General features: G+C 42.4%; 2 protein-coding genes across 2 annotated transcripts in view; one reads left to right on the forward strand and one right to left on the reverse strand.

Annotated features, from left to right (window-relative positions):
- The window catches only part of LOC124019880 (cathepsin D-like), a 16324-nt gene extending 14043 nt beyond the window's left edge, over window positions 1-2281 (forward strand). Inside the window, exon 9 of the mRNA XM_046335321.1 lies at window positions 1535-2281. Within this exon, the coding sequence (XP_046191277.1) occupies window positions 1535-1696 (162 nt within the window). The 3' untranslated portion in view covers window positions 1697-2281. The remainder of the gene's footprint in view (window positions 1-1534) is intronic.
- A 7330-nt stretch (window positions 2282-9611) lies between these two features.
- On the reverse strand, window positions 9612-57791 carry LOC124019889 (cadherin-related family member 5-like). The gene is made up of 14 exons (XM_046335333.1): window positions 57623-57791; window positions 33479-33651; window positions 33003-33068; window positions 30739-30828; window positions 28031-28117; window positions 27737-27841; window positions 27105-27290; window positions 26075-26165; window positions 22602-22699; window positions 15100-15306; window positions 14600-14713; window positions 13936-14002; window positions 12615-12775; window positions 9612-10267 (listed from the first exon to the last, which is right to left on the reverse strand). The coding sequence occupies exons 1-14, from the start codon at window positions 57720-57722 to the stop codon at window positions 9677-9679; spliced, it is 2136 nt and encodes a 711-aa protein (XP_046191289.1). The 5' UTR covers window positions 57723-57791; the 3' UTR covers window positions 9612-9676.
- Window positions 57792-72089: the final 14298 nt, after the last annotated feature.

Raw genomic sequence — 72089 nt, forward strand, 5'->3', positions numbered from 1 at the left:
GGGGGTGCAGATATCCAGCAGCAGGGGGTGCAGATATCCAGCGGGGGGGGTGCAGATATCCAGCAGCAGGGGGTGCAGATATCCAGCAGCAGGGGGGGTGCAGATATCCAGCAGCAGGGGGGGGTGCAGATATCCAGCAGCAGGGGGTGCAGATATCCAGCAGCAGGGGGGTGCAGATATCCAGCAGCAGGGGGGTGCAGATATCCAGCAGCGGGGGGGTGCAGATATCCAGCAGCGGGGGATGCAGATATCCAGCAGCAGGGGGGGGGTGCAGATATCCAGCAGCAGGGGGGTGCAGATATCCAGATATCCAGCAGAGGGCGGTAGAGTCTAATTCAACAATCATAGCAACAGTGTTCGCTCAGTCAGTCATTATACCACACGAACAGGCCATTGTTTAGTTCACTAAGCCATTCTCAGAACCATGGGAGACCACGTACATTGATTTGAATGCTTGTCTCAGAATGTAATTGTTATTTCAACAATTATTACTGCGTAATAATGGCCCATTGAACTTTCCTTACAAACCGTCCCTCTGTTGGCTACGATGTTAGTATTTCTGTCGTTTGGTAATTTACATATCGGGCTCTTGTTCATTCGTGCACACCGTAGCAAAACATTATGCAACAGAAAATAAAAATGAGCATTTCAGCAATGAACAAGTTAGTACCTCTCTGTTTCAAACTGTTTGGTGCTTACTGGACACGATCTGGGACTCTGTGCGTCTCTGTATTCCTTCCCCCTTCTGCTCTGCGTCTGACTGTGTGCGTCTCTGTATTCCTTCCCCCTTCTGCTCTGCGTCTGACTGTGTGCGTCTCTGTATTCCTTCCCCCTTCTGCTCTGCGTCTGACTGTGTGCGTCTCTGTATTCCTTCCACCTTCTGCTCTGCGTCTGACTGTGTGCGTCTCTGTATTCCTTCCCCCTTCTGCTCTGCGTCTGACTGCGTGCGTCTCTGTATTCCTTCCCCCTTCTGCTCTTCGTCTGACTGCGTGCGTCTCTGTATTCCTTCCCCCTTCTGCTCTGCGTCTGACTGTGCGTCTCTGTATTCCTTCCCCCTTCTGCTCTGCGTCTGACTCTGTGCGTCTCTGTATTCCTTCCCCCTTCTGCTCTGCGTCTGACTCTGTGCGTCTCTGTATTCCTTCCCCCTTCTGCTCTGCGTCTGACTGCGTGCGTCTCTGTATTCCTTCCCCCTTCTGCTCTGCGTCTGACTGCGTCTATTCCTTCCCCCTTCTGCTCTGCGTCTGACTGCGTGCGTCTCTGTATTCCTTCCCCCTTCTGCTCTGCGTCTGACTGCGTGCGTCTCTGTATTCCTTCCCCCTTCTGCTCTGCGTCTGACTGCGTCTATTCCTTCCCCCTTCTGCTCTGGGTCTGACTGCGTGCGTCTCTGTATTCCTTCCCCCTTCTGCTCTTCGTCTGACTGCGTGCGTCTCTGTATTCCTTCCCCCTTCTTCTCTGCGTCTGACTGTGTGCGTCTCTGTATTCCTTCCCCCTTCTGCTCTGCGTCTGACTGCGTCTATTCCTTCCCCCACTCCAGGAGAGCCAGGCTGGTAAGACCATCTGCCTGAGTGGCTTCATGGGCCTGGACATCCCCGCCCCAGCCGGGCCGCTGTGGATCCTGGGAGATGTATTCATTGGCCAATACTACACTGTGTTCGACCGTGACAACAACAGGGTGGGCTTCGCTAAGTCCAAGTAGAACTACAACCATTGGCTACGTCCTCTTTCTCCACTATCCATCATCTACCCTTTTCCTGAAGTGTACACTTGTTCTGCACACTACTTGTCATGGATTTGGAGAATTGGGAAGCAGTCAATGTTTTAGGGTGTTTTGCGGTACATTTTAAAAGTGGATCGAGATGTTATGATTTTAGACAGGCTAAATCCACGTGTGGGGAAAGCCACTACTTGTAAAAGTTGCACAAGTTTCCATTTGCTTTTCTGACATCTTTTAAACTAGAAATGTAGATTTGTGTAGAGTTCAAATGCACTGATCTAAACAAGCATTTAATGTCTTGAGTTATTTGCTGTGGAAGTGAAACAGAAAACGTGGTGTTGGAGGAACAGGATCGGGAGTCAAAGATGACGATCAGAACGGACCTTTTGACTTTTACCATCTGAGTGATCTGCTGTACGTGTTAAATCAGGGACTTGTTTGTTTTTTAAAGCAACCGAACAATATAACATTTTTAATTTGCGTTTTGATGCAATGGACCTCTTGTCAGTGACTTTTAAGATGCATCTTCAAATGATTGGATTCAATAAAATAATTATAAAAAGTGAAGTGCCCCATTTCTTTAAATGTCACTATCAGTCCCCCTTCTAATAGATGCTGTAGAGTAGGGGTCCTCTAGTCCTGTTTCAGAAGATCAGCTCACACTAATGTAACTGTCAGTCCCCCTTCTAATAGATGCTGTAGAGTAGGGGTCCTCTAGTCCTGTTTCAGAAGATCAGCTCACACTAATATCACTGTCAGTCCCCCTTCTAATAGATGCTGTAGAGTAGGGGTCCTCCAGTCCTGTTTCAGAAGATCAGCTCACACTAATATCACTGTGAGTCCCCCTTCTAATAGATGCTGTAGAGTAGGGGTCCTCTACTCCTGTTTCAGAAGATCAGCTCACACTAATATCACTGTCAGTCCCCCTTCTAATAGATGCTGTAGAGTAGGGGTCCTCCAGTCCTGTTTCAGAAGATCAGCTCACACTAATATCACTGTGAGTCCCCCTTCTAATAGATGCTGTAGAGTAGTGGTACTCTACTCCTGTTTCAGAAGATCAGCTCACACTAATATCACTATCAGTCCCCCTTCTAATAGATGCTGTAGAGTAGTGGTACTCTACTCCTGTTTCAGAAGATCAGCTCACACTAATATCACTGTCAGTCCCCCCTTCTAATAGATGCTGTAGAGTAGTGGTACTCTAGTCCTGTTTCAGAAGATCAGCTCACACTAATATCACTATCAGTCCCCCTTCTAATAGATGCTGTAGAGTAGGGGTCCTCTAGTCCTGTTTCAGAAGATCAGCTCACACTAATATCACTGTCAGTCCCCCTTCTAATAGATGCTGTAGAGTAGTGGTCCTCTAGTCCTGTTTCAGAAGATCGGCTCACACTAATGTAACTATCAGTCCCCCTTCTAATAGATGCTGTAGAGTAGGGGTCCTCTAGTCCTGTTTCAGAAGATCAGCTCACACTAATGTAACTGTCAGTCCCCCTTCTAATAGATGCTGTAGAGTAGGGGTCCTCTAGTCCTGTTTCAGAAGATCGGCTCACACTAATGTAACTATCAGTCCCCCTTCTAATAGATGCTGTAGAGTAGTGGTACTCTACTCCTGTTTCAGAAGATCAGCTCACACTAATGTAACTATCAGTCCCCCTTCTAATAGATGCTGTAGAGTAGTGGTACTCCAGTCCTGTTTCAGAAGATCGGCTCACACTAATATCACTGTCAGTCCCCCTTCTAATAGATGCTGTAGAGTAGTGGTACTCTACTCCTGTTTCAGAAGATCAGCTCACACTAATATCACTATCAGTCCCCCTTCTAATAGATGCTGTAGAGTAGTGGTACTCTACTCCTGTTTCAGAAGATCAGCTCACACTAATGTAACTGTCAGTCCCCCTTCTAATAGATGCTGTAGAGTAGTGGTCCTCTAGTCCTGTTTCAGAAGATCAGCTCACACTAATATCACTGTCAGTCCCCCTTCTAATAGATGCTGTAGAGTAGGGGTCCTCTAGTCCTGTTTCAGAAGATCAGCTCACACTAATATCACTGTCAGTCCCCCTTCTAATAGATGCTGTAGAGTAGGGGTCCTCTAGTCCTGTTTCAGAAGATCAGCTCACACTAATATCACTATCAGTCCCCCTTCTAATAGATGCTGTAGAGTAGGGGTCCTCTAGTCCTGTTTCAGAAGATCAGCTCACACTAATATCACTGTCAGTCCCCCTTCTAATAGATGCTGTAGAGTAGTGGTCCTCTAGTCCTGTTTCAGAAGATCAGCTCACACTAATATCACTGTCAGTCCCCCTTCTAATAGATGCTGTAGAGTAGGGGTCCTCTAGTCCTGTTTCAGAAGATCGGCTCACACTAATATCACTGTCAGTCCCCCTTCTAATATATGCTGTAGAGTAGTGGTCCTCTAGTCCTGTTTCAGAAGATCAGCTCACACTAATATCACTGTCAGTCCCCCTTCTAATAGATGCTGTAGAGTAGGGGTCCTCTAGTCCTGTTTCAGAAGATCAGCTCACACTAATATCACTGTCAGTCCCCCTTCTAATATATGCTGTAGAGTAGGGGTCCTCTAGTCCTGTTTCAGAAGATCAGCTCACACTAATATCACTATCAGTCCCCCTTCTAATAGATGCTGTAGAGTAGGGGTCCTCTAGTCCTGTTTCAGAAGATCAGCTCACACTAATGTCACTATCAGTCCCCCTTCTAATAGATGCTGTAGAGTAGGGGTCCTCTAGTCCTGTTTCAGAAGATCAGCTCACACTGTCACTGTCAGTCCCCCTTCTAATAGATGCTGTAGAGTAGTGGTACTCTAGTCCTGTTTCAGAAGATCGGCTCACACTAATATCACTATCAGTCCCCCTTCTAATAGATGCTGTAGAGTAGGGGTCCTCTAGTCCTGTTTCAGAAGATCGGCTCACACTAATATCACTGTCAGTCCCCCTTCTAATAGATGCTGTAGAGTAGTGGTACTCTACTCCTGTTTCAGAAGATCAGCTCACACTAATGTGTGTGTGTGTGTGTGTGTATATATATATATCATTTAGCAGACGCTTTTATCCAAAGCGACTTACAGTCATGTGTGCATACATTCTACGTATGGGTGGTCCCGGGGATTGAACCCACTACCCTGGCGTTACAAGCGCCATGCTCTACCAACTGAGCTACAGAAGGACCACCCAATGTCACTGTCATCTCCCCTTCTAATAGATGCTGTAGAGTAGTGGTACTCTACTCCTGTTTCAGAAGATCAGCTCACACTGTCACTGTCAGTCCCCCTTCTAATAGATGCTGTAGAGTAGTGGTACTCTACTCCTGTTTCAGAAGATCAGCTCACACTAATGTCAAAGGTCAGGATAGATATTGTAATTTATCAGCGTAGTAACAAAACCCTCACCGAGCGACCCCATTTGACCCCCATACTGGTCACACCCCTCTTGTTAGTGGAGAGACTTTTGTTCTGTTTTAAAAGCTCATTTCCTGCCATTCTACACATTGTGACATGCCTTGTGTTCATATGATACCTGACTCAACAAAATGAATGGGGGGGGGGGTGCACTGGGGTTGAGGCCTCTGGTCATGTGATCTGGATGATGACTAGATTTCAGATGGTTAAGTTAGCTGGTTTGCCTATCTAGCTAACATGACAAGTAGTTGATCAACTGGACATTTCAGACAGGTTATTAACAGCTCCATAAGATCTGTCTGAATGACAATAACGAGGGAAAAACTGCTCGAGCACAACCACATTTCAACCACATTTCAACCACATTTCAAAATTAAACCTTGTACATTTTCCCACAACAGGCACTTCAATCAAACTTTTATTATTTTATCAAATATCTCTTAATAACCAGGATTTGGGGTCCATTCAATTCATAAGAGTAAACGAAATGAGGAATGTTCCCCTTGTTACAATGCATTGAAGAGAATTGGAATGTCTGTACTTCCTGAATTGACCACAAGCCTGCTTAGTAACTCATAAATCGTATAAAATGTCAGAATTTGTATCCACATACTTTACATACTGTAATAAGGTTATTTCATATTTCATATTTATTTTCTAACAACATAAATAAAAATACACACGTCCTCCATTTGTTTAGTATTCAGGAGATGTGTTCTCCGTCCAAACTTTTTTTCTGTGGTAAAAAAAAAAAAAAAAAAATGTCCACATTTTAAATAGTATTTTGTTTTTTTCCCTCATTAGTAATACTCGATCGTTCCCAAGGCCTTGATGGATTCGCTCTCAGAACGATCATTAAAAGATACCAAGTTATAAAGTATTGTATCCAACTTGATCCCCTTCTTGTGGTACTTCATGGAAATGGTCTTTTATATACTGAATGTCTCCCCATATATTGAAAGGAATGTCTCTCCATATATTGACAGGAATATCTCCCCATATATTGAAAGGAATGTCTCCCCATATATTGAAAGGAATGTCTCCCCATATATTGAAAGGAATGTCTCCCCATATATTGAAAGGAATATCTCCCCATATATTGAAAGGAATGTCTCCCCATATATTGAAAGGAATATCTCCCCATATATTGAAAGGAATGTCTCCCCATATATTGAAAGGAATATCTCCCCATATATTGAAAGGAGTATCTCCCCATATATTGAAAGGAATGTCTCCCCATATATTGAAAGGAATGTCTCTCCATATCTCCCCATATATTGAAAGGAATATCTCCCCATATATTGAAAGGAATGTCTCCCCATATATTGAAAGGAATGTCTCCCCATATATTGAAAGGAATGTCTCCCCATATATTGAAAGGAATGTCTTCCCATATATTGAAAGGAATGTCTTCCCATATATTGAAAGGAATATCTCCCCATATATTGAAAGGAATATCTCCCCATATATTGAAAGGAATGTCTCCCCATATATTGAAAGGAATGTCTTCCCATATATTGAAAGGAATGTCTTCCCATATATTGAAAGGAATATCTCCCCATATATTGAAAGGAATGTCTCCCCATATATTGAAAGGAATGCCTCCCCATATATTGAAAGGAATGCCTCCCCATATATTGAAAGGAATGTCTCCCCATATATTGAAAGGAATATCTCCCCATATATTGAAAGGAATGTCTCCCCATATATTGAAAGGAATGTCTCCCCATATATTGAAAGGAATGTCTCCCCATATATTGAAAGGAATGTCTCCCCATATATTGAAAGGAATGTCTCCCCATATATTGAAAGGAATATCTCCCCATATATTGAAAGGAATGTCTCCCCATATATTGAAAGGAATGTCTCCCCATATATTGAAAGGAATGTCTCCCCATATATTGAAAGGAATATCTCCCCATATATTGAAAGGAATATCTCCCCATATATTGAAAGGAATATCTCCCCATATATTGAAAGGAATATCTCCCAATAGTGCGATGGAAGCCACATGATGTAGACACACTTATCCAAAAAGGGTAATTCCTCCAATCTGTGTGAACTAATGTCCAAGTTCCAGAATCCCACTCTGGGATCTCCATAGTATCATAGTCAGGTTTTCCCATGATGATGGAAACTCCATTTCTCTTCCCGGCTGGGGTATGTTCTTCAAAGTGGGCAGTTCGTACTGGACATCTTCAGACACCTTCCTGTTTTACTCTGTTTTCTTCTGTTTCGTGCCTTTAACACAGATATCCTCTCCCCATAGAATATAACCCAGATATCCTCTCCCCATAGAATATAACACAGATATCCTCTCCCCATAGAATATAACCCAGATATCCTCTCCCCATAGAATATAACCCAGATATCCTCTCCCCATATAATATAACCCAGATATCCTCTCCCCATAGAATATAACCCAGATATCCTCTCCCTATAGAATATAACCCAGATATCCTCTCCCTATAGACTATAACCCAGATATCCTCTCCTTGTAGAATGTAACCCTTATAGCCTCTCCCTATAGAATATAACCCAGATATCCTCTCCCTATAGAATATAACCCAGATATCCTCTCCCTATAGACTATAACCCAGATATCCTCTCCCTATAGACTATAACCTAGATATCCCCTCCCTATAGAATATAACCCAGATATCCTCTCCCTATAGGATATAACCCAGATATCCTCTCCCTATAGAATATAACCCAGATATCCTCTCCCTATAGACTATAACCCAGATATCCTCTCCCTATAGAATATAACCCAGATATCCTCTCCCTATAGAATATAACCCAGATATCCTCTCCCTATAGAATATAACCCAGATATCCTCTCCCCATAGAATATAACCCAGATATCCCCTCCCTATAGAATATAACCCAGATATCCTCTCCCTATAGAATATAACCCAAATATCCTCTCCTTGTAGAATGTAACCCTTATATCCTCTCCCTATAGACTATAACCCAGATATCCTCTCCCTATAGAATATTACCCAGATATCCTCTCCCTATAGAATGTAACCCTTATATCCTCTCCCTATAGACTATAACCCAGATATCCTCTACCTATAGACTATAACCCAGATATCCTCTCCCTATAGAATATAACCCAAATATCCTCTCCTTGTAGAATGTAACCCTTATATCCTCTCCCTATAGACTATAACCCAGATATCCTCTCCCTATAGAATATTACCCAGATATCCTCTCCCTATAGAATGTAACCCTTATATCCTCTCCCTATAGACTATAACCCAGATATCCTCTACCTATAGACTATAACCCAGATATCCTCTCCCTATAGAATATAACCCAGATATCCTCTCCCTATAGAATATAACCCAGATAACCTCTCCCTATAGACTATAACCCAGATATCCTCTCCCTATAGAATATAACACAGATATCCTCTCCCCATAGAATATAACACAGATATCCTCTCCCTAAGAATATAACCCAGATATCCTCTCCCTATAGACTATAACCCAGATATCCTCTCCTTGTAGAATGTAACCCTTATATCCTCTCCCTATAGAATATAACCCAGATATCCTCTCCCTATAGAATATAACCCAGATATCCTCTCCCCATAGAATATAACCTAGATATCCCCTCCCTATAGACTATAACCCAGATATCCTCTCCCCATAGAATATAACCCAGATATCCTCTCCCTATAGAATATAACCCAGATATCCTCTCCCTATAGAATATAACCCAGATATCCTCTCCCTATAGACTATAACCCAGATAACCTCTCCCTATAGACTATAACCCAGATATCCTCTCCCTATTGAATATAACCCAGATATCCCCTCCCTATAGACTATAACCTAGATATCCTCTCCCTATAGACTATAACCCAGATATCCTCTCCCTATAGACTATAACCCAGATATCCTCTCCCTATAGACTATAACCCAGATATCCTCTCCCTATAGACTATAACCCAGATATCCTCTCCCTATAGACTATAACCCAGATATCCTCTCCCTATAGACTATAACCCAGATATCCTCTCCCTATAGACTATAACCCAGATATCCTCTCCCTATAGACTATAACCCAGATATCCTCTCCCTATAGACTATAACCCAGATATCCTCTCCCTATAGACTATAACCCAGATATCCTCTCCCTATAGACTATAACCCAGATATCCTCTCCCTATAGAATATAACCCAGATATCCTCTCCATATTGAATATAACCCAGATATCCCCTCCCTATAGACTATAACCCAGATATCCTCTCCCTATAGACTATAACCCAGATATCCTCTCCCTATAGACTATAACCCAGATATCCTCTCCCTATAGACTATAACCCAGATATCCTCTCCCTATAGAATATAACCCAGATATCCTCTCCATATTGAATATAACCCAGATATCCCCTCCCTATTGAATATAACCCAGATATCCTCTCCCCATAGAATATAACCCAGATATCCCCTCCCCATAGAATATAACCCAGATATCCTCTCCCTATAGAATATAACCCAGATATCCCCTCCCTGTAGAATATAACCCAGATATCCTCTCAACCCTCCTTCTCTTTTTCCTCTTTAGCAGCTGAATCAGACTCTCCACGGCTCTCCTGGTCCCCATGCCCACCATCGATCTCTGTCTGACTAGACATGCTCCTGTCTCCCCCCTCCACCTCCTCCATGTCCAACACCTCCTCCTCAGTCTCCTCCTCCTGACCCAAAGTATCCGGGATGATCTCCACCTCGATCCCAGACGCATCCTCGTTCTCCTTAAACCACACTGACTTCCCTCCTTCCTTCTTTCCCCCCTTGGTGAGGATGGATCTCACCCCGTCCTTGTCTCCTCCTTCTCCTCTCCCACCCCCCATAGCAGGGCTGCAGGCCGGGCCGGGCTTGGCGTTGTGGTTGGCGTACAGGCCGCAGAAGCCACAGTGGCGGTCGCTCCGGCGTCGCTCCAGGGGGATGGCTCTGCCTCTGTCCCCAGGGACAGTAGCACCTCGGCCCCTCTTGTCTACCGGCTCTGGGCGTCTGGATCTGCAGCGCAGGGCATCACCCTCGGTACCCTGGTAGCCATCGTTGGTGTACTGCAGGGTGTCTTTGGGTCTTCCTTGGGGCCTTGTCATCTTCAGACATGGAGCCAGACACTACAGACAGGACAGCAACCATGTTAAATCTGTCAAGTACAAGGATCACAGGATACGAGATGTATGTGTTGTGTGTATATCATTTGGTTGAATAAATAGTAACTAAATAAATAATACAAATAGATAAATAGTCATAGATAATAGCAATACAGTTGTCCTACGAGTTAAAAACTGAAGCACGAGGGAGAGGAGTAGAGAGAGAGAGGAGTAGAGAGAGAGAGAGTAGAGAGAGAGAGAGAGAGAGAGAGAGAGAGAGAGAGAGAGAGAGAGAGAGAGAGAGAGAGAGAGAGAGAGAGAGAGAGAGAGAGAGAGAGAGAGAGAGAGAGAGAGAGAGAGAGAGAGAGAGAGAGAGAGAGAGAGAGAGAGAGAGAGAGAGAGAGAGAGAGAGAGAGAGAGAGAGAGAGAGAGAGAGAGAGAGAGAGAGAGAGAGAGAGAGAGAGAGAGAGAGAGAGAGAGAGAGAGAGAGAGAGAGAGAGAGAGAGAGAGAGAGAGAGAGAGAGAGAGAGAGCTGTCATTTACACACAAGTTAATGAACCACTGATCTCTAGGCTCATAGTTCAATGTCACAGATGCTTCTGCCTTCCCATAGCATTAGGTTCATTTATTCTGCTTTAACACACAGAGCCCTTCTGTGAAGCACGACTCATAAATATTCAGTGAAGCTGTTCAATTCAATCAGGATAAATGCCTTGTTCACAGGCCTTCTAATCAGCGTCTAATCCTATCCAGGGTTATTCAACCAGCCATCACCACTCCATCCAACAGCCCCGGCTAGCCTGCTAACCTGATCCCAGATCTGTTTGTTAAGTCCTGCCACGGTGTTGACAAGACAACACAAACAGTTCTGACACTAGGTTACCTTCCTGTTAGGGCAAAGGCCGTCTCAAAAACACACGCAGGACAGGACTTTCACCAAGTGTCATGCTGCGGGACTTCCTCAATACCAGCATTCCCCTGGGAGAAACCCACATGAAGGGCCTTCCTCAATACCAGCATTCCCCTGGGAGAAACCCACATGAAGGGCCTTCCTCAATACCAGCATTCCCCTGGGAGAAACCCACATGAAGGGCCTTCCTCAATACCAGCATTCCCCTGGGAGAAACCCACATGAAGGGCCTTCCTCAATACCAGAATTCCCCTGGGAGAAACCCATATGAAGGGCCTTCCTCAATACCAGCATTCCCCTGGGAGAAACCCACATGAAGGGCCTTCCTCAATACCAGCATTCCCCTGGGAGAAACCCACATAAAGGGCCTTCCTCAATACCAGCATTCCCCTGGGAGAAACTCACATGAAGGGCCTTCCTCAATACCAGCATTCCCCTGGGAGAAACCCACATGAAAGGCCTTCCTCAATACCATCATTCCTCTAGGAGAAACCCAAATGAAGGGCCTTCCTCAATACCAGCATTCCCCTGGGAGAAACCCACATGAAGGGCCTTCCTCAATACCAGCATTCCCCTGGGAGAAACCCACATGAAGGGCCTTCCTTGATACCAGCATTCCCCTGGGAGAAACCCACATGAAGGGCCTGCCTCAATACCAGCATTCCCCTGGGAGAAACCCACATGAAGGGCCTGCCTCAATACCAGCATTCCCCTGGGAGAAACCCACATGAAGGGCCTTCCTCAATACCAGCATTCCCCTGGGAGAAACCCACATGAAGGGCCTTCCTCAATACCAGCATTCCCCTGGGAGAAACCCACATGAAGGGCCTTCCTCAATACCAGCATTCCCCTGGGAGAAACCCACATGAAGGGCCTTCCTCAATACCAGCATTCCCCTGGGAGAAACCCACATGAAGGGCCTTCCTCAATACCAGCATTCCCCTGGGAGAAACCCACATGAAGGGCATTCCTACTGGTGTTTACTAGTGGGGGAAACTCATCTATCGTCTCTGACTTCTCCCACATACTGACCTCTGATGTCACATTCCACTGGGAGAAACCCACATGAAGGGCCTTCCTACTGGTGTTTACTAGTGGGGGAAACTCATCTATCGTCTCCGACTCCTCCCACATACTGACCTCTGATGTCACATACTAAGGAAATGACCTCATAACAATTTTGGCAGTTAAATACAACAATAAAACATTATTCATGAAAATAAATAATCTATTAATATGTTTTTTTGCACATTATAATGAGTTTACGTGTCTGAAAGCTGTGCTGTTAGTGTATGGTTGACGCTGCTTGTTTGCCATTAGCCAATCGGCATGCTCAACGTGTTTACAGCACATCGACACATACAACTCGCTGATCCCAGTCTACAAGTAGTATTATCGGAGTTTCCCACTTGTCATGAACGCAGCATCAGTTCTGAGCTGAACTCACAGAATGGTGCTGACCTCAGTTATCTTATCCAGGTTGGCGCCTCCTTTCTTCAGGCGGGAGATCAGGAAACCAATCACGATGAAGCAGAGGACCAAGATGGCTGCCATGACCAATCCCAGAAGAGCCATGTCCCCCGCCCGGTACCCTGCCCCCGAGGGCAAAGGAACCGCCACAGCTGTAGAGGGTCAGAGGTCAGGGAAAATAATAGTCAAGGCAACCAATCAAGTTATCAACCAACCAACCAATATATTAATCAATCAATCAAGTTATCAACCAACCAACCAATATATTAATCAATCAATCAAGTTATCAACCAACCAACCAATATATTAATCAATCAAGTTATCAACCAACCAATCAATATATTAATCAATCAATCAAGTTATCAACCAACCAATCAATATATTAATCAATCAAGTTATCAACCAACCAATCAATATATTAATCAATCAATCAAGTTATCAACCAACCAATCAATATATTAATCAATCAAGTAATCAACCAACCAATCAATATATTAATCAATCTAGTTATCAACCCACCAATCAATATATTAATCAATCAAGTTATCAACCAACCAATCAATATATTAATCAATCAAGTTATCAACCAACCAATCAATATATTAATCAATCAATCCAGCCATTACAGCAGACAATGGCCTTTGAGATGTACCTAAACTCTATTCCACTTCACTTCTACCTTGAACCCCACCAATAATACCGGCTTTAATATGGAGAGTACAGATCCTACTGTTGGTAGTAGTAGATCATCACCATAGTATATTAATACAGGCTTTAATATGGAGAGTACATATCCTACTGTTGGTAGGAGTAGATCATCACCATAGTATATTAATACAGGCTTTAATATGGAGAGTACAGATCCTACTGTCGGTAGGAGTACATCATCACCATAGTAAATTAATACAGGCTTTAATATGGAGAGTACAGATCCTACTGTTGGTAGGAGTAGATCATCACCATAGTATAATCATACAGGCTTTAATATGGAGAGTACAGATCCTACTGTCGGTAGGAGTAGATCATCACCATAGTATAATCATACAGGCTTTAATATGGAGAGTACAGATCCTACTGTCGGTAGGAGTAGATCATCACCATAGTATAATCATACAGGCTTTAATATGGAGAGTACAGATCCTACTGTTGGTAGGAGTAGATCATCACCATAGTATAATCATACAGGCTTTAATATGGAGAGTACAGATCCTACTGTTGGTAGGAGTAGATCATCTGAACAATCAGTCACCAAGGGCTCATTTCCCTTTGCTGTGAGTTAACCTTCCCTTGTGGTGCTGTGTGAAAGTCTTACCTGGTATAACCAGGACAGAGAGGGCCGCTGTACCAAACTCCCCTGTAGACAGGTCCATAGCACGAATCTACACACACATCACAAGGGAAAAATACAATATTATAATTTCTCGGAATGTCTCTGCAACCCCCCAGCATTAACCAAAACATTCGTCAAAACAATTATAGTAGTCTAGTAAAAGGCAGGTAACCACTCACCTGCAGAGCGAAGGATTCTGTCTTCACAACCCTCTTCAGAAGAACAATGAGACTGTAACCACTCACCTGCAGAGAGAAGGACTCTGCCTTCACAACCCTCTTCAGAAGAACAATGAGACTGGTAACCACTCACCTGCAGAGCGAAGGACTCTGTCTTCACAACCCTCTTCAGAAGAACAATGAGACTGTAACCACTCACCTGCAGAGCGAAGGACTCTGCCTTCACAACCCTCTTCAGAAGAACAGTGAGGCAGGTAACCACTCACCTGCAGAGCGAAGGACTCTGCCTTCACAACCCTCTTCAGAAGAACAATGAGACTGGTAACCACTCACCTGCAGAGCGAAGGACTCTGTCTTCACAACCCTCTTCAGAAGAACAATGAGACAGGTAACCACTCACCTGCAGAGCGAAGGACTCTGCCTTCACAACCCTCTTCAGAAGAACAATGAGACTGGTAACCACTCACCTGCAGAGCGAAGGACTCTGTCTTCACAATCCTCTTGAGAAGAACAAACCCTTCGTTTGTCACGTTGACATAACTGCTGTACTGCACCTCATATCTCATGTCTGGGTTTACACCCTAAAACACACACACACACACACACACACACACACACACACACACACACACACACACACACACACACACACACACACACACACACACACACACACACACACACACACACACACACACACACACACACACACACACACACACACAAGCTGATTAAAGTTGTGTGTCAGTGTTTCAAATCCCACACAGAACAGAAGCGTAGCTACCCAGAATTGCAGGTAATTGTGTCACTTCTAGGACTTTCACGGTGCCAGACGAGTGTGTCTCTACTGTATATGAGACGTGACATTACATTTAGAGGTCCCATGAACAAACACAGACTGAGATTGTAAGACAAGTGTCTGCTAAAAGGATTCAAATGTTAAATGTTGATCTCTTTTGACTCTTACGGTGGCAAAGTCCTCGTCTCTGGCCCTGACCCTGAAGGGCCTGTTGGAGGTTCTGTCTCGTAGGATCATGGTCTCTGGGACTGAGTTACTGTAGATGTAACCTTCATAACGCTCCTTCTCAAACCGCGGAGGGTTCCTGCTCTTCCTCAGCACCTCGATGGTGACCTGAGTCACCGCAAACTGGTCCCTGTTGGTGACCTGGGAGGCCTGGGAGAGATTGGAGAGAGGGAGAGAGGGAGAGATGGGAGAGAGTATTGTCCATCTCCAGTCCCTGAGGGCCTAGTCTCTGCAGGTTATCACTCCGCCCCCTTGTGATTAAGGTCATTGATTGGTTAGGAACTCCTGTTGTGGAAATTCTAACCAAGTGAGAAAGACTGTTAATTCTTCAAACAATTTACCTTTTATTTAATAAGAATTGCAGTAATGTAGCTGGTCGATCCCAACACTCTGAAGTGTGATGCCGAGAGCTCAATCATACAGAGAATACAGAGGCCTTTTACAGCAAAGATACAACCCCTTGGTCTATATGACAAACAACAGATGTGTGGAATGGGTCAGAAGGTGAGGCTTGGTATATGAGAAAGGAACCAGATAGCATTTGCTGTGAAGACTGCTCTAATTGTATAGAAACCAGGGTTTGGCCACATCACGATCTCACTATTTATTTAGGCAACATTTAATGGACTCTATCTGCCATTAACACAAACCTTTTTCTATTGAAGTAGGCAAGTCAGTTATGAACACATTCTTATTTACAATGACGGCCTAGGAACAGTGGGTTAACTGCCTTTTTCAGGGGCTAAACAACAGATTTTTACCTTGTCAGCTCAGGGATTCAATCTAGCAACCTTTTGGTTACTGGTCCAACGATCTAACCACTAGTCTACCTGCTGCCCACAAAACTTGCTCTAGTTCCTGAGTATCATCATTATCATCAAAATGTCATTTGGTAATGCATATACGTAGGCCAAATAGTTGAGGATCCGATTCCCTCTCAGGATCAGAGGGTTCCTCAAATTCCTCATTGGGAATTTAGTCAGGACACCGGGGTTAACACGCCTACTCTTATGATAAGTGCCATGGGATCTTTAGTGACCACAGAGCGTCAGGACACCTGTTTAACGTCCCATCTGAAAGACGGCACGCTACACAGGGCAATGTCCCCAATCACTGCCCTGGGGTATAGGAATATATTTTCTTAGACCAGAGGAAAGAGTGCCACCTTCTGGTCCTCCAGCACCACTTCCAGCAGCATCTGGACTCCCATCCAGGGACCAACCCTGCTTAACTTCAGAAGCAAGCCAGCAGCATCTGGTCTCCCATCCAGGGACCGACCAGGACCAACCCTGCTTAGCTTCAGAAGCAAGCCAGCCTTTTGGTTACTGCAGGGTGGTATGCAGGGTGGTATGCAGGGTGGTATGCTGGGTGGTATGCAGGGTGGTATGCTGGGTGGTATGCAGTGTGGTATGCTGGGTGGTATGCAGGGTGGTATGCAGGGTGGTATGCTGTGTGGTATGCTGGGTGGTATGCTGGGTGGTATGCTGGGTGGTATGCTGGGTGGTATGCAGGGTGGTATGCTGGGTGGTATGCAGAGTGGCATGCTGGGTGGTATGCATGGTGGTATGCAGGGTGGTATGCAGGGTGGTATGCTGGGTGGTATGCTGGCTGGGATGCATGGTGGTATGCTGGGTGGTATGCAGTGTGGTATGCTGGGTGGTATGCTGGGTGGTATGCAGGGTGGTATGCTGGGTGGCATGCTGGGTGGTATGCATGGTGGTATGCAGGGTGGTATGCTGGGTGGTATGCTGGCTGGGATGCATGGTGGTATGCTGGGTGGTATGCTGGGTGGTATGCTGGGTGGTATGCTGGGTAGATAAAATATGTGATAAACTAGATAAACTATGTCATAAACTAGATAAACTATGTCATAAACAAGATAAACTATGTCATAAACAAGATAAACTATGTCATAAACAAGATAAACTATGTCATAAACAAGATAAACTATGTCATAAACTAGATAAACTATGTCATAAACTAGATAAACTATGTCATAAACTATGTCATAAACTACATGATAAACTAGATAAACTATGTCATAAACTAGATAAACTATGTTATAAACTAGATAAACTATGTTATAAACTAGATAAACTATGTTATAAACTAGATAAACTATGTCATAAACTAGATAAACTATGTCATAAACTAGATAAACTATGTGATAAACTAGATAAACTATGTCATAAACTAGATGAACTATGTCATAAACTAGATAAACTATGTTATAAACTAGATAAACTATGTCATAAACTAGATAAACTATGTGATAAACTAGATAAACTATGTCATAAACTATGTCATAAACTAGATAAACTATGTGATAAACTAGATGAACTATGTCATGAACTAGATGAACTATGTCATAAACTACGTCATAAACTAGATGAACTATGTCATAAACTAGATAAGCTATATCATAAACTAGATAAACTATGTTATAAACTAGATAAACTATGTCATAAACTAGATAAACTACATCATAAACTAGATAAACTATGTGATAAACTAGATAAACTATGTGATAAACTAGATATACTATGTCATAAACTAGATATACTATGTCATAAACTACATGATAAACTAGATAAACTATGTCATAAACTAGATAAACTATGTTATAAACTAGATAAACTATGTTATAAACTAGATAAACTATGTCATAAACTAGATAAACTATGTCATGAACTAGATAAACTATGTCATAAACTAGATAAACTATGTCATAAACTAGATAAACTATGTCATAAACTAGATAAACTATGTCATAAACTAGATAAACTATGTCATAAACTAGATAAACTATGTCATAAACTATGTGATAAACTAGATAAACTATGTGATAAACTAGATAAACTATGTCATAAACTAGATAAACTATGTCATAAACTACATGATAAACTAGATAAACTATGTCATAAACTAGATAAACTATGTTATAAACTAGATAAACTATGTTATAAACTAGATAAACTATGTGATAAACTAGATAAACTATGTGATAAACTAGATAAACTATGTGATAAACTAGATAAACTATGTCATAAACTAGATAAACTATGTCATAAACTAGATAAACTATGTGATAAACTAGATAAACTATGTCATAAACTAGATAAACTATGTCATAAACTAGATAAACTACGTCATAAACTAGATGAACTATGTCATAAACTAGATGAACTATGTCATAAACTAGATAAACTATGTCATAAACTAGATAAACTATATATAAACTAGATGAACTATGTCATAAACTAGATGAACTATGTCATAAACAAGATAAACTATGTCATAAACTAGATAAACTATATCATGAACTAAATAAACTATGTTATAAACTAGATAAACTATGTTATAAACTAGATAAACTATGTCATAAACTAGATAAACTATGTGATAAACTAGATAAACTATGTCATAAACTAGATAAACTACGTCATAAACTAGATGAACTATGTCATAAACTAGATAAACTATGTTATAAACTAGATAAACTATGTCATATACTATGTCATAAACTATGTGATAAACTAGATAAACTATATCATAAACTATGTGATAACCTAGATAAACTATGTCATAAACTATGTCATAAACTATGTCATAAACTAGATATACTATGTCATAAACTATGTCATAAACTAGATAAACTATGTCATAAACTAGATAAACTATGTGATAAACTAGATAAACTATGTCATAAACTATGTGATAAACTAGATAAACTATGTCATAAACTAGATAAACTATGTCATAAACTAGATAAACTATGTCGTAAACTATGTCATAAACTATGTCATAAACTACATGATAAACTAGATAAACTATGTCATAAACTAGATAAACTATGTCACAAACTAGATAAACTATGTCATAAACTAGATAAACTATGTTATAAACTAGATAAACTAAGTCATATACTATGTCATAAACTATGTGATAAACTAGATTAACTATATCATAAACTATGTGATAACCTAGATAAACTATGTCATAAACTATGTCATAAACTAGATATACTATGTCATAAACTAGATAAACTATGTCATAAACTAGATAAACTATGTGATAAACTAGATAAACTATGTCATAAACTATGTGATAAACTAGATAAACTATGTCATAAACTAGATAAACTATGTCATAAACTAGATAAACTATGTCGTAAACTATGTCATAAACTATGTCATAAACTATGTCATAAACTATGTCATAAACTATGTCATAAACTAGATAAACTATGTCATAAACTAGATAAACTATGTCATAAACAAGATAAACTATGTCATAAACTACATGATAAACTAGATAAACTATGTCATAAACTAGATAAACTATGTTATAAACTAGATAAACTATGTTATAAACTAGATAAACTATGTCATAAACTAGATAAACTATGTCATAAACTAGATGAACTATGTCATAAACTATGTGATAAACTAGATAAACTATGTCATAAACTAGATGAACTATGTCATAAACTAGATAAACTATGTCATAAACTAGATAAACTATGTCATATACTATGTCATAAACTATGTCATAAACAAGATAAACTATGTCATAAACAAGATAAACTATGTCATAAACTACATGATAAACTAGATAAACTATGTCATAAACTAGATAAACTATGTTATAAACTAGATAAACTATGTTATAAACTAGATAAACTATGTCATAAACTAGATAAACTATGTTATAAACTAGATGAACTATGTCATAAACTAGATAAACTATGTTATAAACTAGATAAACTATGTCATAAACTATGTCATAAACTACATGATAAACTAGATAAACTATGTCATAAACTATGTCATGAACTAGATTAACTATGTCATAAACTAGATAAACTATGTCATGAACTAGATAAACTATGTCATAAACTAGATAAACTATGTTATAAACTAGATAAACTATGTCATGAACTAGATAAACTATGTCATAAACTAGATGAACTATGTTATAAACTAGATAAACTATGTTATAAACTAGATAAACTATGTCATGAACTAGATAAACTATGTCATAAACTAGATGAACTATGTCATAAACTAGATAAACTATGTCATAAACTAGATAAACTATGTCATATACTATGTCATAAACTATGTCATAAACTAGATAAACTAGATGAACTATGTCATAAACTAGATAAACTATGTCATATACTATGTCATAAACTACGTCATAAACTAGATAAACTATATCATAAACTAGATAAACTATGTTATAAACTAGATAAACTATGTCCTAAACTAGATAAACTATGTCATAAACTATGTCATGAACTAGATGAACTATGTCATAAACTAGATGAACTATGTCATAAACTAGATAAACTATGTCATAAACTAGATAAACTATGTCATATACTATGTCATAAACTACGTCATAAACTAGATAAACTATATCATAAACTAGATAAACTATGTCATGAACTAGATGAACTATGTCATAAACTAGATAAACTATGTCATAAACTATGTCATGAACTAGATGAACTATGTCATAAACTAGATAAACTATGTCATAAACTAGATGAACTATGTCATAAACTAGATAAACTATGTCATAAACTAGATAAACTATGTCATATACTATGTCATAAACTAGATAAACTATGTCATAAACTAGATGAACTATGTCATAAACTAGATAAACTATGTCATAAACTAGATGAACTATGTCATAAACTAGATAAACTATGTCATAAACTAGATGAACTATGTTATAAACTAGATAAACTATGTTATAAACTAGATAAACTATGTCATGAACTAGATAAACTATGTCATAAACTAGATGAACTATGTCATAAACTAGATAAACTATGTCATAAACTAGATAAAATATGTCATATACTATGTCATAAACTATGTCATAAACTAGATAAACTAGATGAACTATGTCATAAACTAGATAAACTATGTCATATACTATGTCATAAACTACGTCATAAACTAGATAAACTATATCATAAACTAGATAAACTATGTTATAAACTAGATAAACTATGTCCTAAACTAGATAAACTATGTCATAAACTATGTCATGAACTAGATGAACTATGTCATAAACTAGATGAACTATGTCATAAACTAGATAAACTATGTCATAAACTAGATAAACTATGTCATATACTATGTCATAAACTACGTCATAAACTAGATAAACTATATCATAAACTAGATAAACTATGTCATGAACTAGATGAACTATGTCATAAACTAGATAAACTATGTCATAAACTATGTCATGAACTAGATGAACTATGTCATAAACTAGATAAACTATGTCATAAACTAGATGAACTATGTCATAAACTAGATAAACTATGTCATAAACTAGATAAACTATGTCATATACTATGTCATAAACTAGATAAACTATGTCATAAACTAGATGAACTATGTCATAAACTAGATAAACTATGTCATAAACTAGATGAACTATGTCATAAACTAGATAAACTATGTTATAAACTAGATAAACTATGTCATATACTATGTCATAAACTACGTCATAAACTAGATAAACTATGTGATAAACTAGATAAACTATGTCATAAACTATGTCATAAACTAGATAAACTATATCATAAACTAGATAAACTATGTTATAACCTAGATAAACTAGATAAACTATGTCATAAACTATGTCATAAACTAGATAAACTATGTCATAAACTATGTCATAAACTAGATAAACTATGTGATAAACTAGATAAACTATGTGATAAACTAGATAAACTATGTCATAAACTATGTCATAAACTAGATAAACTATATCATAAACTAGATAAACTATGTGATAAACTAGATAAACGATGTCATAAACTATGTCATAAATTAGATAAACTATATCATAAACTAGATAAACTATGTTATAAACTAGATAAACTATGTCATAAACTATGTCATAAAGTAGATAAACTATATCATAAACTAGATAAACTATGTTATAAACTAGATAAACTATGTCATAAACTATGTCATAAAGTAGATAAACTATGTCATAAACTATGTCATGAACTAGATAAACTATGTCATAAACTATGTCATAAACTAGATAAACTATGTGATAAACTAGATAAACTATGTCATAAACTAGATAAACCATGTGATGAACTAGAATTCTTCGCAAACCCAAATAAGATCAGATCAAGTCACGACAATGTATTTTATATGAGTGACTTTTAGAAATATATTTTAGAAAGTTTCTAGCTACTTTATGAACTATGTTTATAAAATGTTTTCTGAAACCCGAAATGATTTTCTAGTAGGATCATCTCATTCATCTTCATTTGAAAAGATCCATGATCTGAAGATCAATTTCAATGTTGAACACAATCATAGCTTTCAATCGATTATATGCCAAAAGAAGTAATTGAGTGCACAGATGGAAATACAGATTGAAAAGACATCTCTTACCAGGACCGTGAGGGTTATTGGGCCTGCTATGTCTGCCGCTTTGGCCATGGAGATGTTCCCCGTCTCCTCATCGATCTGGAAGATGCTGCCTTCATTCCCTGAGAGGGAAAGATACACAAACCGTGAGGTCAATATCAGTCTGCTATGAGATACAGAGGAGAAACCGTGAGGTCAAGATCAGTCTGCTATGAGATACAGAGGAGAAACCGTGAGGTCAAGATCAGTCTGCTATGGGATACAGAGGAGAAACCGTGAGGTCAAGATCAGTCTGCTATGAGATACAGAGGAGAAACCGTGAGGTCAAGATCAGTCTGCTATGAGATAACAGAGGAGAAACCGTGAGGTCAAGATCAGTCTGCTATGAGATAACAGAGGAGAAACCGTGAGGTCAAGATCAGTCTGCTATGAGATACAGAGGAGAAACCGTGAGGTCAATATCAGTCTGCTATGAGATAACAGAGGAGAAACCATGAGGGCAAGATCAGTCTGCTATGAGATAACAGAGGAGAAACCGTGAGGTCAATATCAGTCTGCTATGAGATACAGAGGAGAAACCAGTATGATGATATCTGATCAATTATGATATATTTTTATAATATAGAAAACTTTGTGGTCATACGCACATCCTTATGAAAAACGTTGATGCTCAGCTGATAATGTAAAGAGAACAGGAAGTCCCTAACATTGTATATGCTCCCAATTACCCCCTTTACTGGCAGCGTCTCCATCTTCATAAGGTAAAATACATCTTACTGTGAGGAGAACGTCAACACTAGATTACTGTGAGGAGAACGTCAACACTAGATTACTGTGAGGAGAACGTCAACACTAGATTACTGTGAGGAGAACGTCAACACTAGATTACTGGCAGGGTCTCCATCTTCATAAGGTAAAATACATCTTACTGTGAGGAGAACGTCAACACTAGATTACTGTGAGGAGAACGTCAACACTAGATTACTGTGAGGAGAACATCAACACTAGATTACTGTGAGGAGAACATTAACACTAGATTACTGTGAGGAGAACATTAACACTAGATTACTGTGAGGAGAACATCAACACTAGATTACTGTGAGGAGAACATTAACACTAGATTACTGTGAGGAGAACGTCAACACTAGATTACTGTGAGGAGAACGTCAACACTAGATTACTGTGAGAGGACGTCAACACTAGATTACTGTGAGGAGAACGTCAACACTAGATTACTGGCAGCGTCTCCATCTTCATAAGGTAAAATACATTTTACTGTGAGGAGAACGTCAACACTAGATTACTGTGAGGAGAACATTAACACTAGATTACTGGCAGCGTCTCCATCTTCATAAGGTAAAATACATCTTACTGTGAGGAGAACGTCAACACTAGATTACTGTGAGGAGAACGTCAACACTAGATTACTGGCAGCGTCTCCATCTTCATAAGGTAAAAAACATTTTACTGTGAGGAGAACGTCAACACTAGATTACTGTGAGGAGAACGTCAACACTAGATTACTGGCAGGGTCTCCATCTTCATAAGGTAAAATACATCTTACTGTGAGGAGAACGTCAACACTAGATTACTGTGAGGAGAACGTCAACACTAGATTACTGGCAGCGTCTCCATCTTCATAAGGTAAAATACATCTTACTGTGAGGAGAACGTCAACACTAGATTACTGTGAGGAGAACATCAACACTAGATTACTGGCAGGGTCTCCATCTTCATAAGGTAAAATACATCTTACTGTGAGGAGAACGTCAACACTAGATTACTGTGAGGAGAACGTCAACACTAGATTACTGTGAGGAGAACATCAACACTAGATTACTGGCAGGGTCTCCATCTTCATAAGGTAAAATACATCTTACTGTGAGGAGAACGTCAACACTAGATTACTGTGAGGAGAACGTCAACACTAGATTACTGGCAGGGTCTCCATCTTCATAAGGTAAAATACATCTTACTGTGAGGAGAACGTCAACACTAGATTACTGTGAGGAGAACATCAACACTAGATTACTGGCAGGGTCTCCATCTTCATAAGGTAAAATACATCTTACTGTGAGGAGAACGTCAACACTAGATTACTGGCAGGGTCTCCATCTTCATAAGGTAAAATACATCTTACTGTGAGGAGAACGTCAACACTAGATTACTGTGAGGAGAACATCAACACTAGATTACTGGCAGGGTCTCCATCTTCATAAGGTAAAATACATCTTACTGTGAGGAGAACGTCAACACTAGATTACTGTGAGGAGAACATCAACACTAGATTACTGTGAGGAGAACATCAACACTAGATTACTGTGAGGAGAACATCAACACTAGATTACTGTGAGGAGAACATCAACACTAGATTACTGTGAGGAGAACATTAACACTAGATTACTGTGAGGAGAACATCAACACTAGATTACTGTGAGGAGAACATCAACACTAGATTACTGTGAGGAGAACATCAACACTAGATTACTGTGAGGAGAACATCAACACTAGATTACTGTGAGGAGAACATCAACACTAGATTACTGTGAGGAGAACATCAACACTAGATTACTGTGAGGAGAACATCAACACTAGATTACTGTGAGGAGAACATCAACACTAGATTACTGTGAGGAGAACATCAACACTAGATTACTGTGAGGAGAACGTCAACACTAGATTACTGTGAGGAGAACATCAACACTAGATTACTGTGAGGAGAACATCAACACTAGATTACTGTGAGGAGAACATCAACACTAGATTACTGTGAGGAGAACATCAACACTAGATTACTGTGAGGAGAACATCAACACTAGATTACTGTGAGGAGAACATCAACACTAGATTACTGTGAGGAGAACATCAACACTAGATTACTGTGAGGAGAACATCAACACTAGATTACTGTGAGGAGAACGTCAACACTAGATTACTGTGAGGAGAACATCAACACTAGATTACTGTGAGGAGAACGTCAACACTAGATTACTGTGAGGAGAACGTCAACACTAGATTACTGTGAGGAGAACATCAACACTAGATTACTGTGAGGAGAACGTCAACACTAGATTACTGTGAGGAGAACATCAACACTAGATTACTGTGAGGAGAACATCAACACTAGATTACTGTGAGGAGAACATCAACACTAGATTACTGTGAGGAGAACATCAACACTAGATTACTGTGAGGAGAACATCAACACTAGATTACTGTGAGGAGAACATCAACACTAGATTACTGTGAGGAGAACATCAACACTAGATTACTGTGAGGAGAACGTCAACACTAGATTACTGTGAGGAGAACATCAACACTAGATTACTGTGAGGAGAACATCAACACTAGATTACTGTGAGGAGAACATCAACACTAGATTACTGTGAGGAGAACATCAACACTAGATTACTGTGAGGAGAACGTCAACACTAGATTACTGTGAGGAGAACATCAACACTAGATTACTGTGAGGAGAACATAAAGACCTGTTGTACCTCTAATTATCCTGTAGCTGATCAGCTCACTCCTGTTTCTGTCTCCATCCTTGGCGTATAACGGACCAGGCTCCAGAGATAGAGCACCGTCCTGTGGACAACAACAGACCAGGGTTCAGAGATAAAGCCCCGTCCTGTGTACAACAACAGACCAGGGTTCAGAGATAAAGCCCCGTCCTGTGGACAACAACAGACCAGGGTTCAGAGATAAAGCCCCGTCCTGTGTACAACAACAGACCAGGGTTCAGAGATAAAGCCCCGTCCTGTGGACAACAACAGACCAGGGTTCAGAGATAAAGCCCCGTCCTGTGGACAACAACAGACCAGGGTTCAGAGATAAAGCCCCGTCCTGTGGACAACAACAGACCAGGGTTCAGAGATAAAGCCCCGTCCTGTGGACAACAACAGACCAGGGTTCAGAGATAAAGCCCCGTCCTGTGGACAACAACAGACCAGGGTTCAGAGATAAAGCCCCGTCCTGTGGACAACAACAGACCAGGGTTCAGAGATAAAGCCCCGTCCTGTGGACAACAACAGACCAGGGTTCAAATGATAGGTACACAGATATACTGTAACACACACCTCTCTGTTCAGGTACACAGATACACTGTATCACACCTCTCTCTGTTCAGGTACACAGATACACTGTATCACACCTCTCTCTGTTCAGGTACACAGATAGTATCACACCTCTCTCTGTTCAGGTACACAGATAGTATCACACCTCTCTCTGTTCAGGTACACAGATAGTATCACACCTCTCTCTGTTCAGGTACACAGATACACTGTATCACACACCTCTCTCTGTTCAGGTACACAGATACACTGTATCACACCTCTCTCTGTTCAGGTACACAGATACACTGTAACACACACCTCTCTCTGTTCAGGTACACAGATACACTGTAACACACACCTCTCTCTGTTCAGGTACACAGATACACTGTAACACACACCTCTCTCTGTACAGGTACACAGATATTATCACACCTCTCTCTGTTCAGGTACACAGATACACTGTATCACACACCTCTTTCTCTGTGAGGTTGACCTTTGCCCTGTAGCCAGAGCTGACACACAGTTTGGCTATCCCCAGGTTGGTTCTGACACAGGGCTGGAACCACGGTGGACGGTTGTCAACGTCCTTCACGTTAACCGTGATGGTCACCACGGCAGTGAACGAAGGCTCGCCGGACTCAGAAACGTTATACGTGTCCTGGGAAATGGTGTTAATAAATTGTCAAGGAAGGTCAAAGGGCATTGAGATGAGGACAGCAGATCCTGGTTCTCTACTATAGGATTATGTTATTTTACAGATTCTAGTATATTTCTGGAATACTTTACAGATTCAAGTATATTTCTTGAATACTTTACAGATTCTAGTATATTTCTGGAATACTTTACAGATTCTAGTACATTTATTGAATACTTTACAGATTATAGTATATTTATTGAATACTTTACAGATTGTAGTATATTTCTTGAATACTTCACAGATTCTAGTATATTTCTTTAATTTTTTACAGATTAGACTATATTTCTGGAATACTTTACAAATTCTAGTATATTTATTGAATACTTTACAGATTCTAGTATATTTCTAGAATACTTTGTAATCCCATTTGACATAAACAGCAGGGCAGAATGTCAACAACAGTATACCTGTACATGTAAGACCAGGGAGATCTTTTGGACAGAGTCGTAGTCAATTATGTTTTGCACCAGTATGTTGGGGGTGTTGGCATTCTCCAGTCGTAGATACCTGTTCTGGTGACACCAACAATGACAAACGTCTTTAATCTGCTGAGCAATGAATTAACTGAACCTTTATTTATACCAGGTTTGTCTTGTTGAGATAAAAAATAAAATAAAAAACATTTTCAGGAGACCTGGACCAAGACAACAGCATCAACAGATCAGTGATAGTGTTCATCGGTGATGGAGGGAAGGTCTTACCGTGGCTGACTCTAAACGATAGTACAGGGGCTCAGAGTCAATGTCTGTGGCCTCTATCCGACCAACACTGGTGTTCACAGGAGTCAGCTGTGGGAGAGAGAGGGGGCTCAGAGTCAATGTCTGTGGCCTCTATCCGACCAATACTGCTGTTCACAGGAGTCAGCTGTGGGAGAGAGAGGGCTCAGAGTCAACATATTATATTACAGAAATGTTACTTCATGGAAATGTACCGATATGGAAGGTTTATTCATACAAACTGATGTGGTATTGTATAAAATTTTTTTTTATTTTTTTATTTATTTATTTAGCCCTTCGTACATCAGCTGATGTCTCAAAGTGCTGTACAGAAACCCAGCCTAAAACCCCAAACAGCCAGCAATGCAGGTGTAGAAGCACGGAGTCAATGTATGAAGGGTGCAAGTAGTTAATTACTATTGTCATCGTAACATTTTACATTTACATTTAAGTCATTTAGCAGACGCCATGGTATTGTTGGGCCCACGGAGAAGTGTCTAATGCTGTTAGGTACATAGTAAATAGAAGAGGGTCTCACCTTGTTCACCTGGAGAACGTAATGACTCTGAGCGAAGTAAGGTACATAGAAGAGGGTCTCACCTCGTTCACCTGGAGAACGTAATGACTCTGAGTGAAGTAAGGTACATAGTAAATAGAAGAGGGTCTCACCTCGTTCACCTGGAGAACGTAATGACTCTGAGCGAAGTAAGGTACATAGAAGAGGGTCTCACCTCGTTCACCCGGAGAACGTAATGACTCTGAGAGAAGTAAGGTACATAGAAGAGGGTCTCACCTCGTTCACCCGGAGAACGTAATGACTCTGAGAGAAGTAAGGTAAATAGAAGAGGGTCTCACCTCGTTCACCTGGAGAACGTAATGACTCTGAGAGAAGTAAGGTACATAGAAGAGGGTCTCACCTCGTTCACCTGGAGAACGTAATGACTCTGAGTGAAGTAAGGTACATAGAAGAGGGTCTCACCTCGTTCACCTGGAGAACATAATGACTCTGAGAGAAGTAAGGTACATAGAAGAGGGTCTCACCTCGTTCACCTGGAGAACGTAATGACTCTTAGTGAAGTAAGGTACATAGTAAATAGAAGAGGGTCTCACCTCGTTCACCTGGAGAACGTAATGACTCTGAGAGAAGTAAGGTACATAGAAGAGGGTCTCACCTGGAGAACGTAATGACTCTGAGAGAAGTAAGGTACATAGAAGAGGGTCTCACCTCGTTCACCTGGAGAACGTAATGACTCTGAGAGAAGTAAGGTACATAGAAGAGGGTCTCACCTCGTTCACCTGGAGAACGTAATGACTCTGAGAGAAGTAAGGTACATAGTAAATAGAAGAGGGTCTCACCTCGTTCACCTGGAGAACGTAATGACTCTGAGAGAAGTAAGGTAAATAGAAGAGGGTCTCACCTCGTTCACCTGGAGAACGTAATGACTCTGAGCGAAGTAAGGTAAATAGAAGAGGGTCTCACCTCGTTCACCTGGAGAACGTAATGACTCTGAGTGAAGTAAGGTACATAGTAAATAGAAAAGGGTCTCACCTCGTTCACCTGGAGAACGTAATGACTCTGAGCGAAGTAAGGTACATAGAAGAGGGTCTCACCTCGTTCACCTGGAGAACGTAATGACTCTGAGAGAAGTAAGGTACATAGAAGAGGGTCTCACCTCGTTCACCTGGAGAACGTAATGACTCTGAGAGAAGTAAGGTAAATAGAAGAGGGTCTCAACTCGTTCACCTGGAGAACGTAATGACTCTGAGAGAAGTAAGGTACATAGAAGAGGGTCTCACCTCGTTCACCTGGAGAACGTAATGACTCTGAGAGAAGTAAGGTACATAGAAGAGGGTCTCACCTCGTTCACCTGGAGAACGTAATGACTCTGAGTGAAGTAAGGTACATAGAAGAGGGTCTCACCTCGTTCACCTGGAGAATGTAATGACTCTGAGAGAAGTAAGGTACATAGTAAATAGAAGAGGGTCTCACCTCGTTCACCTGGAGAACGTAATGACTCTGAGCGAAGTAAGGTAAATAGAAGAGGGTCTCACCTCGTTCACCTGGAGAACGTAATGACTCTGAGAGAAGTAAGGTACATAGAAGAGGGTCTCACCTCGTTCACCTGGAGAACGTAATGACTCTGAGCGAAGTAAGGTACATAGTAAATAGAAGAGGGTCTCACCTCGTTCACCTGGAGAACGTAATGACTCTGAGCGAAGTAAGGTACATAGAAGAGGGTCTCACCTCGTTCACCTGGAGAACGTAATGACTCTGAGTGAAGTAAGGTACATAGAAGAGGGTCTCACCTCGTTCACCTGGAGAACGTAATGACTCTGAGAGAAGTAAGGTACATAGAAGAGGGTCTCACCTCGTTCACCTGGAGAACGTAATGACTCTGAGTGAAGTAAGGTAAATAGAAGAGGGTCTCACCTCGTTCACCTGGAGAACGTAATGACTCTGAGAGAAGTAAGGTACATAGAAGAGGGTCTCACCTCGTTCACCTGGAGAACGTAATGACTCTGAGTGAAGTAAGGTACATAGTAAATAGAAGAGGGTCTCACCTCGTTCACCTGGAGAACGTAATGACTCTGAGTGAAGTAAGGTACATAGTAAATAGAAGAGGGTCTCACCTCGTTCACCTGGAGAACGTAATGACTCTGAGAGAAGTAAGGTACATAGAAGAGGGTCTCACCTCATTCACCTGGAGAACGTAATGACTCTGAGCGAAGTTTGGAGGATTATCGTTCACGTTTTCAATGAAAACTTCAACAGACACGTTCACCTTAGAAAAGAGGGAATCGTTATTAGTTGGCATTTGAAAGCAGCAAAGCATTTTAGAGAACTTGATGTGAAAACAACCAGATATTTTATACATTGAAGTTCTTCACCCATAGAGAGCAGAAATATGCTTTGACCTTTGACCTTTGACCTTTGACCTTTGGTTTGACAGGCACAGCCCAGAAATAGAGAGACCAACTGATGCTTAGGATTCCAGAGCCCTATTCCCTATATAGTGGTACTACTACAGACCAGAGCCCTATTCCCTATATAGTGGTACTACTATAGACCAGAGCCCTATTCCCTATATAGTGGTACTACTATAGACCAGAGCCCTATTCCCTATATAGTGGTACTACTATAGACCAGAGCCCTATTCCCTATATAGTGGTACTACTATAGACCAGAGCCCTATTCCCTATATAGTGGTACTACTATAGACCAGAGCCCTATTCCCTATATAGTGGTACTACTATAGACCAGAGCCCTATTCCCTATATATAGTGGTACTACTATAGACCAGAGCCCTATTCCCTATATAGTGGTACTACTATAGACCAGAGCCCTATTCCCTATATAGTGGTACTACTATAGACCAGAGCCCTATTCCCTATATAGTGGTACTACTATAGACCAGAGCCCTATTCCCTATATAGTGGTACTACTATAGACCAGAGCCCTATTCCCTATATATAGTGGTACTACTATAGACCAGAGCCCTATTCCCTATATAGTGGTACTACTATAGACCAGAGCCCTATTCCCTATATGGTGGTACTACTATAGACCAGAGCCCTATTCCCTATATAGTAGTACTACTATAGACCAGAACCCTATTCCCTATATAGTGTACTACTATAGACCAGAGCCCTATTCCCTATATAGTGGTACTACTATAGACCAGAGCCCTATTCCCTATATAGTGGTACTACTATAGACCAGAGCCCTATTCCCTATATAGTGGTACTACTATAGACCAGAGCCCTATTCCCTATATAGTGGTACTACTATAGACCAGAGCCCTATTCCCTATATAGTGGTACTACTATAGACCAGAGCCCTATTCCCTATATAGTGGTACTACTATAGACCAGAGCCCTATTCCCTATATAGAGGTACTACTATAGACCAGAGTCCTATTCCCTATATAGTGGTACTACTATAGACCAGAGCCCTATTCCCTATATAGTGGTACTACTATAGACCAGAGCCCTATTCCCTATATAGTGGTACTACTATAGACCAGAGCCCTATTCCCTATATAGTGGTACTACTATAGACCAGAGCCATATTCCCTATATAGTGGTACTACTATAGACCAGAGCCCTATTCCCTATATAGTGGTACTACTATAGACCAGAGCCCTATTCCCTATATAGTGGTACTACTATAGACCAGAGCCCTATTCCCTATATAGTGGTACTACTATAGACCAGAGCCCTATTCCCTATATAGAGGTACTACTATAGACCAGAGTCCTATTCCCTATATAGTGGTACTACTATAGACCAGAGCCCTATTCCCTATATAGTGGTACTACTATAGACCAGAGCCCTATTCCCTATATAGTGGTACTACTATAGACCAGAGCCCTATTCCCTATATAGTGGTAATACTATAGACCAGAGCCCTATTCCCTATATAGTGGTACTACTATAGACCAGAGCCCTATAAGGTACAATTTGGGACATCACTGATCTGGAGCCAGTTCTGTTGCAGCGCACCCGGACCCACAGAGCATCATGACCATGAGACATGTCATCACTACTACTCACTGATCTGGAGCCAGTTCTGTTGCAGCGCACCCTGACCCACAGAGCATCATGACCATGAGACATGTCATCACTACTACTCACTGATCTGGAGCCAGTTCTGTTGCAGCGCACCCGGACCCACAGAGCATCATGACCATGAGACATGTCATCACTACTACTCACTGATCTGGAGCCAGTTCTGTTGCAGCGCACCCTGACCCACAGAGCATCATGACCATGAGACATGTCATCACTACTACTCACTGATCTGGAGCCAGTTCTGTTGCAGCGCACCCGGACCCACAGCCCCATGACCATGAGACATGTCATCACTACTACTCACTGATCTGGAGCCAGTTCTGTTGCAGCGCACCCTGACCCACAGAGCATCATGACCATGAGACATGTCATCACTACTACTCACTGATCTGGAGCCAGTTCTGTTGCAGCGCACCCGGACCCACAGAGCATCATCCACACGGGGCAGAGACTAGGAAACGAACACAAATGCAGCAGCTGTTATTTCACACCACAGACAGAATGCCTCATTGACCCTCGACCTTTCTTTTTTGTCAAAGGAAAACTGACCTTTGACCCCCCCCGTAACTGAGTCGGTTCATGGCAACGTACCAGGCCAACTACTTTGCAGTCGAGCATGCAAGCCATACCTCACAACACTAGCTGAACTTGTCCAAGAAGAAAACACAGTTTTAAAATAAATGCACTTTGTGACATGTTAAAAATGGCTATGGATGTTAAGTTCTGACGCTGTACGTATAAAGTATCTCAGAGTACGAGTTCTGATCCAGGATCAGCCCCCCCCGCAGATTGTATTCCTTCTATTCTACAAAGCAAAACTGATCCTAGATCAGCTTGATACATTGCCCCTAGAGCTCTCACCTCAAAGTCCAGTCCTCTCTTGGCGATGAGGTCCGTCCCCCGCAGGTAGAACGCCTCCGCAGGGTTCTCCGTGACGGTCAGCTGAACATCGTCACTACAGGTGATTCTGGCTACTAGAACGTCCACAGTGCTGTTCTCTTTTATAGACACGGGGTCAGGAGAAACTGTACAGACTGAGAGAGATGTCAAACAGACACAGATACAGGGGTCAGGGGAAACTGTACAGACTGAGAGAGATGTCAAACAGACACAGATACAGGGGTCAGGGGAAACTGTACAGACTGAGAGAGATGTCAAACAGACACAGATACAGGGGTCAGGGGAAACTGTACAGACTGAGAGAGATGTCAAACAGACACAGATACAGGGTTCAGGAGAAACTGTACAGACAGAGAGAGATGTCAAACAGACACAGATACAGGGGTCAGGAGAAACTGTACAGACTGAGAGAGATGCCAAACAGACACAGGTACAGGGTTCAGGAGAAACTGTACAGACTGAGAGAGATGCCAAACAGACACAGGTACAGGGGTCAGGGGTCAGGGGAAACTGTACAGACTGAGAGAGATGTCAAACAGACACAGATACAGGGGTCAGGAGAAACTGTACAGACTGAGAGAGATGCCAAACAGACACAGGTACAGGGGTCAGGAGAAACTGTACAGACTGAGAGAGATGTCAAACAGACACAGATACAGGGGTCAGGAGAAACTGTACAGACTGAGAGAGATGCCAAACAGACACAGGTACAGGGGTCAGGAGAAACTGTACAGACTGAGAGAGATGTCAAACAGACACAGATACAGGGGTCCGGAGAAACTGTACAGACTGAGAGAGATGTCAAACAGACACAGATACAGGGGTCAGTTGAAACTGTACAGACTGAGAGAGATGTGAAACAGACAGAGATACAGGGGTCAGGGGAAACTGTACAGACTGAGAGAGATGTCAAACAGACACAGATACAGGGTTCAGGAGAAACTGTACAGACTGAGAGAGATGTCAAACAGACACAGATACAGGGTTCAGGAGAAACTGTACAGACTGAGAGAGATGTCAAACAGACACAGATACAGGGGTCAGGAGAAACTGTACAGACTGAGAGAGATGTGAAACAGACAGAGATACAGGGGTCAGGGGAAACTGTACAGACTGAGAGAGATGCCAAACAGACACAGATACAGGGGTCAGGAGAAACTGTACAGACTGAGAGAGATGTCAAACAGACACAGATACAGGGGTCAGGAGAAACTGTACAGACTGAGAGAGATGCCAAACAGACACAGGTACAGGGGTCAGGGGTCAGGGGAAACTGTACACACTGAGAGAGATGCCAAACAGACACAGGTACAGGGGTCAGGGGTCAGGGGAAACTGTACACACTGAGAGAGATGCCAAACAGACACAGGTACAGGGGTCAGGGGAAACTGTACAGACTGAGAGAGATGTCAAACAGACACAGGTACAGGGGTCAGGAGAAACTGTACAGAATGAGAGAGATGTCAAACAGACACAGGTACAGGGGTCAGGGGAAACTGTACAGACTGAGAGAGATGTCAAACAGTTTCTCCTGAGAGATGAGAAAGGAGGTGAAACAGACACAGGTACAGGGGTCAGGAGAAACTGTACAGACTGAGAGAGATGGGATGATGAGAAAGGAGGTGAAACAGGTACAGATGAATGGTTGGGGTTCCATTTACATTCAGTTCATTCAGAAAGTACAAGACATTGGAATTGGCTGAATTTGAAAATGGATTGACCTCAGACATGCACACAAACAACAACAAACTATAGTGGAGGAGGCGTGTCTACAGATACACTGTATTAATGGAGGTGTGGTGGAGGAGGCGTGTCTACAGATACACTGTATTAATGGAGGTGTGTCTACAGATACACTGTATTAATGGAGGTGTGGTGGAGGAGGCGTGTCTACAGATACACTGTATTAATGGAGGTGTGGTGGAGGAGGCGTGTCTACAGATACACTGTATTAATGGAGGTGTGTCTACAGATACACTGTATTAATGGAGGTGTGTCTACAGATACACTGTATTAATGGAGGTGTGTCTACAGATACACTGTATTAATGGAGGTGTGTCTACAGATACACTGTATTAATGGAGGTGTGTCTACAGATACACTGTATTAATGGAGGTGTGGTGGAGGAGACGTGTCTACAGATACACTGTATTAATGGAGGTGTGGTGGAGGAGGCGTGTCTACAGATACACTGTATTAATGGAGGTGTGTCTACAGATACACTGTATTAATGGAGGTGTGGTGGAGGAGGCGTGTCTACAGATACACTGTATTAATGGAGGTGTGGTGGAGGAGGCGTGTCTACAGATACACTGTATTAATGGAGGTGTGTCTACAGATACACTGTATTAATGGAGGTGTGTCTACAGATACACTGTATTAATGGAGGTGTGTCTACAGATACACTGTATTAATGGAGGTGTGTCTACAGATACACTGTATTAATGGAGGTGTGTCTACAGATACACTGTATTAATGGAGGCGTGTCTACAGATACACTGTATTAATGGAGATGTGTCTACAAATACACTGTATTAATGGAGGTGTGGTGGAGGAGGTGTGTCTACAGATACACTGTATTAATGGAGGTGTGGTGGAGGAGGCGTGTCTACAGATACACTGTATTAATGGAGGTGTGGTGGAGGAGGTGTGTCTACAGATACACTGTATTAATGGAGGTGTGGTGGAGGAGGTGTGTCTACAGATACACTGTATTAATGGAGGTGTGGTGGAGGAGGTGTGTCTACAGATACACTGTATTAATGGAGGTATGGTGGAGGAGGCGTGTCTACAGATACACTGTAGTAATGTAGGTGTGGTGGAGGAGGTGTGTCTACAGATACACTGTATTAATGGAGGTGTGGTGGAGGGGAGGAGGCGTGTCTACAGATACACTGTATTAATGGAGGCGTGTCTACAGATACACTGTATTAATGGAGGTGTGGTGGAGGAGGCGTGTCTACAGATACACAGTATTAATGGGGGTGTGGTGGAGGAGGCGTGTCTACAGATACACTGTATTAATGGAGGTGTGGTGGAGGAGGTGTGTCTACAGATACACTGTATTAATGGAGGTGTGTCTATAGATACACTGTATTAATGGAGGTGTGTCTACAGATACACTGTATTAATGGAGTTGTGGTGGAGGAGGTGTGTCTATAGATACACGGTATTAATGGAGGCGTGTCTACAGATACACTGTATTAATGGAGGTGTGGTGGAGGAGGCGTGTCTACAGATACACTGTATTAATGGAGGTGTGTCTACAGATACACAGTATTAATGGAGGTGTGTCTATAGATACACGGTATTAATGGAGGCGTCTCTACAGATACACTGTATTAATGGAGGTGTGTCTACAGATACACTGTATTAATGGAGGTGTGTCTATAGATACACGGTATTAATGGAAGTGTGTCTACAGATACACTGTATTAATGGAGGTGTAGCGGCGGAGGCGTGTCTACAGATACACTGTATTAATGGAGGTGTGGCTACAGATACACTGTATTAATGGAGGTGTGTCTACAGATACACTGTATTAATGGAGGTGTAGTGGAGGAGGTGTGTCTACAGATACACTGTATTAATGAAGGTGTGTCTACAGATACACTGTATTAATGGAGGTGTGGTGGAGGAGGCGTGTCTACAGATACACTGTATTAATGGAGGTGTGTCTACAGATACACTGTATTAATGGAGGTGTGGTGGAGGAGGCGTGTCTACAGATACACTGTATTAATGGAGGTGTGGTGGAGGAGGCGTGTCTACAGATACACTGTATTAATGGAGGTGTGTCTACAGATACACTGTATTAATGGAGGTGTGTCTACAGATACACTGTATTAATGGAGGTGTGTCTACAGATACACTGTATTAATGGAGGTGTGTCTACAGATACACTGTATTAATGGAGGTGTGTCTACAGATACACTGTATTAATGGAGGCGTGTCTACAGATACACTGTATTAATGGAGATGTGTCTACAAATACACTGTATTAATGGAGGTGTGGTGGAGGAGGTGTGTCTACAGATACACTGTATTAATGGAGGTGTGGTGGAGGAGGCGTGTCTACAGATACACTGTATTAATGGAGGTGTGGTGGAGGAGGTGTGTCTACAGATACACTGTATTAATGGAGGTGTGGTGGAGGAGGTGTGTCTACAGATACACTGTATTAATGGAGGTGTGGTGGAGGAGGTGTGTCTACAGATACACTGTATTAATGGAGGTATGGTGGAGGAGGCGTGTCTACAGATACACTGTAGTAATGTAGGTGTGGTGGAGGAGGTGTGTCTACAGATACACTGTATTAATGGAGGTGTGGTGGAGGGGAGGAGGCGTGTCTACAGATACACTGTATTAATGGAGGCGTGTCTACAGATACACTGTATTAATGGAGGTGTGGTGGAGGAGGCGTGTCTACAGATACACAGTATTAATGGGGGTGTGGTGGAGGAGGCGTGTCTACAGATACACTGTATTAATGGAGGTGTGGTGGAGGAGGTGTGTCTACAGATACACTGTATTAATGGAGGTGTGTCTATAGATACACTGTATTAATGGAGGTGTGTCTACAGATACACTGTATTAATGGAGGTGTGGTGGAGGAGGTGTGTCTATAGATACACGGTATTAATGGAGGCGTGTCTACAGATACACTGTATTAATGGAGGTGTGGTGGAGGAGGCGTGTCTACAGATACACTGTATTAATGGAGGTGTGTCTACAGATACACAGTATTAATGGAGGTGTGTCTATAGATACACGGTATTAATGGAGGCGTCTCTACAGATACACTGTATTAATGGAGGTGTGTCTACAGATACACTGTATTAATGGAGGTGTGTCTATAGATACACGGTATTAATGGAGGTGTGTCTACAGATACACTGTATTAATGGAGGTGTAGCGGCGGAGGCGTGTCTACAGATACACTGTATTAATGGAGGTGTGGCTACAGATACACTGTATTAATGGAGGTGTGTCTACAGATACACTGTATTAATGGAGGTGTAGTGGAGGAGGTGTGTCTACAGATACACTGTATTAATGAAGGTGTAGTGGAGGAGGCGTGTCTATAGATACACGGTATTAATGGAGGCGTGTCTACAGATACACAGTATTAATGGAGGTGTGGTGGAGGAGGCGTGTCTACAGATACACTGTATTAATGGAGGTGTGGTGGAGGAGGCGTGTCTACAGATACACAGTATTAATGGAGGTGTGGTGGAGGAGGCGTGTCTACAGATACACTGTATTAATGGAGGTGTGGTGGACGAGGCGTGTCTACAGATACACTGTATTAATGGAGGTGTGGCTACAGATACACTGTATTAATGGAGGTGTGTCTATAGATACACGGTATTAATGGAGGTGTGTCTACAGATACACTGTATTAATGGAGGTGTGTCTATAGATACACTGTATTAATGGAGGTGTAGTGGAGGAGGCGTGTCTACAGATACACTGTATTAATGGAGGTGTGTCTACAGATACACTGTATTAATGGAGGTGTGGTGGAGGAGGTGTGTCTACAGATACACTGTATTAATGAAGGTGTAGTGGAGGAGGCGTGTCTACAGATACATTGTATTAATGGAGGTGTGGTGGAGGAGGTGTGTCTACAGATACACTGTATTAATGAAGGTGTAGTGGAGGAGGCGTGTCTACAGATACACTGTATTAATGGAGGTGTGGTGGAGGAGATGTGTCTACAGATACACTGTATTAATGAAGGTGTAGTGGAGGAGGCGTGTCTACAGATACATTGTATTAATGAAGGTGTGTCTACAGATACACTGTATTAATGAAGGTGTGTCTACAGATACACTGTATTAATGGAGTTGTAGTGGAGGAGGCGTGTCTACAGATACATTGTATTAATGGAGGTGTGGTGGAGGAGGTGTGTCTACAGATACACTGTATTAATGAAGGTGTAGTGGAGGAGGCGTGTCTACAGATACATTGTATTAATGGAGGTGTGGTGGAGGAGGTGTGTCTACAGATACACTGTATTAATGGAGGTGTGGTGGAGGAGGTGTGTCTACAGATACACTGTATTAATGAAGGTGTGTCTACAGATACACTGTATTAATGAAGGTGTGTCTACAGATACACTGTATTAATGGAGTTGTGGTGGAGGAGGCGTGTCTACAGATACACTGTATTAATGAAGGTGTGTCTACAGATACACTGTATTAATGGAGGTGTGGTGGAGGAGGCGTGTCTACAGATACACTGTATTAATGGAGGTGTGGTGGAGGAGGCGTGTCTACAGATACACTGTATTAATGGAGGTGTGTCTACAGATACACTGTATTAATGGAGGTGTGGTGGAGGAGGTGTGTCTACAGATACACTGTATTAATGAAGGTGTAGTGGAGGAGGCGTGTCTACAGATACACTGTATTAATGAAGGTGTAGTGGAGGAGGTGTGTCTACAGATACACTGTATTAATGGAGGTGTGGTGGAGGAGGTGTGTCTACAGATACACTGTATTAATGAAGGTGTGTCTACAGATACACTGTATTAATGAAGGTGTGGTGGAGGAGGCGTGTCTACAGATACACTGTATTAATGGAGGTGTGTCTACAGATACACTGTATTAATGGAGGTGTGGTGGAGGAGGCGTGTCTACAGATACATTGTATTAATGAAGGTGTAGTGGAGGAGGCGTGTCTACAGATACACTGTATTAATGGAGGTGTGGTGGAGGAGGCGTGTCTACAGATACACTGTATTAATGGAGGCGTGTCTACAGATACACTGTATTAATGGAGGTGTGTCTACAGATACACTGTATTAATGAAGGTGTAGTGGAGGCGTGTCTACAGATACACTGTATTAATGGAGGCGTGTTGGAGGAGGTGTGTCTACAGATACACTGTATTAATGGAGGTGTGGTGGAGGAGGTGTGTCTACAGATACACTGTATTAATGAAGGTGTGTCTATAGATACTGTATTAATGGAGGTGTGGTGGAGGAGGTGTATCTACAGATACACTGTATTAATGAAGGTGTGTCTATAGATACTGTATTAATGGAGGTGTAGTGGAGGAGGTGTGTCTATAGATACACTGTATTAATGGAGGCGTGTCTACAGATACACTGTATTAATGGAGGTATGTCTACAGATACACGGTATTAATGGAGGTGTGTCTACAGATACACTGTATTAATGGAGGCGTGTCTACAGATACACTGTATTAATGGAGATGTGGTGGAGGAGGTGTGTCTACAGATACACTGTATTAATGGAGGTGTGGTGGAGGAGGTGTGTCTACAGATACACTGTATTAATGGAGGTGTGTCTATAGATACACTGTATTAATGGAGGTGTGTCTATAGATACACTGTATTAATGGAGGTGTGTCTATAGATACACTGTATTAATGGAGGTGTGTCTATAGATACACTGTATTAATGGAGGTGTGGTGGAGGAGGTGTGTCTACAGATACACTGTATTAATGGAGGTGTGTCTATAGATACACAGTATTAATGGAGGTGTGGTGGAGGAGGTGTGTCTACAGATACACTGTATTAATGGAGGTGTGTCTATAGATACACTGTATTAATGGAGGTGTGGTGGAGGAGGCGTGTCTACAGATACACTGTATTAATGGAGGTGTGTCTATAGATACTCTGTATTAATGGAGGTGTGTCTATAGATACACTGTATTAATGGAGGTGTGGTGGAGGAGGTGTGTCTACAGATACTCTGTATTAATGGAGATGTGGTGGAGGAGGTGTGTCTATAGATACACTTTATTAATGGAGGTGTGTCTATAGATACACTGTATTCATGGGGATGTGGTGGAGGAGGTGTGTCTATAGATACACTGTATTCATGGAGGTGTGTCTATAGATACTCTGTATTAATGGAGGTGTGTCTATAGATACACTGTATTAATGGGGATGTGGTGGAGGAGGTGTGTCTATAGATACACTGTATTAATGGGGATGTGGTGGAGGAGTTGTGTCTATAGATACACTGTATTCATGGAGGTGTAGTGGAGGAGGTGTATCTACACTGTATTCTGACCTCGACTTAATTCCCTCAGGGGGTGCACACGCTCCTGTCATCGATATCTATGTTTTATATTTTGTATAATAAATCATTTTGAGAGTAGCCCTCCAGCCCTCCAACAAGTCATTCATTAACGTTTTTAACTTAATGTCCATATGTACTAGAGAGCTAAGTGATTGTTTGTTTATTGGGCTTCAGGAATGTGACTGAAAAAGTGAAAAATAAAAAATTAACTGATTGAAAGTACAAGGGGGTATCGGTGAATATATGTCGTGGTCAAGACTACGACGGCGCCAGTGTAATGAGCAGAGTTTACTCAGGTGTTCAACAGCGCATATCAGACCCGGAGCTTTAATGCTTCATATGTAGTTCTTAATGAGTTTCAATTTAGAAAACAGATCTCTCCGCAGAGGCAACAAACACAGGGAAGGTAAACAAAAACCTGCTTGGTTGCCATAGCAACATCAGGGAACATGGGCAGAACGGAGTTGTTCTTCAAATACAGTATTTATCTTCTATTCTGTACCATCTTTAATTGAGGCTCGCATTCTCCTTCATTCCTGCTCTCAACACGTTACGGAAATAGATCAACTCTATAGGAAGCTCTTGGGACAGGTCGTCTGGGTACTGGAAAGAGATTAACTCTATAGGAAGCTCTTGGGACAGGTCGTCTGGGTACTGGAAATAGATGAACTCTATAGGAAGCTCTTGGGACAGGTCGTCTGGCTACTGGAAATAGATTAACTCTATAGGAAGCTCTTGGGACAGGTCGTCTGGGTACTGGAAATAGATGAACTCTATAGGAAGCTCTTGGGACAGGTCGTCTGGCTACTGGAAATAGATTAACTCTATAGGAAGCTCTTGGGACAGGTCGTCTGGGTACTGGAAATAGATTAACTATATAGGAAGCTCTTGGGACAGGTCGTCTGGGTACTGGAAATAGATGAACTCTATAGGAAGCTCTTGGGACAGGTCGTCTGGGTACTGGAAAGAGATGAACTCTATAGGAAGCTCTTGGGACAGGTCGTCTGGGTACTGGAAAGAGATTAACTCTATAGGAAGCTCTTGGGACAGGTCGTCTGGGTACTGGAAAGAGATGAACTCTATAGGAAGCTCTTGGGGCAGGTCGTCTGGGTACTGGAAAGAGATTAACTCTATAGGAAGCTCTTGGGACAGGTCGTCTGGCTACTGGAATTAGATTAACTCTATAGGAAGCTCTTGGGACAGGTCGTCTGGCTACTGGAAAGAGATTAACTCTATAGGAAGCTCTTGGGACAGGTCGTCTGGGTACTGGAAAGAGATGAACTCTATAGGAAGCTCTTGGGACAGGTCGTCTGGGTACTGGAAATAGATTAACTCTATAGGAAGCTCTTGGGACAGGTCGTCTGGGTACTGGAAAGAGATTAACTCTATAGGAAGCTCTTGGGACAGGTCGTCTGGGTACTGGAAATAGATTAACTCTATAGGAAGCTCTTGGGACAGGTCGTCTGGGTACTGGAAATAGATGAACTCTATAGGAAGCACTTGGGACAGGTCGTCTGGGTACTGGAAATAGATTAACTCTATAGGAAGCTCTTGGGACAGGTCGTCTGGGTACTGGAAATAGATTAACTCTATAGGAAGCTCTTGGGACAGGTCGTCTGGGTACTGGAAAGCCCATACATTTGCAGATGCGAACAGACCATACTCTTTAGCAGACAACAGTTCTTGAGGGCTCGAACAACAACAATAAAGTTGTTTGTAATTTCGTTCATAGGCTACTGGTGAACCGATGTTTGAGTTGTGTGGTTACAATATCAACGGTCCCTTATCTCTGGTATATCTTGGCATCCATCATCCAACAATTCATTTGAATTATGTGCAGCGCAATGGTCATATAATGCCCAATGTCTCAGAAATGTCTGGGTTTGCAATACTCAGCATAGAAAACAGTTGGGTCGGCAACTTGGGCCTACAAGCCGTGATGGATTAAATTTGATTTAATTCAATTGAATTTAGCCCATTTGTTAAGGCTATTAGCCAGACAAAACCCGTGGAGTTCAACCATAAATAGTGTCTGAAAGTACAGTATCCTCAAGCAGACTACTTTCTCCCTTATTGTTAGGCTATTTGAGATGTTATTTTGATAATAAGTTTATAAATACTGTGTATAGCTGTAGATAGTACACTGCATAATGAAACAATACCTAGTAAACTAGTGTTTTGAGGGTGACTGACTGTATTATTTGCCAGTCATTGACTGGTTTTACGCACAACAACGTTCTATTCGAGATGGGAGAGAGCGCGAGGACGGCTCATGTCATGCAGGTTCAGGAAGCCTATACAGGACAGTTGTATATCCTATGGAGAAATATATATATATATATATTGGTAGATGATCAGTATGCTGCTGCAACAAACATTTATTTTATAATCTGCAATACTTCAATTCCGAACATTATTGACTTAACAAGTAATTACATTATTGCCACTGTGTAGTGGTGTAAAGTACTTAAATCGTATTTTGGAGAATCTGTACTTTACTTTACTATTTTTTTTATTTTTGACTACTTTTACTTCACTACATTCCTAAATAAAATGATGTACTTTTTACACCATACATTTTCCCTGACACCCAAAAGTACGAGTTACAATTTGAGTGCTTAGCAGGACAGGAAAACGGTCAAATTCACACACTCATCAAGAGAACGTCCCTGGTCGTCCCTACTGCCTCTGATCTGCTGAATTCACTCAATATAAAAACTTCCGTTGTAAATGATGTCTGAGTGTTGGACTGTGACCCTGACTGCCAAAAAAATATATATATAAAAAATCTAATTGTGCCGTGTGGTTTACTAAATATCAGGAATGTGATGAGTAGCAGTGACTTTTACTTTATACTTCTACTCAAGTATGACAATGTAGTACTTTTTACACCTCTGTACTTAAGTATCCCCGGGACCACCCATACGTAGAATGTATGCACACATGACTGTAAGTCGCTTTGGATAAAAGCGTCTGCTAAATGGCATATATTATTATTATTATTATAAGTACATTTCAAATCTGATACTTTTAGACTTTTAGTCAAGTAGTATTTTACGAGGTTACTTTCACTTTTACTTGAGTCATTTTCTATTAACGTTTCTTAACTGTTACTCAAGTATGACAATTTGAGTACTTGTTCCACCTCTGCCACCGGGCAACAGTCTAAAAATGTCAGCATTGGGACACCCTGTAGAGCTTCGTGAACGGTTAGGCTTTAAGAGGAAATGACGAACAAATAGCTCTACCAATAAACATTTACCCATTAGCTAAAACGAAGCGAAGCCTTGGCACTAAACAAGTCCTGTGATCGATTCGATTAGGCTGCGCAGCCGCATAGACATGTCGCATTTTCAGCACCATGGACAGCGATCAGCAGTCTACACCTTGCGCGGGGACGAGAGAAGCAGCGTTATGCCAGTGCATGTAGTCTATTTAAATCGTTATGGAACGGAGGGCAGACCAAGACGTAACAGTTTGAGCCAGACACACATGGGGCGATACTTGGCTGTGCAATCCCACAGTTCCATGGTTAGTGCAGGCAATAGACGACGGCATAGCCTACTATTGTACACTATTCACTATTCTCCCTATTCTAATTGTATATATACGAAGCGTCCAACATTACCATGGGTTAAATAACTATTTAAGGGGATGGCTTAAGATAAAGGTACTGAAAACCCTTATCGAATTAAAACTCCACGAGACAATATGTTGACCAGCAAGTTGTGAGGGTTTTCAGTTGTTGAATTTAGGTCTACGTTTATTTATTCAGCAAGCGCAAGGGAACCACACCTGCAAAACCCTGTTAATTACGCACCTTCAGAAGGTAGGTCTGAATATCAGATACGGAGAAGCAAGAAGGAAAGGCGTGATGCGGCGGTTGACTCATAACCGCATAACCCCGCAGTCTCCGGGTTGTCCGCGGGGCGGGTGTGTTTAGGGTTATGGAATATTGTGTGGATGAAGGCCGGGGGGGTGGCGAGCGGGTTGAATAAAGAGAAAACAAAACCTTTTAAAAAATCCATAAATGTAGAATTATTGTGCAATATATATCTATAGGCTACATTGAGGTTTTTCGTTCATTATTTTCGGCTAACAGGGATGATTAGTAGCCTATTTAAGCCTAAACTTCCCACGCACCAAATAGCCTACATATCTTATTGCCAAAGGCTTATGGGACGGGAATAAAAGGTTAATGTAGATCCACAGAGGTTAAAAGAACAATGTCAGAGTTTAATTAAATAAGTGAAAAGCTGCGGAATGTAGAGTTAAAAATAAAGAGTTGGGAGGCCCAGAGAAGAAGTCTAATGTTATAGAAGAGAGGACCAGAACAGTAGTCTGTTATAGAAGAGAGGACCAGAACAGTAGTCTAATGTTATAGAAGAGAGGACCAGAACAGTAGTCTAATGTTATAGAAGAGAGGACCAGAACAGTAGTCTAATGTTATAGAAGAGAGGACCAGAACAGTAGTCTAATGTTATAGAAGAGAGGACCAGAACAGTAGTCTAATGTTATAGAAGAGAGGACCAGAACAGTAGTCTAATGTTATAGAAGAGAGGACCAGAACAGTAGTCTAATGTTATAGAAGAGAGGACCAGAACAGTAGTCTAATGTTATAGAACAGAGGACCAGAACAGTAGTCTAATGTTATAGAAGAGAGGACCAGAACAGTAGTCTAATGTTATAGAAGAGAGGACCAGAACAGTAGTCTAATGTTATAGAAGAGAGGACCAGAACAGTAGTCTAATGTTATAGAAGACAGGACCAGAACAGTAGTCTGTTATAGAAGAGAGGACCAGAACAGTAGTCTAATGTTATAGAAGAGAAGACCAGAACAGTAGTCTAATGTTATAGAAGAGAGGACCAGAACAGTAGTCTGTTATAGAAGAGAGGACCAGAACAGTAGTCTGTTATAGAAGAGAAGACCAGAACAGTAGTCTAATGTTATAGAAGAGAGGACCAGAACAGTAGTCTGTTATAGAAGAGAGGACCAGAACAGTAGTCTGATGCTATAGAAGAGAGGACCAGAACAGTAGTCTGTTATAGAAGAGAGGACCAGAACAGTAGTCTAATGGTATAGAAGAGAGGACCAGAACAGTAGTCTAATGTTATAGAAGAGAGGACCAGAACAGTAGTCTAATGTTATAGAAGAGAGGACCAGAACAGTAGTCTAATGTTATAGAAGAGAGGACCAGAACAGTAGTCTGTTATAGAAGAGAGGACCAGAACAGTAGTCTGTTATAGAAGAGAGGACCAGAACAGTAGTCTAATGTTATAGAAGAGAGGACCAGAACAGTAGTCTAATGTTATAGAAGAGAGGACCAGAACAGTAGTCTGTTATAGAAGAGAGGACCAGAACAGTAGTCTGTTATAGAAGAGAAGACCAGAACAGTAGTCTAATGTTATAGAAGAGAGGACCAGAACAGTAGTCTGTTATAGAAGAGAGGACCAGAACAGTAGTCTGATGCTATAGAAGAGAGGACCAGAACAGTAGTCTGTTATAGAAGAGAAGACCAGAACAGTAGTCTAATGTTATAGAAGAGAAGACCAGAACAGTAGTCTAATGTTATAGAAGAGAGGACCAGAACAGTAGTCTGTTATAGAAGAGATGACCAGAACAGTAGTCTGATGCTATAGAAGAGAGGACCAGAACAGTAGTCTGTTATAGAAGAGAGGACCAGAACAGTAGTCTAATGGTATAGAAGAGAGGACCAGAACAGTAGTCTAATGTTATAGAAGAGAGGACCAGAACAGTAGTCTAATGTTATAGAAGAGAGGACCAGAACAGTAGTCTAATGTTATAGAAGAGAGGACCAGAACAGTAGTCTGATGTTATAGAAGAGAGGACCAGAACAGTAGTCTGTTATAGAAGAGAGGACCAGAACAGTAGTCTAATGTTATAGAAGAGAGGACCAGAACAGTAGTCTAATGTTATAGAAGAGAGGACCAGAACAGTAGTCTGTTATAGAAGAGAGGACCAGAACAGTAGTCTGTTATAGAAGAGAGGACCAGAACAGTAGTCTAATGTTATAGAAGAGAGGACCAGAACAGTAGTCTAATGTTATAGAAGAGAGGACCAGAACAGTAGTCTGATGTTATAGAAGAGAGGACCAGAACAGTAGTCTGTTATAGAAGAGAAGACCAGAACAGTAGTCTGTTATAGAAGAGAGGACCAGAACAGTAGTCTAATGTTATAGAAGAGAGGACCAGAACAGTAGTCTGTTATAGAAGAGAAGACCAGAACAGTAGTCTGTTATAGAAGAGAGGACCAGAAGAGTAGTCTGTTATAGAAGAGAGGACCAGAAGAGTAGTCTGTTATAGAAGAGAGGACCAGAACAGTAGTCTAATGTTATAGAAGAGAGGACCAGAACAGTAGTCTAATGTTATAGAAGAGAGGACCAGAACAGTAGTCTAATGTTATAGAAGAGAGGACCAGAACAGTAGTCTGTTATAGAAGAGAGGACCAGAACAGTAGTCTGTTATAGAAGAGAGGACCAGAACAGTAGTCTAATGTTATAGAAGAGAGGACCAGAACAGTAGTCTAATGTTATAGAAGAGAGGACCAGAACAGTAGTCTAATGTTATAGAAGAGAGGACCAGAACAGTAGTCTAATGTTATAGAAGAGAGGACCAGAACAGTAGTCTAATGTTATAGAAGAGAGGACCAGAACAGTAGTCTGTTATAGAAGAGAGGACCAGAACAGTAGTCTAATGTTATAGAAGAGAGGACCAGAACAGTAGTCTAATGTTATAGAAGAGAGGACCAGAACAGTAGTCTGTTATAGAAAGAGGACCAGAACAGTAGTCTAATGTTATAGAAGAGAGGACCAGAACAGTAGTCTAATGTTATAGAAGAGAGGACCAGAACAGTAGTCTAATGTTATAGAAGAGAGGACCAGAACAGTAGTCTAATGTTATAGAAGAGAGGACCAGAACAGTAGTCTGATGTTATAGAAGAGAGGACCAGAACAGTAGTCTAATGTTATAGAAGAGAGGACCAGAACAGTAGTCTAATGTTATAGAAGAGAGGACCAGAACAGTAGTCTAATGTTATAGAAGAGAGGACCAGAACAGTAGTCTAATGTTATAGAAGAGAGGACCAGAACAGTAGTCTAATGTTATAGAAGAGAGGACCAGAACAGTAGTCTAATGTTATAGAAGAGAGGACCAGAACAGTAGTCTAATGTTATAGAAGAGAGGACCAGAACAGTAGTCTAATGTTATAGAAGAGAGGACCAGAACAGTAGTCTAATGTTATAGAAGAGAGGACCAGAACAGTAGTCTAATGTTATAGAAGAGAGGACCAGAACAGTAGTCTAATGTTATAGAAGAGAAGACCAGAACAGTAGTCTAATGTTATAGAAGAGAGGACCAGAACAGTAGTCTGTTATAGAAGAGAGGACCAGAACAGTAGTCTGTTATAGAAGAGAGGACCAGAACAGTAGTCTAATGTTATAGAAGAGAGGACCAGAACAGTAGTCTAATGTTATAGAAGAGAGGACCAGAACAGTAGTCTGTTATAGAAGAGAGGACCAGAACAGTAGTCTAATGTTATAGAAGAGAGGACCAGAACAGTAGTCTGTTATAGAAGAGAGGACCAGAACAGTAGTCTGTTATAGAAGAGAGGACCAGAACAGTAGTCTAATGTTATAGAAGAGAGGACCAGAACAGTAGTCTAATGTTATAGAAGAGAGGACCAGAACAGTAGTCTAATGTTATAGAAGAGAGGACCAGAACAGTAGTCTGTTATAGAAGAGAGGACCAGAACAGTAGTCTAATGTTATAGAAGAGAGGACCAGAACAGTAGTCTAATGTTATAGAAGAGAGGACCAGAACAGTAGTCTGATGTTATAGAAGAGAGGACCAGAACAGTAGTCTAATGTTATAGAAGAGAGGACCAGAACAGTAGTCTGTTATAGAAGAGAGGACCAGAACAGTAGTCTGATGTTATAGAAGAGAGGACCAGAACAGTAGTCTGTTATAGAAGAGAGGACCAGAACAGTAGTCTGTTATAGAAGAGAGGACCAGAACAGTAGTCTGTTATAGAAGAGAGGACCAGAACAGTAGTCTAATGTTATAGAAGAGAGGACCAGAACAGTAGTCTAATGTTATAGAAGAGAGGACCAGAACAGTAGTCTGTTATAGAAGAGAGGACCAGAACAGTAGTCTGTTATAGAAGAGAGGACCAGAACAGTAGTCTAATGTTATAGAAGAGAGGACCAGAACAGTAGTCTGTTATAGAAGAGAGGACCAGAACAGTAGTCTGTTATAGAAGAGAGGACCAGAACAGTAGTTTAATGTTATAGAAGAGAGGACCAGAACAGTAGTCTAATGTTATAGAAGAGAGGACCAGAACAGTAGTCTGTTATAGAAGAGAGGACCAGAACAGTAGTCTGTTATAGAAGAGAGGACCAGAACAGTAGTCTAATGTTATAGAAGAGAGGACCAGAACAGTAGTCTAATGTTATAGAAGAGAAGACCAGAACAGTAGTCTAATGTTATAGAAGAGAGGACCAGAACAGTAGTCTAATGTTATAGAAGAGAGGACCAGAACAGTAGTCTAATGTTATAGAAGAGAGGACCAGAACAGTAGTCTAATGTTATAGAAGAGAGGACCAGAACAGTAGTCTAATGTTATAGAAGAGAGGACCAGAACAGTAGTCTGATGTTATAGAAGAGAGGACCAGAACAGTAGTCTGATGTTATAGAAGAGAGGACCAGAACAGTAGTCTAATGTTATAGAAGAGAGGACCAGAACAGTAGTCTAATGTTATAGAAGAGAGGACCAGAACAGTAGTCTGTTATAGAAGAGAGGACCAGAACAGTAGTCTAATGTTATAGAAGAGAGGACCAGAACAGTAGTCTGATGTTATAGAAGAGAGGACCAGAACAGTAGTCTAATGTTATAGAAGAGAGGACCAGAACAGTAGTCTAATGTTATAGAAGAGAGGACCAGAACAGTAGTCTAATGTTATAGAAGAGAGGACCAGAACAGTAGTCTAATGTTATAGAAGAGAGGACCAGAACAGTAGTCTAATGTTATAGAAGAGAGGACCAGAACAGTAGTCTAATGTTATAGAAGAGAGGACCAGAACAGTAGTCTGATGTTATAGAAGAGAGGACCAGAACAGTAGTCTGATGTTATAGAAGAGAGGACCAGAACAGTAGTCTAATGTTATAGAAGAGAGGACCAGAACAGTAGTCTAATGTTATAGAAGAGAGGACCAGAACAGTAGTCTAATGTTATAGAAGAGAGGACCAGAACAGTAGTCTGTTATAGAAGAGAGGACCAGAACAGTAGTCTAATGTTATAGAAGAGAGGACCAGAACAGTAGTCTGATGTTATAGAAGAGAGGACCAGAACAGTAGTCTAATGTTATAGAAGAGAGGACCAGAACAGTAGTCTAATGTTATAGAAGAGAGGACCAGAACAGTAGTCTGATGTTATAGAAGAGAGGACCAGAACAGTAGTCTAATGTTATTGAAGAGAGGACCAGAACAGTAGTCTAATGTTATAGAAGAGAGGACCAGAACAGTAGTCTAATGTTATAGAAGAGAGGACCAGAACAGTAGTCTAATGTTATAGAAGAGAGGACCAGAACAGTAGTCTGTTATAGAAGAGAGGACCAGAACAGTAGTCTAATGTTATAGAAGAGAGGACCAGAACAGTAGTCTGTTATAGAAGAGAGGACCAGAACAGTAGTCTGATGTTATAGAAGAGAGGACCAGAACAGTAGTCTGTTATAGAAGAGAGGACCAGAACAGTAGTCTGTTATAGAAGAGAGGACCAGAACAGTAGTCTGTTATAGAAGAGAGGACCAGAACAGTAGTCTAATGTTATAGAAGAGAGGACCAGAACAGTAGTCTAATGTTATAGAAGAGAGGACCAGAACAGTAGTCTGTTATAGAAGAGAGGACCAGAACAGTAGTCTGTTATAGAAGAGAGGACCAGAACAGTAGTCTAATGTTATAGAAGAGAGGACCAGAACAGTAGTCTGTTATAGAAGAGAGGACCAGAACAGTAGTCTGTTATAGAAGAGAGGACCAGAACAGTAGTCTAATGTTATAGAAGAGAGGACCAGAACAGTAGTCTAATGTTATAGAAGAGAGGACCAGAACAGTAGTCTAATGTTATAGAAGAGAAGACCAGAACAGTAGTCTAATGTTATAGAAGAGAGGACCAGAACAGTAGTCTAATGTTATAGAAGAGAGGACCAGAACAGTAGTCTAATGTTATAGAAGAGAGGACCAGAACAGTAGTCTAATGTTATAGAAGAGAGGACCAGAACAGTAGTCTAATGTTATAGAAGAGAGGACCAGAACAGTAGTCTGATGTTATAGAAGAGAGGACCAGAACAGTAGTCTGATGTTATAGAAGAGAGGACCAGAACAGTAGTCTAATGTTATAGAAGAGAGGACCAGAACAGTAGTCTGTTATAGAAGAGAGGACCAGAACAGTAGTCTAATGTTATAGAAGAGAGGACCAGAACAGTAGTCTGATGTTATAGAAGAGAGGACCAGAACAGTAGTCTAATGTTATAGAAGAGAGGACCAGAACAGTAGTCTAATGTTATAGAAGAGAGGACCAGAACAGTAGTCTAATGTTATAGAAGAGAGGACCAGAACAGTAGTCTAATGTTATAGAAGAGAGGACCAGAACAGTAGTCTAATGTTATAGAAGAGAGGACCAGAACAGTAGTCTAATGTTATAGAAGAGAGGACCAGAACAGTAGTCTGATGTTATAGAAGAGAGGACCAGAACAGTAGTCTGATGTTATAGAAGAGAGGACCAGAACAGTAGTCTAATGTTATAGAAGAGAGGACCAGAACAGTAGTCTGATGTTATAGAAGAGAGGACCAGAACAGTAGTCTAATGTTATTGAAGAGAGGACCAGAACAGTAGTCTAATGTTATAGAAGAGAGGACCAGAACAGTAGTCTAATGTTATAGAAGAGAGGACCAGAACAGTAGTCTAATGTTATAGAAGAGAGGACCAGAACAGTAGTCTAATGTTATAGAAGAGAGGACCAGAACAGTAGTCTAATGTTATAGAAGAGAGGACCAGAACAGTAGTCTAATGTTATAGAAGAGAGGACCAGAACAGTAGTCTAATGTTATAGAAGAGAGGACCAGAACAGTAGTCTGTTATAGAAGAGAGGACCAGAACAGTAGTCTAATGTTATAGAAGAGAGGACCAGAACAGTAGTCTAATGTTATAGAAGAGAGGACCAGAACAGTAGTCTAATGTTATAGAAGAGAGGACCAGAACAGTAGTCTAATGTTATAGAAGAGAGGACCAGAACAGTAGTCTAATGTTATAGAAGAGAGGACCAGAACAGTAGTCTGTTATAGAAGAGAGGACCAGAACAGTAGTCTGATGTTATAGAAGAGAGGACCAGAACAGTAGTCTGTTATAGAAGAGAGGACCAGAACAGTAGTCTAATGTTATAGAAGAGAGGACCAGAACAGTAGTCTAATGTTATAGAAGAGAGGACCAGAACAGTAGTCTAATGTTATAGAAGAGAGGACCAGAACAGTAGTCTGTTATAGAAGAGAGGACCAGAACAGTAGTCTGATGTTATAGAAGAGAGGACCAGAACAGTAGTCTGATGTTATAGAAGAGAAGACCAGAACAGTAGTCTAATGTTATAGAAGAGAGGACCAGAACAGTAGTCTGATGTTATAGAAGAGAGGACCAGAACAGTAGTCTAATGTTATAGAAGAGAGGACCAGAACAGTAGTCTGTTATAGAAGAGAGGACCAGAACAGTAGTCTGTTATAGAAGAGAGGACCAGAACAGTAGTCTAATGTTATAGAAGAGAGGACCAGAACAGTAGTCTAATGTTATAGAAGAGAGGACCAGAACAGTAGTCTAATGTTATAGAAGGGAGGACCAGAGAAGTAGTTTAATGTTTGGGAATGATTTGGTGGTAAAATAGGATGATAGCAGTGACAGCTAGCTATGTTTTTTAAATTTTGTTTTACAATATATTTATTGTCATTTTTTACAATTTAACAATCCGCAAAATATGACACAGATAATGCCCCGTTATTCCTTCCACCTACACAAAACACCATGCTACACGGCAGCACATCGTACAAAACCCTTCCCTCCCCAACACAGGAACACCCCCCTCCCTCCCCTACACAGGAACACCCCCCTCCCTCCCCAACACAGGAACACCCCCCTCCCATCTCTCTACCGGTATTAGCTTCAATGACAACAACAAAAAGAAACAGAATGAACTTCACATTCAAGGTTAGAAAATAAATTATTCAACGCAAAAACCACAAATAATAATAATAATATTAATGAAGAAAATAATATTGAGTCAGCTGAGGTAACGACTGCTGCTGAAAGTCCCCCAGACATCAGTCAATTCAAAGGGTTTATTACGTACATTGTACATTATTTTCCCAGCTAGCAGTGTTATGTGTGATGATTGTGAGGCGCTATACAAATTCGACAGTCACACGATGGGGACTTTGATTATGCCTGTGGCCTGTCAAGGGAACTGTGGTCTACTGTTCTGATGGGTTAAATGAACAACTGAAATCTGGACACTGATTGTAGGTCTATAACCTCTCGCATAGCCTTAATATTAACTCCTGCAGCATTTCTTGCAGTAAAACGATGGGCTTACGCCAAATGTAAGCTACATTTTGACTTGGGAAGAGGAGTGGAGAAATATGATGAGGTGAGGGGGGGGGGCTAGCTCGAACCATGAAAAACAGCCCCTGACCATTATTCCTTCTCCACCAAACTTTACAGTTGACACTATGCATTCGGGCAGGTAGCGTTCTCCTGGCATCCGCCAGACCCTGATTCGTCCATCGGACTACCAGATTCGTCATTCCAGAGAACACGTTTCCACTGCTCCAGAGTCCAATGATGGTGAAGATTTACACCACTCCAGCCAACATTTGGCATTGCTCATGGTTATCTTAGGCTTGTGTGTGGCTGCTCAGCTATGGAAACCCATTTCATGAAGCTCTCGACAAACAGTTATTGTGCTGACATTGCTTCCAGAGGCAGTCGGTGGTGACTGTTGCAACCGAGGACAGATGATTTTTACGAGCTATGGTGCTTCAGTACTCGGCGGTCCTGTCCTGTCAGTGCGTGTGTGGCCTACCACTTCACGGTTGAGCCGTTGTTGCTCCTAGACATTTCCACTTCACAATAGCAACAGCTATAGCAGGGCAGAAATTTGACGAACTGGCTTGTATGACGGTATCACGTTGAAAGTAACTGAGCTCTTCAGTACAGCCCATTCTACTGCCAATGTTTGTCTATGGAGATTGCATGGCTGTGTGTTCGATTTTATACAACTGTCAGCAACGGGTGTGGCTGAAATAGCCAAATCCAGTCATTTCAAGGGGTGTCCACATACCTTTGGCCATACAGTGGAACATCTGTAGAGATGCTGTGTTTATCAGCATCATAAAACCTGATAGCGTGGTTAGGGACCGTCTCTAAAGGTGAAGGTGCTGTCTTTATCAGCATCATAAAACCTGATAGCGTGGTTAGGGACCGTCTCTAAAGGTGAAGGTGCTGTCTTTATCAGCATCATAAAACCTGATAGTGTGGTTAGGGACCGTCTCTAAAGGTGAAGGTGCTGTCTTTATCAGCATCATAAAACCTGATAGCGTGGTTAGGGACCGTCTCTAAAGGTGAAGGTGCTGTCTTTATCAGCATCATAAAACCTGATAGCGTGGTTAGGGACCATCTCTAAAGGTGAAGGTGCTGTCTTTATCAGCATCATAAAACCTGATAGCGTGGTTAGGGACCATCTCTAAAGGTGAAGGTGCTGTCTTTATCAGCATCATAAAACCTGATAGCGTGGTTAGGGACCGTCTCTAAAGGTGAAGGTGCTGTCTTTATCAGCATCATAAAACCTGATAGTGTGGTTAGGGACCATCTCTAAAGGTAAAGGTGCTGTCTTTATCAGCATCATAAAACCTGATAGCGTGGTTAGGGACCATCTCTAAAGGTGAAGGTGCTGTCTTTATCAGCTTCATAAAACCTGACAGCGAGGTTAGGGACCGTCTCTAAAGTGAAGGTGCTGTCTTTATCAGCATCATAAAACCTGATAGTGTGGTTAGGGACCATCTCTAAAGGTGAAGGTGCTGTCTTTATCAGCATCATAAAACCTGATAGCGTGGTTAGGGACTGTCTCTAAAGGTGAAGGTGCTGTCTTTATCAGCATCATAAAACCTGATAACGTGGTTAGGGGCCGTCTCTAAAGGTGAAGGTGCTGTCTTTATCAGCATCATAAAACCTGATAGCGAGGTTAGGGACCGTCTCTAAAAGTGAAGGTGCTGTCTTTATCAGCCTCATTAAACCTCATACTATTTCAAAAACAGAAAATATGCATCTAAGCCAAACTGAAATCTTATCAGAAACATGTTGGGTCGTTTTCACATATTTCTATTTCCTTACAACCGGTGAAACTGGACATTTTGCACAGAAAAACTTTCCAGTTTTTAAAAATAATTATTGCATTTTATCGCTGGTCCCTAAAGGTCTTTGCTCCGAGAAAGAATCCGAGATGACGGAGAAAACTTTACCGATCTCAACTGTATTGAAGCATTCATTCTATCGATCTATCGATCACATTATTCTGTTGAGCAAAAGGGTTGACTTAATCTTCTAGGTCCATTTATAAATGACAGAAGAGAATCTGCATCTAATTACAGACAAGTTGACTTACAAATAGCCTACCAACATGCTGGAAATTATAAGCAGAAACATATCTATATCAGGCAACAACTAAAAATATCCTGCACCTCCTGTTAAAAAAATCCTTCTGCTGTCTCTGACTGTAGCCCACAGCACATGTTGTATAGTAGTGGGTTAGGGTTGGGTGCGGGTCTCAGATTTTCACTTTATCACATAGAGTCTGGCAGTTGCGGATGCGTTATCAGCAATGGCGGGTGGGTGAGCCAACAGTTGACCTGCGCACCGCTAGCGCGTGGAGGAAAGGCATAACTTCCTAAACCAGAATCTGGCCCGTGGTCAGTATGACGTGCAGGCCACAAGGCCTGTGAAACATTGACAGAGATAGTTACCAATATATAAAACCCCTTTTTGAGAAGAGGTCAGATTGCACTGTGCTTGAGGACAGTGCATTTGATTCATGTTTAAAAATTTCCTTTTTGTAGCTTGTGAAATGTTCAAGCAATGTCCTATAATCCTGGATGTCTTTGGGGGGGTTAAGAACTGGTCCTAGGCAGACTTATTCACTTTAAACTAAATGAACGAAATCAGCCTGTGTAACCTAAGATGGACACTGTGTGTAGAACCATCACAATAGAACCGTCACTACTCACAATAGAACCATCACTACTCACAATAGAACCATCACTACTCACAATAGAACCATCACTACTCACAATAGAACCATCACTACTCACACTAGAACCATCACTACTCACACTAGAACCATCACTACTCACACTAGAACCATCACTACTCACAATAGAACCATCACTACTCACACTACAACCATCACTACTCACAATAGAACCATCACTACTCACACTAGAACCATCACTACTCACAATAGAACCATCACTACTCACACTAGAACCATCACTACTCACACTAGAACCATCACTACTCACACTAGAACCATCACTACTCACAATAGAACCATCACTACTCACAATAGAACCATCACTACTCACACTAGAACCATCACTACTCACACTAGAACCATCACTACTCACACTACAACCATCACTACTCACACTAGAACCATCACTACTCACACTAGAACCATCACTACTCACACTAGAACCATCACTACTCACAATAGAACCATCACTACTCACACTAGAACCATCACTACTCACACTACAACCATCACTACTCACACTACAACCATCACTACTCACACTACAACCATCACTACTCACAATAGAACCATCACTACTCACAATAGAACCATCACTACTCACAATAGAACCATCACTACTCACAATAGAACCATCACTACTCACAATAGAACCATCACTACTCACAATAGAACCATCACTACTCACGTTTCTCAGCTGGACAGAGTACAGAAAGTAAAAACAACACCAGACAACCCAGGAGGATATTTGCAGTTTGCTGTTTTCCTTGAACATTATATAGTTCCATGTCCTGGTTTTCAGACGACACGACAAATGAAGTCCGTAGAGAGGACGAGGAGAGGAGACGATGGTACCAGTCGGTACTCACTGGGCATAATGCTGTGTCTGTGTTGCCCTGCCTGACGTGTGGGAGTCGACTACAGTTGCAATGTCTGTGACTTCATCTTAGGGTCATATTATTGCCTAAAGAGCCAACAGTGGCCTGCTAGCCTCCTACTGAAATACTTGCATCTGATTTGCTGCTTGAAGACGGTTACACTGGAAGTGCATGAAATGGCATCCTATTCCTTATGGGCCCTGGTTAAAAGTAGTGTACTATATAGGGAATAGGGCCCTGGTTAAAAGTAGTGCACTATATAGGGAATAGGGCTCTGGTCTATAGTAGTACCACTATATAGGGAATAGGGCTCTGGTCTATAGTAGTACCACTATATAGGGAATAGGGCTCTGGTCTATAGTAGTACCACTATATAGGGAATAGGGCTCTGGTCTATAGTAGTACCACTATATAGGGAATAGGGCTCTGGTCTATAGTAGTACCACTATATAGGGAATAGGGCCCTGGTTAAAAGTAGTGCACTATGTAGGGAATAGGGCCCTGGTTAAAAGTAGTGTACTATGTAGGGAATAGGGCCCTGGTTAAAAGTAGTGTACTATATAGGGAATAGGGCCCTGGTTAAAAGTAGTGTACTATATAGGGAATAGGGCCCTGGTTAAAAGTAGTGTACTATATAGGGAATAGGGCCCTGGTTAAAAGTAGTGTACTATATAGGGAATAGGGCCCTGGTTAAAAGTAGTGTACTATGTAGGGAATAGGGCCCTGGTTAAAAGTAGTGTACTATATAGGGAATAGGGCCCTGGTTAAAAGTAGTGTACTATATAGGGAATAGGGCCCTGGTTAAAAGTAGTGTACTATATAGGGAATAGGGCCCTGGTTAAAAGTAGTGCACTATGTAGGGAATAGGGCCCTGGTTAAAAGTAGTGTACTATATAGGGAATAGGGCCCTGGTCTATAGTAGTACCACTATATAGGGAATAGGGCCCTGGTTAAAAGTAGTGTACTATATAGGGAATAGGGCCCTGGTCTATAGTAGTACCACTATATAGGGAATAGGGCCCTGGTTAAAAGTAGTGCACTATATAGGGAATAGGGCTCTGGTCTATAGTAGTACCACTATATAGGGAATAGGACTCTGGTCTATAGTAGTACCACTATATAGGGAATATGGCTCTGGTCTATAGTAGTACCACTATATAGGAATAGGGCTCTGGTCTATAGTAGTACCACTATATAGGGAATAGGGCTCTGGTCTATAGTAGTACCACTATATAGGGAATAGGGCTCTGGTCTATAGTAGTACCACTATATAGGGAATAGGGCTCTGGTCTATAGTAGTACCACTATATAGGGAATAGGGCTCTGGTCTATTGTAGTACCACTATATAGGGAATAGGGCTCTGGTCTATAGTAGTACCACTATATAGGGAATAGGGCTCTGGTCTATAGTAGTACCACTATATAGGGAATAGGGCTTTGGTCTATAGTAGTATAACTATATAGGGAATAGGGCTCTGGTCTATAGTAGTACCACTATATAGGGAATAGGGCTTTGGTCTATAGTAGTATAACTATATAGGGAATAGGGCTCTGGTCTATAGTAGTGCACTATATAGGGAATAGGGCTCTGGTCTATAGTAGTACCACTATATAGGGAATATGGCTCTGGTCTATAGTAGTGCACTATATAGGGAATAGGGCTCTGGTCTATAGTAGTATCACTATATAGGGAATTGATGGGTGGGTGGGTGGGTGGGTGGGTGGGTGGGTGGACGGATGGATGGATGGACGAATGGATAGATGGACGGATGGGTGGATGGATGGATGGAGGGATAGATGGATGGATGGATGGACGGATGGGTGGATGGGTGGATGGATGGATGGATGGATGGATGGATGGATGGATAGATGGATGGATGGATGGATGGATGGATGGATGGATGGATGGATGGATGGATGGATGGATGGATGGGTGGATGGGTGGATGGATGGATGGATGGATGGATGGATGGGTGGATGGGTGGGTGGATGGATGGATGGATGGAGGTATGGATGGATGGTCTAACCAGTCAGGTCTAACCAGTCAGATCTAACCAGTCAGATCTAACCAGTCAGATCTAACCATTCAGGTCGAACCAGTCAGATCTAACCAGTCAGATCTAACCAGTCAGGTCTAACCAGTCAGATCTAACCAGTCAGGTCTAACCAGTCAGGTCTAACCAGTCAGATCTAACCAGTCAGGTCTAACCAGTCAGATCTAACCAGTCAGATCTAACCAGTCAGGTCTAACCACAGGTCTAACCAGTCAGGTCTAACCAGTCAGATCTAACCAGTCAGGTCTAACCAGTCAGATCTAACCAGTCAGGTCTAACCAGTCAGGTCTAACCAGTCAGATATAACCAGTCAGCACTAACCAGTCAGATCTAACCAGTCAGGTCTAACCAGTCAGCACTAACCAGTCAGATCTAACCAGTCAGGTCTAACCAGTCAGCACTAACCAGTCAGATATAACCAGTCAGGTCTAACCAGTCAGATCTAACCAGTCAGGTCTAACCAGTCAGGTCTAACCAGTCAGATATAACCAGTCAGCACTAACCAGTCAGATCTAACCAGTCATGTCTAACCAGTCAGCACTAACCAGTCAGATCTAACCAGTCAGGTCTAACCAGTCAGCACTAACCAGTCAGGTCTAACCAGTCAGGTCTAACCAGTCAGATCTAACCAGTCAGGTCTAACCAGTCAGGTCTAACCAGTCAGATCTAACCAGTAAGATCTAACCAGTCAGGTCTAACCAGTCAGGTCTAACCAGTCAGATCTAACCAGTCAGGTCTAACCAGTCAGATCTAACCAGTCTGGTCTAACCAGTCAGATCTAACCAGTCAGGTCTAACCAGTCAGATCTAACCAGTCAGGTCTAACCAGTCAGATCTAACCAGTCTGGTCTAACCAGTCAGGTCTAACCAGTCAGATCTAACCAGTCAGGTCTAACCAGTCAGGTCTAACCAGTCAGATCTAACCAGTAAGATCTAACCAGTCAGGTCTAACCAGTCAGGTCTAACCAGTCAGATCTAACCAGTCAGGTCTAACCAGTCAGATCTAACCAGTCTGGTCTAACCAGTCAGATCTAACCAGTCAGGTCTAACCAGTCAGATCTAACCAGTCAGGTCTAACCAGTCAGATCTAACCAGTCTGGTCTAACCAGTCAGGTCTAACCAGTCAGGTCTAACCAGTCAGATCTAACCAGTCAGGTCTAACCAGTCAGATCTAACCAGTCTGGTCTAACCAGTCAGATCTAACCAGTCAGGTCTAGCCAGTGTACTGTTCAGAAGTACTGACTCTACAACAACACGTGGATCACATTAACCCTAATCTCTGAAATCAAAAGCTCTGCATGCCATCATAAACACATTGTCATTTTATGAGTAAATCATATTGAGGTGTTTATAAAAAAAGGACTTATTTTCTGTACTCACTGAAGCATCAGTAGGACATAGTTCACATGGATATGACCACCACCATCCACTTTCTCCCATCCTCTCAAAGGGGTTTGAAAATAGGTGCCCTATTCCCTATATAGCGCCTTACTTTTCACCAAAGCGTACTGTAAGGTATAGCGTGCCAAGTCAGACACAACCTAGGGGTTTCTCTGTCACTCTGGGTCTTTGTGGTCCCCAACCTGTCCCCTGTCTCTGTCCCGTTGGACATGTGATGACATACACACCGGTACATAATGGGGGACACGTACCACTTCACACAGGAACCATATATCACTCCTCCACACACACACACACACACACACACACACACACACACACACACACACACACACACACACACACACACACACACACACACACACACACACACACACACACACACACACACACACACACACACACACGCACACGCACACGCACGCACACGCGCACGCGCACTCTCCCACGCCCGTCCACACCCCACTATAGACCTGCTGTGTGTGGGAATAACAGACACACAGTGTCATAGTGTCATATGAAACAAACACGTTGTGTTGTGTGAGGCTGCCAAACACCAGACACCATGGTATAATGACAGGCTATAAGAGGGAGGGAGCCCCTAGGAACACCCAGCTGTTGGCTTGGAACAGTGTGGTCTCATTCTTCATGTCATTGCAGATTGAACTGAATGACTTACCTGGCTGAATTTAATTGACTTACCTGACTACCCAGTGCTTGACTTGGTCAGGAGCTCACAGGAACGGAGTACAGGGCCAGCACATCAAATGTTCTACTGAGTTCCTGAACCTCTTATGAGGTCAAAAGTATTGTGGAGTTCCAGAACCTCTTATCAGGTCAAAAGTATTGTTGAGTTCCAGAACCTCTTATCAGGTCAAAAGTATTGTGGAGTTCCAGAACCTCTTATCAAATCAAATCAAATCAAATCAAATTTATTTATATAGCCCTTCGTACATCAGCTGATATCTCAAAGTGCTGTACAGAAACCCAGCCTAAAACCCCAAACAGCAAACAATGCAGGTGTAAAAGCACGGTGGCTAGGAAAAACTCCCTAGAAAGGCCAAAACCTAGGAAGAAACCTAGAGAGGAACCGGGCTATGTGGGGTGGCCAGTCCTCTTCTGGCTGTGCCGGGTAGAGATTATAACAGAAAATGACCAAGATGTTCAAATGTTCATAAATGACCAGCATGGTCAAATAATAATAAGGCAGAACAGTTGAAACTGGAGCAGCAGCACAGTCAGGTGGACTGGGGACAGCAAGGAGCCATCATGTCAGGTAGTCCTGGGGCACGGTCCTAGGGCTCAGGTCCTCCGAGAGAGAGAAAGAAAGAGAGAATTAGAGAGAGCATATGTGGGGTGGCCAGTCCTCTTCTGGCTGTGCCGGGTGGAGATTATAACAGAACGTGGCCAAGATGTTCAAATGTTCATAAATGACCAGCATGGTTGAATAATAGTAAGGCAGAACAGTTGAAACTGGAGCAGGAGCATGGCCAGGTGGACTGGGGACAGCAAGGAGTCCTCATGTCAGGTAGTCCTGGGACATGGTCCTAGGGCCCAGGCCAGTTGAAACTGGAGCAGCAGCATGGCCAGGTGGACTGGGGACAGCAAGGAGTCATCATGTCAGGTAGTCCTGGGGCATGGTTCTAGGGCTCAGGTCCTCCGAGAGAGAGAAAGAAGGAGAGAAGGAGAGAATTAGAGAACGCACACTTAGATTTACACAGGACACCGAATAGGACAGGAGAAGTACTCCAGATAAACAAACTGACCCTAGCCCCCCGACACATAAACTACTGCAGCATAAATACTGGAGGCTGAGACAGGAGGGGTCAGGAGACACTGTGGCCCCATCCGAGGACACCCCCGGACAGGGCCAAACAGGAAGGATATAACCCCACCCACTTTGCCAAAGCACAGCCCCCACACCACTAGAGGGAAATCTACAACCACCAACTTATCAGGTCAAAAGTATTGTGGAGTTCCAGAACCTCTTATCAGGTCAAAAGTATTGTTGAGTTCCAGAACCTCTTATCAGGTCAAAAGTATTGTGGAGTTCCAGAACCTCTTATCAGGTCAAAAGTATTGTGGAGTTCCAGAACCTCTTATCAGGTCAAAAGTATTGTGGAGTTCCAGAACCTCTTATCAGGTCAAAAGTATTGTGGAGTTCCAGAACCTCTTATCAGGTCAAAAGTATTGTGGAGTTCCAGAACCTCTTATCAGGTCAAAAGTATTGTGGAGTTCCAGAACCTCTTATCAGGTCAAAAGTATTGTGGAGTTCCAGAACCTCTTATCAGGTCAAAAGTATTGTGGAGTTCCAGAACCTCTTATCAGGTCAAAAGTATTGTGGAGTTCCAGAACCTCTTATCAGGTGAAAAGTATTGTGGAGTTCCAGAACCTCTTATCAGGTGAAAAGTATTGTGGAGTTCCATAACCTCTTATCAGGTCAAAAGTATTGTGGAGTTCCAGAACCTCTTATCAGGTCAAAAGTATTGTGGAGTTCCAGAACCTCTTATCAGGTCAAAAGTATTGTGGAGTTCCAGAACCTCTTATCAGGTCAAAAGTATTGTGGAGTTCCAGAACCTCTTATCAGGTCAAAAGTATTGTGGAGTTCCAGAACCTCTTATCAGGTCAAAAGTATTGTGGAGTTCCAGAACCTCTTATCAGGTGAAAAGTATTGTGGAGTTCCAGAACCTCTTATCAGGTCAAAAGTATTGTGGAGTTCCAGAACCTCTTATCAGGTCAAAAGTATTGTGGAGTTCCAGAACCTCTTATCAGGTCAAAAGTATTGTGGAGTTCCAGAACCTTCCATATACAAACAGTACCACCACCTATTTCAGTCCAAGTCAAGCACTGGACCTAAAATGAAATGTAAAAACTGTTGACACTTTAAAAGGAGAAATCGGAAATAGTTCATTGTCTCTCATGTAAGGCCTGTGTAACCAGGAGACTGAGGAAGTGTGATGTCATTGTGAATATGTAATGAAGCTTCATTTCTCCATCCAAGGACTGTGGCATGGTGAGACAGACAGGGCTGCAGTAACCACTACCACCAGCAGAGGGCAGCACAGTAGAGGTTAGAATAGAACAGCCTGTGGATACAGTAAACAACACTTTCATTTTCAACATAGTTTAAGTTTCAAGTTACATGAAGCAGGAATAGGCTGGGCGATGAACTATGAACAGTCTCACAGACTAGCTGAACAATCTAGCCCACTCAAACCAATCACAACAATAGATTGCAGTAGGAATATCATCCCATTATCCCACACTTGTCTGGCACTAGGGGTGTAACTGTTCTGAGTGAGATTTGATTCCGCTGTTGCTATGTAACCAGTCAACATGCACTGACAGGCCTCATCAATTTAATCAGACAAGGTAAACAATCTAAACATTGAGACATTCAGACAGGCCTTTTCCAGGATAGGATTTGATTATCTCTGCCCTTACAGGCCCAAGACAAGACCCAAGACCCGGGCCCAGGTTCCATACCCAGTCAGTCTCATACAGTAGGAATACGACCCGGGCCCAGGTTCCATACCCAGTCAGTCTCATACAGTAGGAATACGACCCGGGCCCAGGTTCTATACCCGGCCAGTCTCATACAGTAGGAATACGACCCAGGCCCAGGTTCTACACCAAGTCTGTCTCATACAGTAGAAACACAACCCGGGTCCAGGTGCCAGTCAGTCTCATACAGTACGCAGCTCCAGTAAAGAGGTACACAGCCCAGGGCAACACAGTGTCAACAGCAGAAAATGAGCCTCAGCAGTCTTAAGACTCCCTCCCAGAATGCTTTGCACTAATCTACAGTAGCTGCTTACAGTGGCTGGAGGCTCACCCCGGGTTAGGGATAGAGTTAGAGTTAGGTCAGCCATGTATGAGTCCTGCTTGGGACAGGTTAGGGTTAGAGTTAGATGAGGTCAGCCATGTATGAGTCCTGCTTGGGACAGGTTAGAGTTAGAGTTAGAGTTAGGTCAGCCATGTATGAGTCCTGCTTGGGACAGGTTAGAGTTAGAGTTAGAATTAGGTCAGCCATGTATGAGTCCTGCTTGGGACAGGTTAGAGTTAGAGTTAGAGTTAGGTCAGCCATGTATGAGTCCTGCTTGGGACAGGTTAGGGTTAGAGTTAGATGAGGTCAGCCATGTATGAGTCCTGCTTGGGACAGGTTAGAGTTAGAGTTAGAGTTAGGTCAGCCATGTATGAGTCCTGCTTGGGACAGGTTAGGGTTAGAGTTAGATGAGGTCAGCCATGTATGAGTCCTGCTTGGGACAGGTTAGAGTTAGAGTTAGAGTTAGGTCAGCCATGTATGAGTCCTGCTTGGGACAGGTTAGGGTTAGAGTTAGAGTTAGGTCAGCCATGTATGAGTCCTGCTTGGGACAGGTTAGAGTTAGAGTTAGAGTTAGGTCAGCCATGTATGAGTCCTGCTTGGGACAGGTTAGAGTTAGAGTTAGAGTTAGGTCAGCCATGTATGAGTCCTGCTTGGGACAGGTTAGGGTTAGAGTTAGATGAGGTCAGCCATGTATGAGTCCTGCTTGGGACAGGTTAGAGTTAGAGTTAGAGTTAGGTCAGCCATGTATGAGTCCTGCTTGGGACAGGTTAGGGTTAGAGTTAGATGAGGTCAGCCATGTATGAGTCCTGCTTGGGACAGGTTAGAGTTAGAGTTAGAGTTAGGTCAGCCATGTATGAGTCCTGCTTGGGACAGGTTAGAGTTAGAGTTAGAGTTAGGTCAGCCATGTATGAGTCCTGCTTGGGACAGGTTAGAGTTAGAGTTAGATGAGGTCAGCCATGTATGAGTCCTGCTTGGGCCGGGTTAGGGTTAGAGTTAGAGTTAGAGTTAGAGTTAGGTCAGCCATGTATGAGTCCTGCTTGGGACAGAGTTAGAGTTAGAGTTAGAGTTAGAGTTAGAGTTAGAGTTAGGTCAGCCATGTATGAGTCCTGCTTGGGCCGGGTTAGGGTTAGAGTTAGATGAGGTCAGCCATGTATGAGTCCTGCTTGGGACAGGTTAGAGTTAGAGTTAGAGTTAGGTCAGCCATGTATGAGTCCTGCTTGGGACAGGTTAGGGTTAGAGTTAGATGAGGTCAGCCATGTATGAGTCCTGCTTGGGATAGGTTAGAGTTAGAGTTAGAGTTAGAGTTAGTGTTAGGTCAGCCATGTATGAGTCCTGCTTGGGACAGGTTAGAGTTAGAGTTAGAGTTAGAATTAGAGTTAGAGTTAGAGTTAGAGTTAGGTCAGCCATGTATGAGTCCTGCTTGGGCCGGGTTAGGGTTAGAGTTAGGTCAACCATGTATGAGTCCTTCTTGGGCCGGGTTAGGGTTAGGGTTAGAGTTAGAGTTAGAGTTAGAGTTAGGTCAGCCATGTATCAGTTCTGCTTGGGTCGGGTTAGAGTTAGAGTTAGAGTTAGGTCAGCCATGTATGAGTCCTGCATGGGCAGGGTTAGGGTTAGGGTTAGACGAGGTCAGCCATGTATGAGTCCTGCTTGGGACAGGTTAGGGTTAGAGTTAGGTCAGCCATGTATGAGTCCTGCTTGGGACAGGTTAGGGTTAGGGTTAGATGAGGTCAGCCATGTATGAGTCCTGCTTGGGCCGGGTTAGGGTTAGAGTTAGGTCAGCCATGTATGAGTCCTGCTTGGGACAGGTTAGGGTTAGGGTTAGATGAGGTCAGCCATGTATGAGTCCTGCTTGGGACAGGTTAGGGTTAGAGTTAGGTCAGCCATGTATGAGTCCTGCTTGGGACAGGTTAGGGTTAGAGTTAGGTCAGCCATGTATGAGTCCTGCTTGGGCCCGGTTAGAGTTAGAGTTAGGTCAGCCATGTATGAGTCCTGCTTGGGACAGGTTAGAGTTAGAGTTAGATGAGGTCAGCCATGTATGAGTCCTGCTTGGGACAGGTTAGGGTTAGAGTTAGACGAGGTCAGCCATGTATGAGTCCTGCTTGGGCCGGGTTAGGGTTAGAGTTAGGTCAGCCATGTATGAGTCCTTCTTGGGCCGGGTTAGGGTTAGGGTTAGAGTTAGGTCAACCATGTATGAGTCCTGCTTGGGCCGGGTTAGAGTTAGAGTTAGGTCAGCCATGTATGAGTCCTGCTTGGGACAGGTTAGGGTTAGAGTTAGGTCAGCCATGTATGAGTCCTGTTTGGGACAGGATCACTGCCTGGCCTGGTGTTGTCTAAGGACACTTATCTAGGTCAGCTGTGTATGAGTCCTGTTTGGGACAGGATCACTGCCTGGTCTGGTGTTGTCTGAGGACACTTATCTAGGTCAGCTGTGTATGAGTCCTGTTTGGGACAGGATCACTGCCTGGTCTGGTGTTGTCTGAGGACACTTATCTAGGTCAGCCATGTATGAGTCCTGTTTGGGACAGGATCACTGCCTGGTCTGGTGTTGTCTGAGGACACTTATCTAGGTCAGCTGTGTATGAGTCCTGTTTGGGACAGGATCACTGCCTGGCCTGGTGTTGTCTAAGGACACTTATCTAGGTCAGCTATGAGTCCTGTTTGGGACAGGATCACTGCCTGGCCTGGTGTTGTCTGAGAACACTTATCTAGGTCAGCCGTGTATGAGTCCTGCTTGGGACAGGTTAGGGTTAGAGTTAGGTCAGCCATGTATGAGTCCTGTTTGGGACAGGATCACTGCCTGGCCTGGTGTTGTCTAAGGACACTTATCTAGGTCAGCTGTTTATGAGTCCTGTTTGGGACAGGATCACTGCCTGGCCTGGTGTTGTCTGAGGACACTTATCTAGGTCAGCTATGAGTCCTGTTTGGGACAGGATCACTGCCTGGCCTGGTGTTGTCTGAGGACACTTATCTAGGTCAGCCATGTATGAGTCATGTTTGGGACAGGATCACTGCCTGGTCTGGTGTTGTCTGAGGACACTTATCTAGGTCAGCCATGTATGAGTCCTGTTTGGGACAGGATCACTGCCTGGCCTGGTGTTGTCTAAGGACACTTATCTAGGTCAGCTGTGAATGAGTCCTGTTTGGGACAGGATCATTGCCTGGCCTGGTGTTGTCTGAGGACACTTATCTAGGTCAGCTGTGAATGAGTCCTGTTTGGGACAGGATCACTGCCTGGCCTGGTGTTGTCTGAGGACACTTATCTAGGTCAGCCATGTATGAGTCCTGTTTGGGACAGGATCACTGCCTGGCCTGGTGTTGTCTAAGGACACTTATCTAGGTCAGCCATGTATGAGTCCTGTTTGGGACAGGATCACTGCCTGGCCTGGTGTTGTCTGAGGACACTTATCTAGGTCAGCTGTGTATGAGTCCTGTTTGGGACAGGATCACTGCCTGGCCAGGTGTTGTCTGAGGACACTTATCTACTAAACTCTTATGAGGTGAGACAAGGAGATCCTATAAGTCTACTGTACATACAGTATATCCTCAGTGATAACTCTTATGGGGTGAGACAGGGTCCATCTGAGGACAAAGGAGATTCTACATACAGTATAGAAATAATATTATGTCACTTAGAAGAGACTTACAGTAAGTCAATACATTACTGTAGAATGTGTCTGTGATCCCTGTGAAAACACTGTGAGGTGAAACAGAGTCCGTCTGTAGAATGTGTCTGTGAACCCAGACAGTGGTCTGGATGGTGGGTATCATCATGGAGGAGTAGGGGAGGACCGTGGGGAGGACCGAGGGGGAGACAGTGGGGGAGGACCGTGGGGGAGACAGTGGGGGAGACAGTAGGGGAGGACTGTGGGTGAGACAGTAGGGGAGGACCGTGGGTGAGACAGTAGGGGAGGACCGTGGGTGAGACAGTATGGGAGGACCGTGGGGGAGACAGTATGGGAGGACCGTGGGGAGACAGTAGGGGAGGACCGTGGGGGAGACAGTGGGGGAGGACCGTGGGGAGACAGTAGGGGAGGACCGTGGGAGAGACAGTGGGGAGGACCGTGGGGGGAGACAGTGGGGGAGGACGGTGGGAGAGACAGTGGGGGAGGACCGTGGGGGAGACAGTAGGGGAGGACCGTGGGAGAGACAGTGGGGAGGACCGTGGGGGAGACAGTGGGGGAGGACGGTGGGTGAGACAGTGGGGGAGGACCGTGGGGGAGACTGTGGGGGAGGATTGTGGGTGAGACAGTAGGGGGACCGTGGGGGAGACAGTGGAGGAGGACTGTGGGTGAGACAGTGGGGGAGGACCGTGATGGAGACAGTGGGGGAGGACTGTGGGTGAGACAGTAGGGGAGGACCGTGGGGGAGGACCGTGAGGGAGACAGTAGGGGAGGACCGTGGGGGAGACAGTAGGGGAGGACCGTGGGGGAGACAGTAGGGGAGGACCGTGGGGGAGGACCGTGAGGGGTTGATGAGGGAACAGCAATGATACCAACACTGTCTCTGGTCTCTGGGTTGCATCCCAAATAGAACCGTAGTCACTGTATGAATTAGTGCACTACTTTGACCAGAAATAGGGTCCAATTTGGGACATCACTTCGTTGTTCCTGTTCCTTCACTTCCCGGTCGCCCTCCACTGCAGACTAGGTCCAAACTACATCCTTTACCTGTCTGTTGCTGACCTGACCAAGAGTATGGTATAGGTTATATCCCAAATGGAACTCCACTGCCTATATAGTCCACTATTTTTGACCAGGGCCAATAAGGCACTATTGTACACTATATAGGGAGTATTTTGCCATTTGGGACATAATCATGGAGAACATTGGCTGGTTTTGGGAACAGATTGTTCAGACCACAGCCAGCCTGACAGGTCTTCGTGAACACAGAGGTAAAGAGATCCTTTATAGTCTGGCAGGTGACAGTTGTCTTTATAGAGTCTGACAGGTGATAGTTGTCTTTATAGAGTCTGACAGGTCTTCGTGAACACAGAGGTAAAGAGATCCTTTATAGTCTGGCAGGTGATTAGTTGTCTTTATAGAGCCTGACAGGTGATAGTTGTCTTTATAGAGTCTGACAGGTGATAGTTGTCTTTATAGAGCCTGACAGGTGATAGTTGTCTTTATAGAGCCTGACAGGTGATAGTTGTCTTTATAGAGCCTGACAGGTCTTCGTGAACACAGAGGTAAAGAGATCCTTTATAGTCTGGCAGGTGATAGTTGTCTTTATAGAGTCTGACAGGTGATAGTTGTCTTTATAGAGCCTGACAGGTGATAGTTGTCTTTATAGAGTCTGACAGGTGATAGTTGTCTTTATAGAGCCTGACAGGTCTTCGTGAACACAGAGGTAAAGAGATCCTTTATAGTCTGGCAGGTGATAGTTGTCTTTATAGAGCCTGACAGGTGATAGTTGTCTTTATAGAGTCTGACAGGTGATAGTTGTCTTTATAGAGCCTGACAGGTCTTCGTGAACACAGAGGTAAAGAGATCCTTTATAGTCTGGCAGGTGATAGTTGTCTTTATAGAGCCTGACAGGTGATAGTTGTCTTTATAGAGTCTGACAGGTGATAGTTGTCTTTATAGAGCCTGACAGGTGATAGTTGTCTTTATAGAGCCTGACAGGTGATAGTCTTTATAGAGTCTGGCAGGTGATAGTCTTTATAGAGCCTGACAGGTGATAGTTGTCTTTATAGAGCCTGACAGGTGATAGTTGTCTTTATAGAGCCTGACAGGTGATAGTTGTCTTTATAGAGTCTGACAGGTGATAGTCTTTATAGAGTCTGACAGGTGATAGTTGTCTTTATAGAGTCTGACAGGTGATAGTTGTCTTTATAGAGTCTGACAGGTGATAGTCTTTATAGAGCCTGACAGGTGATAGTCTTTATAGAGCCTGACAGGTGATAGTTGTCTTTATAGAGCCTGACAGGTGATAGTTGTCTTTATAGAGTCTGACAGGTGATAGTCTTTATAGAGTCTGACAGGTGATAGTTGTCTTTATAGAGCCTGACAGATGATAGTTGTCTTTATAGAGCCTGACAGGTGATAGTTGTCTTTATAGAGCCTGACAGGTGATAGTTGTCTTTATAGAGCCTGACAGGTGATAGTTGTCTTTATAGAGTCTGACAGGTGATAGTCTTTATAGAGTCTGACAGGTGATAGTTGTCTTTATAGAGTCTGACAGGTGATAGTTGTCTTTATAGAGTCTGACAGGTGATAGTTGTCTTTATAGAGCCTGACAGGTCTTCGTGAACACAGAGGTAAAGAGATCCTTTATAGTCTGGCAGGTGATAGTTGTCTTTATAGAGCCTGACAGGTGATAGTTGTCTTTATAGAGTCTGACAGGTAATAGTTGTCTTTATAGAGCCTGACAGGTCTTCGTGAACACAGAGGTAAAGAGATCCTTTATAGTCTGGCAGGTGATAGTTGTCTTTATAGAGCCTGACAGGTGATAGTTGTCTTTATAGAGTCTGACAGGTGATAGTTGTCTTTATAGAGCCTGACAGGTGATAGTTGTCTTTATAGAGCCTGACAGGTGATAGTTGTCTTTATAGAGTCTGACAGGTGATAGTCTTTATAGAGCCTGACAGGTGATAGTCTTTATAGAGCCTGACAGGTGATAGTTGTCTTTATAGAGCCTGACAGGTGATAGTTGTCTTTATAGAGTCTGACAGGTGATAGTCTTTATAGAGTCTGACAGGTGATAGTTGTCTTTATAGAGCCTGACAGATGATAGTTGTCTTTATAGAGCCTGACAGGTGATAGTTGTCTTTATAGAGCCTGACAGGTGATAGTCTTTATAGAGCCTGACAGGTGATAGTCTTTATAGAGCCTGACAGGTGATAGTTGTCTTTATAGAGCCTGACAGGTGATAGTCTTTATAGAGCCTGACAGGTGATAGTCTTTATAGAGCCTGACAGGTGATAGTCTTTATAGAGTCTGACAGGTGATAGTCTTTATAGAGCCTGACAGGTGATAGTCTTTATAGAGCCTGACAGGTG

The sequence above is a fragment of the Oncorhynchus gorbuscha genome, unplaced genomic scaffold (assembly GCF_021184085.1).
Source record: "Oncorhynchus gorbuscha isolate QuinsamMale2020 ecotype Even-year unplaced genomic scaffold, OgorEven_v1.0 Un_scaffold_714, whole genome shotgun sequence".
In the NCBI taxonomy this organism is placed as follows: domain Eukaryota; kingdom Metazoa; phylum Chordata; class Actinopteri; order Salmoniformes; family Salmonidae; genus Oncorhynchus; species Oncorhynchus gorbuscha.

Excerpts from the sequence above, each read along its gene's own strand:
- LOC124019889 (XM_046335333.1), bottom strand. The coding sequence starts at position 57,722 with ATGGAACTATATAATGTTCAAGGAAAACAGCAAACTGCAAATATCCTC. Across the intron at positions 30,829-33,002 it reads ACAGAACTGGCTCCAGATCA|GTGAACGTGTCTGTTGAAGT; the intron begins GTGAGTAGTAGT and ends CTCTTTTCTAAG. Across the intron at positions 14,714-15,099 it reads GAGACGAGGACTTTGCCACC|GGTGTAAACCCAGACATGAG; the intron begins GTAAGAGTCAAA and ends TGTGTGTTTTAG.